General features: G+C 41.1%; 3 protein-coding genes and 1 long non-coding RNA gene across 4 annotated transcripts; 1 reads left to right on the top strand and 3 right to left on the bottom strand.

Annotated features, from left to right (window-relative positions):
* Positions 1–228: 228 nt before the first annotated feature.
* LOC308411320 (butyrophilin subfamily 1 member A1-like) lies at positions 229–4,834 on the bottom strand. The gene is made up of 3 exons (XM_080905205.1): positions 4,732–4,834; positions 1,983–2,321; positions 229–1,167 (listed from the first exon to the last, which is right to left on the bottom strand). The coding sequence occupies exons 1-3, from the start codon at positions 4,784–4,786 to the stop codon at positions 1,070–1,072; spliced, it is 492 nt and encodes a 163-aa protein (XP_080761331.1). The 5' UTR covers positions 4,787–4,834; the 3' UTR covers positions 229–1,069.
* Positions 4,835–16,752: 11,918 nt separating this feature from the next.
* Positions 16,753–28,701, bottom strand: LOC308409421 (low affinity immunoglobulin gamma Fc region receptor III-like; the record flags this gene model as incomplete). The annotated part of the gene is made up of 7 exons (XM_080902164.1): positions 16,753–17,146; positions 17,267–17,332; positions 24,080–24,157; positions 25,717–25,869; positions 25,956–26,201; positions 26,281–26,538; positions 28,689–28,701. 7 exons carry the CDS (start codon positions 28,699–28,701, stop codon positions 17,067–17,069), a joined length of 894 nt encoding a protein of 297 aa, XP_080758290.1. The 3' UTR covers positions 16,753–17,066.
* Positions 28,702–31,662: 2,961 nt separating this feature from the next.
* On the bottom strand, positions 31,663–47,736 carry LOC308411235 (myelin-oligodendrocyte glycoprotein-like). Its single transcript, XM_080905092.1, has 3 exons — positions 47,490–47,736; positions 36,894–37,229; positions 31,663–35,268 (listed from the first exon to the last, which is right to left on the bottom strand). Exons 1-3 carry the CDS (start codon positions 47,557–47,559, stop codon positions 35,171–35,173), a joined length of 504 nt encoding a protein of 167 aa, XP_080761218.1. The 5' UTR covers positions 47,560–47,736; the 3' UTR covers positions 31,663–35,170.
* Positions 47,737–48,006: 270 nt separating this feature from the next.
* On the top strand, positions 48,007–53,697 carry LOC308412687. Its single transcript, XR_013974612.1, has 3 exons — positions 48,007–48,229; positions 48,619–48,864; positions 52,786–53,697. It is a non-coding gene; the product is annotated as an uncharacterized lncRNA (long non-coding RNA).
* The last annotated feature ends 7,251 nt before the right edge of the window (positions 53,698–60,948 follow it).

Raw genomic sequence — 60,948 nt, 5'->3', positions numbered from 1 at the left:
TTTGCACAACTCTCTGCAATCTCATCTTTCGAATCAAAACAGCTCACAATTTTTACCTGCCTGTCGTTTCCTCTTGAAAGTCAGGAAAATAAAGTTGGAACCACATCACTAACCTTTCACACTCAGTTACTCTCCCCAGAGTACACCCCCACAACCTTACAAGCTGTACATTTATATGATGACTGTAACTGGCACTGACTAATAATTGGCCAGGAGGTCCGCTTCATGATCATTAACATGCAGATTTTAATGACTGATCTGAGAATAAACAAGTCACTTAGATGAGTAATGAAACATTCTTCCCACTGGAAAAACAAACAAACATCTGGATGAAGAAAAAATCTACTTTCTGGTACAAAAATAAATCATTTCTTTCAGAGTACAGAGTGCAGATTAACACAACACCATGAAAGGTAATGAGCAGCAACTGAGTTTTAAGGTGTCTTTATCAATTCATGATGTCTCTTAAACATTCCATCTTAAAGGTCACAGGTGCAGGAAGCTTTTCAGCATCACTGTATATTCAGTCACCAGGGCGATCGTGGCTCAACAGTTGGCAGTTCGTCTTGTAATTGGAAGGTTGCCGGTTCAAGCCCTAGCTTGGGCAGTTTCGGTCGTTGTGTCCTTGGGCAAGACACACCGCCTACTGGTGTTGGCTAGAGGGGCCGATGGCGCGATATGGAGGCCTTGAATGCAATCCATTATTATTATAAACGAAGACTATATTTATTCTTTAATGAGCAGAAAAAACTACAAATTATGTAAACTGTTTCAGAAGTAGTGTCTACACACTCAGCTGACTGCAGGTTTCCCCAATTCTATAAACAGTACATTTGCATAATAACTGAAAAAATGGTGGTTTCAGTCATTATGCAAATGTACTGTTTATAAGATTGGATGACCAAACGTTTCTCCCCCTGAAAACGCTACGTCCAGATGAACAGAATCAACTTTTGGGATTATTAATTTGTCAATTCTCAGATTATGTTTTCTTTTCACATTTCAAACATGCTGCAGTTCACTGAGAGGCTGAATCCTGACGCTGTGATCACTTCATGTTCTCTGTGGATCAAAAAACAACTGCAGCAGCAACAAGAAGCATAGCAGGAACTGATAGACCAGCTTCCAGTCCACCACATCCATCTTTCGTAAGTCCTCCTGTCTGACCTGCAGGTGAGAAACAGGTGTGAGGTGTCAGCTGTCAGGTAGGTGCACAAAAGCTCTGCAAAGACAGGCTTTCTCTGCATTAGTTTAAAAACAAAAAAAGGCTTTCTTTGAATTAGAATAAAAAATACATTTCAGACACCAGTTGGAAAAAAAAGGTATGATGATGACGGTTAAATGTCTCTGATAAGGACTTTCTGCTTCAGGCTCTGAGCATGCTCACATTAAAACAAAAAAGGGGCGTGGCATTTTATGGATCACATGACTCTTTAAAATTTAAGAAGGTTGTCATACAGTAATCAGGTAGGGGTACTTTGATGACATAAACTCTAAGTAGGAGCAGGTCATGAATATTAGGTGCTGAATAAATAAATGGACATGAATAAACGTATTATTATTCTACATTGTATACATTACACACACTAGAAATTATTAACCTGACCAGTGGTGGGCAGATTGATCTAAATGTTGATTGTGTTGAGACAGCATTGGTTATTGGTATTGAATCGATTGGATCAATACTTTAGCTTGTTTCTCTCTATGTTCAGGACGTTGCTCCTGTTAATTAGGTGTTAATTACCACATTACTGTGTCCTGATGTTTCATAAGCAACAGAAAACAACAGAATTCTGGGACTTTTGTTTTTCTTTTTGGGAGTTGCATACCAGGTTACAATACAGATTTCACGGTAAAGCATAATTCAGACGTCATGTGAACTTTGCTCTGCCGTGGTGTGTTTAGCTGTCCTGTGGTCACGTGAGTTAGTATAACTGAGCAGAGCCATGCAGGATGCCAGGTATTGAACTGTACTCACTCACCTGGAGGATCAACACTCAGTGTGACTATGCAGACAGGATCACTGTTCTTGTTGCTTGTCCCTTTCTGGACGACACGACACTCATATGTTCCAGTGTCATTAATCGTCACATCCTTCAGAATCAAAGACACGTCTCCATCCTTCATCTGTCTGTCCTGCAGATCCACCCGGTTCTTAAAAGATGGATGCTGGTTATCTGGATCAAAACGCCCATCCCGGTGCACATAAACATATTTTGGCTCCAGGTCAGCTCTGCTCCACTCTACCGTTAAGATGTTGTTGTTTGGAACTCGACATGTCAGAGTGACGTCCTGTCCTGAGTCAGCTGTGATTTTCTGCCCTGAAGGAGGAAACAACACAGAGCAGAGAGGTTAAAGGTCAAAGTGTAACTGTTTAACTCTACAGCACACAGTAAATCTGTCTATACCATCAGTCTATATCACAAACATAACTCTTACTGGATCATAGGTAGTTTGATTTTCTTATGACCAAGCGATTACTGATCGGGAGCTGGTCGTGAGGTATTAATCGCTTCTCGTTACGCCACGTATACTACACGATGCACGACACGAAACTAGGGCCGATCACCGGTCGCACGACTGAAAAATCGGCTCAGAATGAGCCAAAGATCGCACCGTCTATGCTAAATGTTGACAAGCATGCACACTGGGTTGTAAAGGAAAACTAGACAGTGAAAATTTCTTAAGAAATTTTAAGCGTGCCTATGCTACTGCAGTTTTCAGAAGACATCAGGATCTATGTGGTTGGAGCAAAGAAAACACTAGTCGATCCGAGTAGGTACTAACTGAAAAAGCTTATCGCGTCCATGTAGGGTTGCCAACTCCCTGAAAAATAAATAAGGGACACCTCGTGGCCAGGGCCGGGCGACCCAGTTGTCTTCACCCTTCCCAGTGTGGTGAATTTTCTAGCTCTTTTTTTGTGTGTGAAATTATTTTTTTAACCATTTGACTTGAAGTTGATTTAAGTAGATGCATATTCTATTCTTTGTGATATGAACACATGTGAAACAAATGATCATTTAGCCATTTATTTTTAGCTCACAATGACAACATTAACACATAAAACAGGTCTCCTTCTTAAACAGAAGCCTGTCATGCTTAACTTTTGAGAATATAAGTAAATCTTTCTTTAAAAGCACTCTGTCCTGCTTAACTTAAAATAATAGAAAACAATAGAAAGAAAAATATTCTTGTAACAGTGCACATTTAGTGCATTTAGTACAATTGGCTTCAGCTGAGGTATTATTTCAGCTTTTCTAATGCTAATCAGCTGCTCCTGTTTGTAAACCCGCTTGTTCCCATGATTACGCATCATAACTCATCATCATTATTCATCTATGTATTACTTTTATGTATTAGTCATCAATTTGTTGTAATCATCTATCCTTGCAGTTGTTTATTACACAAAATAAATTATATTATCACACTTCTGGCCACATAGCGCTGATATTCACTGCACATGCCCATATTAACTTTTTCCAGCCAGGTGTTTTCCTTTTCCCATTCTTCCCTTTCTCTGAGGGGAACAAACATTGCTGCTCTAACGCTGGGCTCACACTGTGCGATTTTTGGCCCATTTTGAGCCGATTTTTGAGTGATCGGACCGATTTTGGCCTTCATCGTGCGTCGTGTAGTATACGTGGGGTAACGAGAAGTGATTAACACCTCACGACCAGCTCCCGATCATCAATCGCTCGTGAGCCGCTCACACTGCTCACGCGCAAACACGTAAACGTCGGTGTAAAAGATGGAGCAGCACGGCTGTGCAGCGTGTGATCTGGACACAAGCGATGGAGGCACAACTTGTAGAACTTTGGAAAGCTCATCCGAGCCTTTTCGATGTGGCCTCACAAAATTATCACGACCACAACAACCGTGAAAATAGTTGGATTTACACTGCTGCTCAATGTTTTTCATTAGCAACTTAGCAAAGTTGATGGTGGTGGTGTGTCTGTGTGAGTGAGAGACAGAGAGCGAGCGACAGATTTTCTGTTATAACCTTCATGTTATGGAGGCACAGTGTGAGCACTCAGGTCGCATCAGAGCATCGGGCGGTATAGTGTGAGAGTACATCGTGACCTACCAACTTCTAACCCCTGCGAGTCAATCGTGCAGTTTGAGCAGGAGCTGAATAACGTGACTGAAAAAAATCGCAGTGTTTGCCCAGCTTTAGGTGTACTGTCATCCGAGACTTGCACCGCAGAGTCGGCGTTTGTTTCCCTGTTGGCCATGCTTCTTGTTGTGGTCATCTGTTGTCTTCCGGTATTTTCTCCGCAAGCGACCTTTCCTCGACCAATGAGATGAGCGGTAATCTGAATTGTCATACTCGAATTGTCATAAGTGTGCTGTCAGCTCATTGGTCACAAAGCAGGAGAGGGGCTGGGAATTATGTTTTCAAACAAAGCGTTAATTCCATTAACATTTATAGACTACTTTTGATTCTCACTGTATTACGGGACAAAGTGCGTCCCTTATTAGCTCAATACGGGACGTGTGCTTTTGTTCCTAAATACGGGACGATTCCGTATTTTAAGGGACGGTTGGCAACCCTACGTCCATGTGTTCGGACCCTTCATTCATTCTTCATTCACGGAAAGTTATTCAGCTAAAACCTGCACCTGAGTGCGATCTGCACAAGCGACCCAATCGTGGAGGTAAACGAAGCGAAGTTCAATTTAAACGCAGTAAACGCCGCTTGTGTGAAAACACTCTGTGATAGCTGAAGCTCACCTGAAGCTGCAGACAGCAGAAGACAAACGCAGAAGTAAACCGCAGCATGAGCCATAGCATATTCAAAATGCCCGCTCTCTGACAATAAGCTCCCGCTTATTGGCGGTTGTCAAACAGCAAAATTAAAATAAAAGCATTACCGCCACCCACTGGTGTGGAGTGTGAAACGAAATGGCCAAAAAAAAAATTCCTCCCAAACAAATGAGTCTACATTAAAAACCAAAATATGTCCTGATAACTTTCACGTCCAGTTTCACTTCCATATCGCCAAGCTTTTTGATCAACTGACTTCTTTCAGCATCATATTGTTGACAATGCAATAAAACATGTTCTATTGTTTCCTGTCCTCTGCTGCACGTGTATGTGAGATAAAACCCATATCCTTCTTTGTTTGTTCAATAGTGTGAAATCCACGACTGCATCAGGAAGTATGTAGGTAGGTAATCCTACTGTTTGACTCATGTTGATCTTGTCCAGATTAAGTTCAGCTACTTTGTGTCCCACTGTCCACCTAAAGCTCAAATTCTCTGTTTCCCAGCAGGATTAGAAAGTAATTCTTGTTGGATGATCTTGACCATGTCCTTGTAGACTTGCCCAGTAATGCGCGGTTGCAGTTTCTAGAGTGGACTTGTGTATCTTTTAAAAAAAATGAATAAATCTTTATTTTAAAAAATTACAAAACACAAACGCTGTATGCAACTCTTGTAGTTTAAGGATTGCGTTACAATAAATACTGTAGAAAAAAAATTAAACAAATACTGAACCCTGACCTCTGAACACAGAAAAAATAATCTAAATGTAAATAATCTGCAAAAAATGTGAAGAATTGTTAAGAATATAAGAGTGATGTTCTAAAAGAATCATTTATTTGTAAGTTGCCACACAAATTATTTGTGCTGGTGCAAAAAATAGTTTTTCCACCACAGGTGTATCACTCCACCACACTTTTCACTACCACTAATGGTTGACCTTTAAACCTTTATTAATATCTTTAAAACAAAATCAGCACAAACAACACTTTTACCAGCACAAATGTTTGACATGTTTTGTAATTGATCTGAAGTTTTATTTTTAGAATTTATATTCAATGTTAATTGTAGCTAGGCTCAAAGGATTAATGCTATCTTATTTAATAAATAACACTCATATGCAAAACAGGGTGACAAGCTATTACTTCAGGGTGGCACACACCACCCTGCTCAGTTATTATTATATTCTGAAAGAACGATGATGACATGAGTAATTCTGTTAGTGACGGTGACGCCTCACACTGCCCAGAGTTCTATGGCGAAGTCATTTCATTTACAGAAAATACTGCAGCACACATTTTAGGATGTGCATGTTCAAAATCAAGTGTGGAGTCAAAGGGAGCTGCTGAAATACAGATTTCAGTACGTTATCTTAAATACTTTTTCAGGTTTAAATGTGAGATCAGTTATTCCCACAAAATACCAAATCTTTAATGTGTAACCATTTAAGCGTGGATCAGCTGAACTCCACATGGTGGAAATGTCTTGTGAAGCGTGGGTGCCACTGTCACAGTCAAGAATACTGGAATTGAAGGCGCTCATGCAAAACTAGAAACTTCTACATCATCGAGTGTTGGAGGTCAACGCTTAATGAAGCCACAAGCACAACATAAGGGTCTGAGCCTGAGGTCATCATGTCAGGCATCTTTATTCTTCACCTGAGCCTAAACTCACTGGAAATGAGCCTGAAAATGCTCACATATCAAATTTGACATGTTGAACACAGTCACTGGTTCAACATGTCAAAAAACATCAGATTAAAAAAAATTACAGTATTAAAAAAAGACAGAATTAGTAAACATCAGATATTAAAACGAGTTTATTAACAGTTAGAAAATGAAGTTCATTGAAAAGCTAAAGAAAATAAATAAACAGTATCTGAGCAGCTTATAAGCAACAAAACTTAAATAATGTTTCACAGAGGAAACATTTAATACTCATGTAATAAAAACAATGTAGTAACTATTGTTATTCAGAACTTAACTCTCTGCCTTATTTGTACTTGACTTACAGATGAATCACAAGAGGCTGGTTTGAATTCTGATCTGATTGTTCTTTATGTTTCCTGCAGGTCACCAAAACAACAAACAGACAGACTTGCAAACAGTCCATTATGTCCTCTATTTCCCTCCATCCTCTGTGTCTCCTCCTGTGTGACCTGCAGGTGAGAAACAGGTGTGAGGTGTCAGCTGTCAGGTAGGTGATGAGTGAAGAACAGAACAGAATCCATTTCCTCTTCAAACTGCTGTCAGACATTATCTACTGCACTCTGATCACATCACTCAGACCAGCTGCTTTCTACAAAGTCTCATCAACAACATCTTTAGAAACAAACATCAACAACCAGGAAGCAGCTTCACCTCTGATCACACACACACTCAACTCTACTCACTCACCTGGAGGAACAACATGAAGGTGGATGATGCTGATGGGCTCATTATCTAAAACACCTCTCTTCCTGCGCTTTGCTTCTCTTTGGACGACACGACACTCGTATGTTCCAGCATCATTAATCGTCACATTCTTCAGAATCAAAGACACGTCTCCATCCTTCATCTGTCTGTCTTGCAGATCCACCCGGTTCTTAAATGATGGATGCTGGTTTCCTGGATCAAACAGCTCATCCCGTTACATCCCATTCATCTCCCAGGTCAGCTCTGGTCCACTCTACAACTGAGATGTTGCTGTTTGGAGCTCGACATGTCAGACTGACGTTCTGTCCAGACTCAGCTGTGATGATTTTCTGGTCTGAAAGAGGAAACGACACAGAGCAGAGAGGTTAAAGGTCAAAGTACAACTGTTCACTTCAACATCAGCGAGGAGTGTACACACACACACACACACGTGCTGATAATAAGTGAACATAATGTGTGAGAGAAAGCAGCCTCTCATTATCAGACACTGTGAGTCTCTGCATGCTGCCTTTATGGAGCTACAGCTGTTTGCATACACTGAACTAAAAGCTTTGTAGCTGCATACTGACTCCTGACACTACAACACATCACACTGACACACACATTACACTTCTCTGTCAAACAGTTCATCAGAACCCTTCCAGGCCCATGCTGCCAACACACAACTATTGGGGTCATATCATACTGTTCACGGTAATACCGGTGTAATTTTGGGCAACGATAGGAAAATGAAATATCGTGATAGAATATGTTACGTTAAATGAAACGGATGAACTAGAATTGGTTTGTAAAACAGCTGCTTGTTTAAGTGAAAATACATTGATGGGTTTTTTTTGCACTAATAAAGTTGAGGAGTTGTAAAGTATTTTGTCTGGTGTCAATTATATCGTTATCGCAAATTTTCAAATGTATATCGTGATAAATATTTTCGGTCATATCGCCCTGCTCTAGTCATAACTACTAGTTACATTACTTCTGTGTTACTCTATTACATGGCATGAGCTACAAAAATACATAACTGCCAGTCAACAAACTTCAGACTATCCAATACTTTATAGTTATTCTTTATCTGATATCCAGATGTGTATCTGATACATTCACAGCATATTTCTTTCTATACGACTGTTACTTGTATAACCTTCTCCTCAGCTGATGACTCACACACACACAGTCATAACTTTTCTACGCTTCAGTGCTTTCTCAGATTTGCACACTCTTACAAACTCTGACCAAAAAACAACTCAGGGTTCAGCATCCAGAGGAGAAAATACTTGTCCAAGGATACTTTGGCACGCAGACTACAGGAGCCAGTGATCGATCACCTGACTTTCCAGTTGGTAAATGAGCCTCTCTACTACCTGAGCCACTACTTAACAATAACCATGAACCACCCACAGAAAAGAGAAAGAGCTCTGAGATGGTGACAGCGAATGACAACAGTAGTAAAAATGTAATACTTGTAATCTGTTAGTCCCAAAGAAGTCCACTATCACAGGATTAAATGACTACAGGCCTGTCTCCCTGACATCTGTGGTCATGACGTCCTTTGAAAGACTCATGTTGAGACACCTGAAGGACATCAGAGCCGGTGCAGGACATCCTGCAGGTTCACTACTGAGCAAACAGGTCAGCTGAGGATGCATCAGTATGGGACTGCACTTCATCCTGCATCACCTCAACCAACTGGGGGCATACAGCAGGATGTTCATGGCTCAGTTTACCCACTCGCCTCCAGACACAGGTCCTCAGCAGTGGTAAATAGGCCTAACACTAAGAACCAGGCATGATCTATCCAGAAAGAAAAAATAAATACAGGTCATTTAAAATGGACTGATCGTTTTCTTTCCATTTTAGAAATTGCAATGTTCTTTGTTTCATCAGTCCGATTTGTGTTTCTGTGTGTTGTGTGTGCAGTCAATGAGTGAGTTTGTGTCTGGACACCTTCAGAGGAGGGTGTGGAGGCTGCAGCGAAGAGAAACGAGCATATCAGCATCCTGAAGTTTGCCCTGTTCTTTGATGCAGTTTTTGTGCTGCTAAAAATAAGACACAATCATGAAGTAGACGTTAATTATTATCAACAATAATTCACTGTTTAACCTAAAATCATCAGCTCAGCGGCTCAGAGCTTTACTGGCCCACTTATATAATGTATACTTTATTGATTCCCTTGGGGAAATTTCTCTCTGCATTTATCCCATTCACTCAGTGAAGAGGCAGCCAGCCATTGGACACCCAGGGAGCAGGACGGTACCTTGCTCAGGGGAATGGAACCCCTGATCTTCCGATCATGGGGACACTACCTACTGAGCTATCCCTGCCCCCCCCATATTTAACCACTCGTGGAAAAAAAGCTTTTATTTTTATGTTTTTAAATACTAACGCAATTTAATTGAGACAGTATTTTATATTGTTTCACTTTCAAATCTGAAAAATGTTACATGTTGAAAATAATCTGATTTACACCTCATGCCCTCCTTGTAAAATAGAACGGCTGCAGTCCGCCTGCTTTATAATTTAAAAGATACTCGTTGAACCGTTGCGGCCCTACTCTGGAGTTAAATTCAACAACACTCTTTACTGACAAAGCTGCTGTAAGTTGTGGCAACTAAAGGTGCCGCCAGAAATGCCAGAAACTGAGTAACTCTTAAACCAAACGCTACTTTCCTTTGTTACAAACAGGATGAAAAACAGCAGCTTTATAACATGTTTGAACTTATAACAACTAAATGTAACCTGCACAGACGACAGCAAACAGCAAAGTCCAGTAAAACGGTAGATACTTTTCAGCAGCCATCGCAGTCGTATTAACAGGAAATAAGTTTGGACAAACACTTCCGCATTAGTGATGTTCGATTCGTGAACGAATCGTTCAATACTCGAGAATCACTTTACTCACTCGTGAATCATGATTCACAAGCCCAACTGACTCACTGACTCATCCCTGTTGCTGTTAGCAAACTAATTCCATTAGTAGAAATATATCTAGCTTATAATTAAAATTGTGGGGGGGAAACAACAGCCAATTTCGTAACAAAAGCATTTCTGCTCTGAACTGGAAGAAAAACCCCTGAGTAGAAGCTCACATCAAGAAAATAGCTCCTCGGTTCAGAGTAGCATCGCGTTGCTAACATGCTAACAACACATTTGAGCTACTCACCCCCTCCCTTCCTGTGCTGAATCGCAAGCATAAGCGAATCACTCAGGACTCGCTCACCCCCTCCCTCCTGGCTCACAGCTTCTTCTTCTTCTTGGTTGGCAACCAATGTTAAGGCGCATTACCGCCCCCTGGCTCACAGCGCAGTGGACATTTAGATGAGAAAATATATATTTGACACACTTAAGGAAAATACTAATAAAATACAAATAAACAAAATAAATGTTTATTAAGCAATTTTGATAGGAAATTGCTTAATTTTAGAAATGTTTTTGCTCTTTTTTTTCTCTATAAAATAGTTGTTTTGGTTTTTTTTTTTAATCATTCATCTTAGCAGTGGGATTTACATGAAAAGGGAAACAAATTAAGTTTGAGTGAAAATGTAAAATTTTTGCACTCTCTGATCAACTGACTCAGTGAATCAAATGACTCAAAACACCCGATTCACTTTGGTGAGTGACTCATTAACACTCGATTCAGTAAAAAGAATCAAATTTACCATCACTATTCCGCATTCGCTGTTGTGATGCATTTAAATACCTCGGAGGTTTGGCTGTACTCTCGCCATCTGACGGCTTTATCAATGAGTTTTATTTTACTTCGTTACAAGCAAAAGCCATTCATTGATCAGCAGCAGAGCGGTGCAATGCTACCTTTGTTGTGGGTAAAAACACCTCTGCAGCTTCTTTATTAATAGAGCTTGGTCACTGCTCTGTGCACGGATTATTTAGCAAGTCCTAAATACACCACAGTGGGAATACAGATTAAAAGCTTTAGTTTAATGAATGTTAAATTCACTGCCTCCATCTCGGATTGTTTAATGTTTGTTCGTGAAGCTGCCCCAACCATCCAACATGATGAAGCGATCTAATTGAAAATTCTTACTGAGGCCTCTTTTCCCTCCTCCTCCTCCTCCTCCTCCTCTTCTTCGTCTGTTTCGTCTGTTGGTCGGCCAACTTATCACTGTCTTCTGGACTGTAGTGTGACTGGAGAATAGCAGGGAAACATTTGTAAAAAACTAAACAAAAATAAAATAGTTTTTTTTGAAGTTGGAAAAAATTTCCAACTTCGAGGATCTCACCTGGATGACAAACTGTCCTCAGACATCCTGGTGAACTTCTATCGCTGCACCATCGAGAGCATCCTGACCAACAGTATAACAGTCTGGTACGGGAACTGCTCTGCCTCGGACCGGAAGGCGTTGCAGAGGGTCGTGAAAACTGCCCAGCGCATCGCCGGAGCACCACTTCCCGCCATAAAAGACATCTACAGAAGTATCTGGTAACGAATAAAGTGAAGGAAGTCTCATTTAAAATACTACATAAATTTTATCCTGCTAATCATTACATGACAAAGTTCAAAAGGGACATAAATGTGAACTGTGGATTTTGTGGAAGCCATCCAGAGACTGTGCAACACCTCTTCTGGATCTGTTCATATGCTAGAACATTTTGGAGAGACTTCAGTAGATTCATTGCTGGACATCTCTATAAAGACTTTACTGTGAAATGGGAAAATGCCAACTTTTTAAAGTTGGTTTGGACCTCCTGAAGTCCATAACCAGTTTCTTGGTATTTGAGGTGTTGAGTTGTAGGTGGTTTGTGTGACTCCATGTGACAAAGTTCCTCACCAGACTTCTGTACTCCTCTTCCTGATCATCCCAGATACACCCCATGATGGCTATGTCATGCGCAAACTTCTGAATATGACACGATTCAGAGTTACAGCAGATGTTAGAGGTGTACAGGGTGAAGAGAAGAGGGGACAACACAGTTCCCTGTGGTGCTGCTGACCACGGTCAGCCTGACGTACTGTGGTCATTCAGTGAGGTAGTTGGAGATCAGAACCATGGACAGCAACCACAGTGAGAGTTCAGGGGACGAGACACATTTATCAAACCCTACTTTGGCTAAGCTCCATATTTTTTTCTTGGACCCAGTGGAGGATATTATATACACTGCATATTGTCAGTGCCATAACTTATATGTTATATTACTAAGGTGAACAAATTTACATTATATAAGCATGTAAATATGTCTTCTATAAACTAATTAAAAATATGACAAAAGTATCTTGTTTGACTGAAACTGGTGGCAGCCGTATTCTGATTAGGCCAAGATAAGTGCACCACCTGGATGGAGTAGCCATGGAGTAGACAAGCAACAATTTTAGATTACACTAACAATACCTTCATTTCCTTTATGGGTAATCATCTTTATATTATTAGAAAAAAAATCATACATTTTAATGTTTTTTACTTTGCATGGCCTCAAGGACCCGTGTGATTCTTGAGTTTGAGTCTATTTCAGTGAAAAGAAAAACTCCATAAACATATCTTCAGCAGCTGTACCTGGGCCTCCTTGTTTGCTCATAACTGACGTCTTCAGCTGTATTTTTAATGCAGCTTCATGAAGAGATTATTTTTAATAAACCAAAAGAAAAACTGAAAAGAAAAACTCCATAAATATATCTTCAGCAGCTGTACCTGCAGCTTCATGAAGAGATTATTTTTAATAAACCAAAGCAGATTCTCACAGTTTTCTTACCTTCACATCTGAGACCACAAAGAACTTGTGAGTGTTTCTGTGAAAAACAAGATGGACGACCACAAAGTTGCCATCATCTGTTTGACACTTCACCACAGACCAGAAGTCAACCATGTTCTCACAGCATGAACACTATTATTAGACAAACCACCTTCCAGCAGATTCAGAATAAGGTTTGAGGAAATAATGTAAATGTTGGTGCGAAGTGAATATGCGTCTGAGTCTAAAGGGTGTATTTATAAAATAAAATATTGAATATGTTGAAAAATATTTGAATAAGTTCTTGTTGTAATTCATCATTAACTTTGAATGAACTGATAGTTTGTGTGCAGTTTCCAGATGATGTCTCCATGTTCCCTCCTGTGTTTAAACTGAACAGCTCTGTGTTGAAACAGCTGCAGCTAAAGTGTTTTCTTTCTATCAGAAACAGGATGCTGGACGAGTGCAGAGCTGTTAGCTTCAGTTAACCACAGACCACAAACACACAGTCCAGCTCACAGGGAACAACACTCAGTAAGTACAGAGTTAAACACACATGTTGATGGTAAACACACGTGACTGTGATAATCAAACTGTAATGTTTTACTGTTGCAACAATCCACATTTATACATTGCTGATCATCCCCCACATGCTCCGTAATGTCCTCATAATCCATTTTACTGAAGTCAGCAACAATCTTCATGAAGCTAAATATGATTCTACTTCCATATCAATCTCAGTTTGAGACATTACAAGAGGAAAAGGTGAGAAAAATGTGTTCATAAAGGTTCACAATATAAAGATCCACCAAAGTTCAGCTAAAAGCAAATCTAACCACTCGGCAGCCATGTTGAGAAAGAGAATATTAGCTCTCCTTTGTTTGATTGGCTGTTTACAACCTAGGTTGGTTTTTAATGATCAGGGCGATCGTGGCTCAAGAGTTGGGAGTTCGCCTTGTAATCGGAAGGTTGCTGGTTCGAGCCCCGGCTTGGCTTGGACAGTCTCGGTCGTTGTGTCCTTGGGCAAGAAGCTTCACCCGTTGCCTACTGGTGGTGGTCAGAGGGCCCGGTGGTGCCAGTGTCCGGCAGCCTCGCATCTGTCAGGATGGCTGTGGCTACAATGTAGCTGCCATCACCAGTGTGTGGATGACTGGATGTGTAAAGCTCTTTGGGGTCCTTAGGGACTAGTAAAGCGCTATAAAATTCAGGCCATTTAATTAGCTTTTAAATAAATTGGTTGATTGATGATGTGTCCACTGTGCAGCTGTGTTGATATAATGAGTGAATGATTTGATCTTTTCACTGCCTGCTGTGTTTCCTCGACTCCTGAGCAAAGATAAAGAGTCAGTTCAGACCTGCAGTTGGTCCTCGTGGTGTTTTGAACTTGAATTCAGCCTGATTTGTTTTTCATGTCTTCTCCTCCATCATCAGTTATCAGGAGAGCAGACAGTCAAGAATTCAAACAGCGTCAGGATTCGTTGCGTGTTGGGCAAAAGATGAACCCAAACCCAGCACTGCAGCGAAAAGAAGTTAACTTAAACAAACGTAAACTTTATTGCTTTAATCCACAAAAATACTGAAAATCAGGTGTAAATAGTCTAAATAATAAATACTCAGTTTGGAAACACGGGTGGAACAAATCAAGAAACAACAAGATCGAGGAACACAAAGTGCACAGGACTGTCACAATAAAACAGGAAATATAAATCACTTATAAGCCCAACGACCCAGGACCATGACACACTCTCACTGACATAATCTGCCTTCATAAAATAAACATATCAGTATCTGCACTTTTATTGGTCATACTTGTTCTGTATTTACTTGGTATCGGGTAGTTTCAAGTTTTCTAGCATTGCACAATAATACTAAAGATATACTCGATTATGAAATATCATAGCCGAAAGCAGAACTTCTATGAGGAAGCTGCGGCCGTGCAGAAAGGAGAAGTTAGAAGCAACCTGGCTTTAAAGCTCTGTGGCTTATAAGAGCTCCGTCATGAGTTTAACTTGTAAACCAAAAGTCTACATTTAGTGATGCACCGTACATTTTGCTTATAAATTATATTAAAGCTGCAAATATTTTCTCCACAGTAAATTATTGCTGCTGATTATAAAGGGCTTATTAAAAAAATCACTTGTACTTCCTTGCTCCCTGTCATTTGTGCAAAATGTATGGGAACCTGTCGACATTAACTTTACAACAGTTTGTTTTTCAGACAGTTTATTATCAAGTAATCGTGGCAGCAACATTTTAAATGTTTAGTGAGCTAAAGGAAAAAAGGGGTGTTCACTTTGGATCTGAGCAATGCTGCCAAAGACTCTACAGAGAGCAAGGTTAGAGAGATGAAGATTTAATGGGTGAGCAGTTTGTCTGTGGCATCCAAGTTTTTGTTTTTGTCTTTATTGGCTCGGACAGTAAAGTAGAGGGAACATCTGCAGGAAAGAGCCCAGCCACAATTTAAACCCAGGCTGCTGCAGCAGGGACTCTGGCTCTTGGTGCATGGGTCACATCCTCAGCCAGGTGATCTATAACCAATTCAAACTTCCAATTCAAGCAAGGGAGCTGCTCACTCATCACTTCCATGTTTAATGGTTATAACTTATTAGCTCAACCTACAACGAGTTCATCAGAATGTGAAAAACTGAGCGTCTGATACTCAAGATGCTTTCAAACCCCCCACTAAATGTGTCCCCCAGTGCCTACAGCTTCATAGAAAATAACTGAATGCAAATCTAGGTATTCATGTTAATTCTGTCTTATTTTTATATCACTAATTAACAACAGCAGCAGACTCTAGGCATCTGTATATAGTAGATAAGCCAAAGGAAAACCACAACCATTAGGCAATCCCTGTGAGCAGCAGTTAGTGCCCGTGGGAAGAAAGAACTCCTTTTTAACAGGAAGAAAACAGCAGCAGCTTTATAAATCATATAAAATGTGATTGTTAATTGTTTTTGGGATGACCCACGTCTGTTTCAGCCTCACATTCGAGTCCTGAGTTGTGTGGTGACGGCAGTTTGTGAAGGTAAGTGTTTCCAGAGGCCCCAGTTTAATATTACCAGCAGTGAACTGATGTGACAGGAGCCCCATCTTAAAGATTTAGATGGCTTTTTTAGTGGCCTGTCATACTAAACATCTGTGGTGACAAGTTTAGTTTAGGTCTTCTTCTCATGTGTTTGCAGAGCTCATCTCTTTTATTTCCTGCTGTTAAATTGAGGACAGTGTGCTGCCTCAACGTGAGACAAAGCTAAGCAAACCCACTCAGCACTTGTTCTGTTACTCTGCAGTTTGAAGACAAACTGTTTTTGAATATTGTTTGAACATCAGCTCAGACCCCTTTGTGGCTTCACATCCTGTTTACAGCTACGCAGGCTAACGATGGATGGAAGCAGACTTTAAATGTGATTCGAGACCATTTCAAAGTGCACTGACAGATTTAACAGGAGGAGCTCAGAGCTGGATCAGGAAACATGACCTGTGTGAGTCACGTTCATGAGGTTTAGTGAATCGGAAAATAAATGCTTCGTGTCAGCTGAGAAGCTGCCATGAAAGACTTTTTTAGTGTTTTTGTTTAGAAAAAATTAACAAACATCAACATCTTTTCTCTTTTTTACCACGTGAGCTGGTGCTGTCTGGTTTTTGGGTGATATAAAAATAAATATGTAAATTAAACTCTTTGGTCTCAAACGTGCACATCCTGTACTGAAGGGTTTTTCTGTGCAGTTTTCAGCCACTCATCGCTTTTTTGACTCTGTGGTTATTCAGTTTTTTTCTGTATTGAAGAGAGATGTGTATCAGTTAGCCACAACCAACAAGTCAAGTTTTCCATTTAATGTCTTTTTGAACCCGTGAGAGAAAAACATTCATACAAATACAAATATTTATTAGTCCTTCAGAGAAATTACATCGCTGCTGCAGGAGACGACAAACATGAATACAATATAAATAACAGTAAAAGTCATCAAAGATACAAAATCACATGAACATATTTATATTATTTATCATTGCTGATTTTGTAACAAACACAGTTAAAGCACCAGTTATAAATAGGATGTGATATTTAGGCCACATAATTTAGCCAAAAACAATGAAACATGATTCCTTATAGTCATTCGTTATGAGAAAACAAAAGAATAACATGTAGTTACTTAGAGAAGCTACTGCACTGCTGCTCCATACGTCCTCTGGTCTGAGGTGCTGGGGGGACCAGTTAGAGACCAGCAGGTGGACATGAGTGGTTGGACTGGTGGACCAGTAAAGAGTAGATGGCGTCTGTCTCTGGTTTGAAGTCTGAACACAAACACAGTTCAAACAACATTACAGTATTGTTTTTGACAGAGATTAGACTTACTGAGCCTCAGTGAAGATGTGGTTTGCTCGGCTCTGTACAAAGTTAAAGAGCAGCTGTACCTTTGGGACTCCTTGATCTGAAGTCGCCTGTTCTCACTTCTGAGTAGATTGTAGTTGAATCGCTCTCTGCAGAGTAAAATGCAGAAATTAAGAATTTACACACATTACATTACTGTTATTTTCTATACTGCAGCTATGGCAAAATATTTGTCCTGTTCTTCATGAAGAGATTAAGTAAAAATCTTTTTATAGCTGCATAGTTTCTTCCCCCTTCTCAGCAGCTCTTCTGTGAAACACAGTAACCACACAGAACCTTGGGGGGATGTTTGTATAAAAATGAGGGCAGACGACCACAAAGCTGTTGTCTTCTTTCAGGCTGACATATTTCACCACAGAGCAAAAAGCAAACTTGTTCTGACAACATGAACACTGTTACTGCCTGATCTGGAATCAGCAAGAGGAAGTAGCTTGTGTGGTTTTTAAACAGAATTTTAAAAAAGTCAGTACTGACTCATTGGTGTGTTCAGTCTCTTTATGCCCTCCTGAAACACACGAGTCCCACTGTTGATCTGTCAAATCCTTCATTATGAACATGTACTGTAGTCTGTTATGATTTACACTCCATCTTGCTTCCACAAACACTCAAAACAAAATTAAAAAATTATTTAACAAAATGATTAAAAGAGTTTTAAAATATATTTAGAAATGCCTCTTAATTATTATAAGTACAAGTGCTTAAAAAAGATACAAAATTTATTCAATGACTGGCAATCAAAAACACATTGTTCCTCTGGAATTCCAGGATGAACCAACAGATAGACTCTGTTCTCCGGTACCGGTGTTGGAGGAGGTTAGAAGAGTGATCACATCCTATGGGCCTCTTTTGTTAAAAAGGATAAGTCACCACCCCAGGCTGACAATCAGCAGGGGTAGATGACAAGTGCAATATATATATATATATATATATATATATATATATATATATATATATATATATATATATATATATATATATATATATATATATATATATATATATATATATATATATATATATATATATATATATATATATATATATATATATATATATATATATATATATATATATATATATATATCGATTCCAGGCTGCCTCCTGGCTGCATGCCAAATATCCTTGGACAAGATACTAACCCCATGTTTGCCTACGAAAGGAACACGAGAAGCTGGAGAAATACCAAGCACTAGGTGCGGTGACTCCCAAGCTAGGCGAGTGGCTCCAGCAGATCCCGGGAATAACATCGGAGATCTCTGTCCAGAAGAGCGCAGTCCTGGGAACAGCTAAGATACTGCACAGGACCCTCAAGCTCCCAGGCCTCTGGTAGAGGACCCGAGCTTCCATGTATTGTTAACAATGTCAGGGCATGCCCCTAATGAGACTGCAGATTCTATCCTGGGAGATCTGGTTCAGGACATCACTTAAGATCTAGACAGTCTGAGATGCAATCATGAAGCATGAGGCCAATCAATGGTATCAATTCCTAAATTCTTCAAGGAACCCCCTGGATAAATGGTAAATGGCCTGCATTTGTATAGTGCTTTACTTAGTCCCTAAGGATCCCAAAGCGCTTTACACTACATTCAGTCATTCATCCATTCACACACTCTCACTGCATGAGGCAAGGCATTGTTTCATACCAGGAGGAAACCAGGACCCAGTGCACTAGCAACTAACAATCTGACAATAGACATTTACACGAGTGGCCTGCTGGAAGCAGACTTTTCTTATAGCAGGTTGTTTTTAGTGACAGCGGTAAGCAATGAGCTTTTCTACACACTGTGCCTTATTTACAGTATTTACAACTCAACACAGTTCCAAGAATTGGTCTGGTTGCAGCTCCACCATCTTCGTACACAGCCCAGCTTGTTCCACTCATATCAACCCCCCTGTGAAACCCAATCACTCCTTCATTCCTGCTGCAAATCTAAGGAAGATAACATAATTACCACACACAAGATGTACCGCTGTACCTGCTGGCACTGAGCCCTCAGTCATCCAACCCATCTCCTCCCTACACCAGATCCACAAACCATACCTTGCCACCACATATCCTATGTGAGGGTGCATCTGTTCACTGCCGAAGTCGTACCCTGAACTATACCTCCCTCTATCCAAATGCAAAATTCTTCAGGCTGGTGGAAGAAGTGTGACTTAAAGACTCCAGCACTGTGGCCATGATCACATGAGACTACAGGGAGTGCAGAATTATTAGGCAAATGAGTATTTTGTCCACATCCTCTTCATGCATGTTGTCTTACTCCAAGCTGTATAGGCTCGAAAGCCTACTACCAATTAAGCATATTAGGTGATGTGCATCTCTGTATTGAGAAGGGGTGTGGTCTAATGACATCAACACCCTATATCAGGTGTGCATAATTATTAGGCAACTACCTTTCCTTTGGCAAAATGGGTCAAAAGAAGGACTTGACAGGCTCAGAAAAGTCAAAAATAGTGAGATATCTTGCAGAGGGATGCAGCAGTCTCAAAATTGCAAAGCTTCTGAAGCGTGATCATCGAACAATCAAGCGTTTCATTCAAAATAGTCAACAGGGTCGCAAGAAGCGTGTGGAAAAACCAAGGTGCAAAATAACTGCCCATGAACTGAGAAAAGTCAAGCGTGCAGCTGCCAAGATGCCACTTGCCACCAGTTTGGCCATATTTCAGAGCTGCAACATCACTGGAGTGCCCAAAAGCACAAGGTGTGCAATACTCAGAGACATGGCCAAGGTAAGAAAGGCTGAAAGACGACCACCACTGAACAAGACACACAAGCTGAAACGTCAAGACTGGGCCAAGAAATATCTCAAGACTGATTTTTCTAAGGTTTTATGGATTGATGAAATGAGAGTGAGTCTTGATGGGCCAGATGGATGGGCCCGTGGCTGGATTGGTAAAGGGCAGAGAGCTCCAGTCCGACTCAGACGCCAGCAAGGTGGAGGTGGAGTACTGGTTTGGGCTGGTATCATCAAAGATGAGCTTGTGGGGCCTTTTCGGGTTGAGGATGGAGTCAAGCTCAACTCCCAGTCCTACTGCCAGTTTCTGGAAGACACCTTCTTCAAGCAGTGGTACAGGAAGAAGTCTGCATCCTTCAAGAAAAACATGATTTTCATGCAGGACAATGCTCCATCACACGCGTCCAAGTACTCCACAGCGTGGCTGGCAAGAAAGGGTATAAAAGAAGAAAAACTAATGACATGGCCTCCTTGTTCACCTGATCTGATCCCCATTGAGAACCTGTGGTCCATCATCAAATGTGAGATTTATAAGGAGGGAAAACAGTACACCTCTCTGAACAGTGTCTGGGAGGCTGTGGTTGCTGCTGCACGCAATGTTGATGGTGAACAGATCAAAACACTGACAGAATCCATGGATGGCAGGCTTTTGAGTGTCCTTGCAAAGAAAGGTGGCTATATTGGTCGCTGATTTGTTTTTCTTTTGTTTTTGAATGTCAGAAATGTATATTTGTGAATGTGGAGATGTTATATTGGTGTCACTGGTAAAAATAAATAATTGAAATGGGTATATATTTGTTTTTTGTTAAGTTGCCTAATAATTATGCACAGTAATAGTCACCTGCACACACAGATATCCCCCTAAAATAGCTAAAACTAAAAACAAACTAAAAACTACTTCCAAGAACATTCAGCTTTGATATTAATGAGTTTTTTGGGTTCATTGAGAACATGGTTGTTGTTCAATAATAAAATTATTCCTCAAAAATACAACTTGCCTAATAATTCTGCACTCCCTGTATAGCCCCAGAAATCTTGCCTCACCTCTATCTCTTACAGCTGAGCCACAAACCGCAGCCAATGGCCACAGAATGGTATTGGATGTTACTTACCTTACAGTTTATTAGCACTAACAATAGTTACCACTTATTTGTTGTAATGAGATTTTATGTATCAAATCATATGAGGTTGATAAGATATCTAGGCCGATTCAGAGCATTAATGGTCTCAGGTAGTAGACACTGAAAGAGTTTTAGAGGCAGAGATTAATTAACTGCCCCTTTCCTCTGCTTTGTGCATCTCTGTATGTAATCTGGGTGTCAAGAGGCCCCAACAACGGCTCCTGCTAGCTGTGACCTACAAGTCATCCATTTAGACCAAATGTTCTCAACCTCCCACCAGGATGCAAGGAAAAGCTTTCCTCACATGGGAGGAATTAAAGACCCCATGTTCTCTGCCAGTTATTCCCAATTCCTTCTCATTAATCTTTATGTTTTCCAGGTATGCCTGACAGCCTTTCCCACCATCTTAATCAATTCATCACTTGGTGCTGATCACTTGACAGCACTGATACAACAACAAATTACTGAAATTCATAATATTCCCATCAGCCTCATGCTTATCAGGAAATGGCAGAACATTACTCACATAGTGAACAATATTTATTTTTTTTATTCCTTAGTGTCCATCCATCCATCCATCTTCATCCGCTTTATCCGAGGCCGGGTCGCGGGGGCAGCAGCCTAAGCAAAGAGGCCCAGACCTCCCTCTCCCCAGCCACCTCCTCCAGCTTATCCGGGGGAATACCAAGGCGTTCCCAGGCCAGCCGAGAGATATAATCTCTCCAGCGTGTCCTGGGTCTGCCCCGGGGCCTCCTCCCGGTGGGGCATGCCTGGAACACCTCACCCAAGAGGCGCCCAGGGGGCATCCTTGTCAGATGCCTGAACCACCTCAGCTGGCTCCTTTCGATGTGGAGCAGCAGCGGCTCTACTCTGAGCCCCTCCCGGATGGCCGAACTTCTCACCCTATCTCTAAGGGAGAGGCCAGCCACCCTTCGGAGGAAGCTCATTTCTGCCACTTGTATCCGCGATCTCGTTCTTTCGGTCACTACCCACAGCTCGTGGCCATAGGTGAGGGTAGGGACGTAGATCGACCGGTAAATTGAGAGCTTCGCTTTTACACTCAGCTCCCTCTTCACCACGACGGACCGGTGCAGCATCCGCATTACTGCAGCTGCAGCCCCAATCCGTCTGTCGATCTCCGGCTCCCTTCTCCCATCACTCGCGAACAAGACCCCGAGATACTTGAACTCCTCCACTTGGGGCAGGAACTCATCCCCGACCCAGAGTGGGCACTCCACCCTTTTCCGGCTGAGAACCATGGCCTCAGATTTGGAGGTGCTGATCCTCATTCCCGCTGCTTCACACTCGGCTGCGAACCGTTCCAGTGCGAGCTGGAGGCCCTCACCCAATGAAGCCAACAGAACCACATCATCCGCAAAAATCAGAGATGAGATTCTGAGGCCACCAAAGCGAAAGCCCTCCGCCACTTGGCTGCGCCTAGAAATCCTGTCCATAAAAATTATGAACAGAACCGGAGACAAAGGGCAGCCCTGGCGGAGCCCATCACCCACCGGGAACGAGTCCGACTTATTGCCGGCAATGCGAACCAAGCTCTTGCAACGGTTGTATAGGGATCGAATGGCCCGTAGCAATGGGCCAGACACCACATACTCCCGCAGCACCTCCCACAGGACACCCCGAGGGACACGGTCGAATGCCTTCTCCAAGTCCACAAAACACATGTAGACTGGTTGGGCAAACTCCCATGCACCCTCAAGTATCCTGGAGAGGATAAAGAGCTGGTCCAGTGTTCCGCGACCAGGACGAAAACCGCATTGTTCCTCCTGTATCCGAGGTTCGACTAACGGACGAACTCTCCTTTCCAGCACCCTGGCATAGACTTTCCCAGGGAGGCTGAGGAGTGTGATCCCCCTGTAGTTGGAACACACCCTCCGGTCCCCCTTCTTAAAGATGGGGACCACCATCCCGGTCTGCCAGTCCACAGGTACTGCCCCTGATCTCCACGCAACATTGCAGAGGCGTGTCAACCAGGACAGCCCTACAACGTCCAGAGCCTTCAGGAACTCGGGGCGGACCTCATCAACACCAGGGGCTCTGCCACCAAGGAGTTGTTTAACTGCCTCAGTGACCTCGCCCCCAGAAATTGGCGGGTCATTCCCCTCATCCCCAGACTCTGCTTCCTCCTCGGAAGACGTGTCAGTGGGATTAAGGAGGTCCTCGAAGTATTCCTTCCACCGCCTGACAATTTTCTCAGTCGACGTCAGCAGCGCTCCGCCAGCACTATACACGGTGCAGGTAGAGCACCGCTTTCCCCTCCTGAGACGCCTGATGGTTTGCCAGAATCTCTTCGAGGCAGTCCGAAAGTCTTTTTCCATGGCCTCTCCGAACTCCTCCCACACCCGAGTTTTTGCTTCAGCCACTGCCCGATAGGACTCCTTCTTCAGCCTGGTGGCTCCCTTCACCTCTGGTGTCCACCATTTGGTTCGGGGATTACCACCACGGCAGGCACCAACCACCTTGCGGCCGCAGCTCAATGCAGCAGCTTCGGCAATGGAGACGCTGAACATGGTCCATTCGGACTCAATGTCCCCAGTCTCCCTCGGAATGCTGTTGAAGCTCTGCCGGAGGTGTGCGTTGAAGATCTCGCGGACTGGGGCCTCTGCTAGACGTTCCCAGCACACCCTCACTACGCGTTTAGGTGCACCAGGTCTGTCCAGCGTCCTCCCCCGCCACCTGATCCAACTCACCACCAGGTGGTGATCAGTTGACAGCTCAGCCCCTCTCTTTACCCGAGTGTCCAGAACATATGGTCGCAGGTCTGGTGATACGATTACAAAATTGATCATCGACCTACGGCCTAGAGCGTCCTGGTGCCACGTGCACTTATGGACACTCTTATGTTCGAACAGGGTGTTCGTTATGGCCAAACTGTGATTAGCACAGAAGTCCAATAACAATTCCTTAGTGTCTGGTTATAAAATTAAACCATGATGGAGATGAAGAAACGTAGCTGTACCTCTCATCTTTAATTCACTGTGTTTCTCTTTGACCATAATTTGTCCATAACTGACATCTTCTGCAGCTGGATCATTGTCTGCAAAATACAACATGCATAGAGGATGAGATGGAATTATAAATAATGATATTCCATAAATGTAAAGATGTACAGTATTACAGTACAGTACAATATATCCCAAAGTCGATTCTGTTTATCTGGATGCAGAGTGTTGTGGAAGAAACGTTTCGTCACTCATCCAAGTGACTTCTTCAGTCTCAGCTGACTGCAGGTTTCAATCTTATAAGCAGTACATTTGCATAATGACTGAAACCAGCCCACTGAAGGAGCAATGGGCTGGAAGGTCAGTTCCTTGATCATTAATATGCAAATTGTCATGACCATTGATCAGTGGTCTTTGATCAGTGAGCTTAGAACATGTTTAATGTGTGTAAACATGGAAAGTTGAGGCAAATTTAAACCATTTTCCAACCATCAAATACATGAAATTATTTGAACTACATGGTAATAAATTAACACCAGATAAATGTTATGTGTCTGAAAATAGTTTGTGTCAATGTGCTGTTAATGGGGTGAAAGAGTAATCTGTCAACCTATACCATATACCATACGGATGCTACTGTCATCAAACTACTTGAGCAAGATATAACACATTAATCATTTTATTATTTGTTTTACTTTAAACAAATAACACTAACTTATAAATCTGACCTGCTTATAATCTGTTGGTGTAAATTCTGGTGTAAAACAGCTGTTTTCAAAAAAGGAAATGAGGAGATGAATTCTGAAAATTTTCCTGTTCTTTTCAATCTTTATTAAAGTTGTTGTAGAGAAAAAATATGTCTACATATTTGGCAGTTGTTACAAAGCTACGGTCTAATAGGATGAAAGACACATTATTCAAAATGGGACACATAAATTGCATGTATAATAATAAAAAATAAAATATTGTACAATTTTTGAATGGTCTATTGATACTTCTAGAATTGTTACATGAAATCACAGCTTCTACTGTCTGCTCAGCTTCAACTCAACTCATTGGATTCCCAGAACTGAATTTCAGGACTGTGTAGTTGGTTTTGGAGCATTTGTAATACAATTACCTTACAGATAATATCCTATGTGGATAAGAGTACTCGACAAGACTGTGCCCCAGTTTTGGCCAATGAAAATCTAACATTGCATTTGGATTACTTAACAGTAATTAGCATGATTCTGTGACTGTGATACAAAAACACTATCTGGCAGAATTTCATAGTAGCTGATGAATTAGATGATTCATCATGCTATTACAATTTAGTAACTCCTGGTTTATAAAAAACAAAACAAACAAACAAACAAACAAAAAAAACCCCCCAAAGATTCCTCTGAATAGCTGAATCACTTTTTTCAATCTTTTATGATATTTGTTTTCCAAAGAACTTGTCACATTGTTAAATTGTTGCTACAAAAATTGAAAACTTCAAAAACATTTCATTATTCATAGGTTTATAATTTGAGTTTAGATTTCCTAAAGAATCTAAAAAAAATCTAATCTCAATAAAATAAAATCACACATGTAAAATCTGCAACATCCAGAAGTATTGTATTCAACTAAACAAACTCAGACATGAAAGTTCAGGAAGTCTGAGTCTCACCTTTAGGTTTCCTGTGAACACATCGTCTCACCAGCAGAATCAGTAACACCAGTAGAACCACAACACAGACTGATCCAACAAATGAAAGCACAGGTATGAGAGAGGAACCAGGTGGAGGTGTGGATGTAGGTGGAGGTGTTGTGGTGTGTTTGTCTAAAATAAAGCAAACAAAGTCATTAAGTTGTCGTCACATTGTGAATGTTGAAAGCTGCAGAAACACAGACAGGTGAGTGTGTCACCTGTGACAGTGATCCAGCTGGATGGAGACTCTCCATGACCGCTGATGTCACACTTGTAGAGGCCTTCATCAGACCTGGAAACATGCTGGATGGTCATGTGACCTGTAGGCTGCTTCCTGATGAGGGAGCCATCTTTATAGAAAGCAGCTGGGAGGTTGGAGGGAGTGGTCTTTGTTTTACAGAGCAGAGTGACGTCATCTCCCTCCATCACAGGGAGGACAGGACTCTGCAGGATCACTGATCCACCTCAACACAGAGACAAACTACAGCATTTCATCCATTTACACACAGCTTCATCAACACTAACTCCACACACTCAGCTTACCAGTGACTGTCAGGTTAACCATGTTACTGATGGGACCCTCTCTGGACTCACACCAGTAAACCCCACTGTCAGATGGGTAAACAATGATGGTACATGAAGAATTAGCTGATTTTCCCCACTGATCACACTTCGTCCTGTTTTCAGTGCTTGTGTTTCTCCTCAGAGTCCATCCAGCAGAGCTGTCGTCCTCCTCACAGCTCAGAGACACAAAGTCTCCTTGAAAGAACTGAGAGCTGCTGGGACTCACAGTCAGCCGAGCTGTGAGGGTTAAAGTGAAAAACTGATGATCTGTTAGACTTTACATTGTGAAACATGAACCCAATCAGGTCATATCAGTGAGCATTTCTCAGGTATAAACTGTGACAGAAGAAGGTTACTGACCTTGGTTTGTTGTGCAGCTCAGCAGTGAGATCAGAACTAAAGAGAAATGACACTCAGGTTGATTTTACAGCACTAACAACTGAACCTGTATGACAACTCTACTACTAAAAACATTTTCAACAACAACAACACAAAAAAAACAGGGTTTAATGCCCTTAAAAAGTTCTGTGATTCTGTTCATCTGGACGTAGCGTGTTGTGGGAGAAACGTTTTGTAACTCATCCAAGTGACTTCTTCAGTCTCAGCTGATAGCAGGTTTCCCCAATCTTATAAACTTGCATTTGCTTAATGACTAAAACCAGCCCACTGAAGGAACAATGGGCCACAACTGAAGCCACAGACTTGCAGCTGATCAGCCTTGTCCAGGGAGCTATTTAAGAGTGTGACTGAGCTCCCACGGCCCGATCGTTGTGTAAGACTCCTCATCAGTGTTCGTAGACTATGTTCACACTGCAGGTCTTGATGCTCAATTCTGATTTTTTTTTTTTATCAATCCGACTACAAATAAAATGTGACAGCAAATGCGCTCTAGTGTGAACCCTCAAAGCGGCTGCATACGCAAAAGAAGACCACACAACGCGCTCTGTTTAGACCCAGACCAAACAGTATTGTTTGACTGATGGCCTTAATATAAAGACTTGTTTCGGACTTTACGTTTCCCAATTTTCTTTAAGTTATAAAATTATTTTGTCATTTACATACAGTATGGCCTAATAATTATCCTTATTGCTGTTTTAGAGGAGCGGTGCTTCAAATGATAGCTGCAGATTTCTGTCAGAATCTGCAGATTATACAGAACAAATAACATGTTCACGTTTCTCCAACGTTGTCTTCCCAATAGTTTCACTGACATCTACACTGGATGCTCAGGAAGCGTTCGCGATGTCTTCTCCGGCGCTGATAATTGGCGTCTGTCTTGTGTCGGTGACATAAAAGATGGATTTAATGCGACATGACCATTCAGACAGCAGTCGCTTTCTAAAACATCAGATATGTATCGGATTCAGTACCACATGCGAAAGTGACCCAGATCGGATTTCTAAATATCGGATTTGTGCCGTTCACACTGTCATAGCATGATCGGATTTGATGCACTTTTGCATGCAGTGTGAACATAGCCTTAGTGAGACAAGTTCAGATAGTGTATGCCTGCTGTAGTGAAGTGTCCTGATGGCTGCCTCTATTGTTTCCCCTAGGAGGAGAGTAAAAGGCCAGAGAGCAGTGAGCACAGACTTCAGGAGACCTGACACGGGAGTCAAGGGAGCGCACAGGGATTAATTGTGTGAATTCTTTACAGCACTGTAAATAAACGCACTGTTCATCATAAAGAGTAGAGTCAGAGTCCCCACGGTATGCCACGCAGGCCTTGATAGTATTTAAGGTTTGACTCTCATCATCCACTGGAGCACAAACTGGTTGTCATCAGGACGCTACAACACAGAGCGAACACCATCCCCACTGACACAGCAGCCAGGGAGGCAGAAGAACATCACAACAAGAAGGCCCTGAGTAAATGTGGTTATCCCAGCTGGACTTTTGGCAAAACTGGGAAGGCACCTAAAGAAAGCTCCAGCCGATCCAGGAGAGAAGGACAACTACTGCATAAGCATAAACCTGTAGTGATCCCGTACGTGTCAGGAGTATCGGAAGAGCTGAGACGCATTTTTTCTAAACACCGGGTCTCTGTGGCTTTTAAACCCCAAAACACGCTGCGTCAAAAACTGGTCCACCCCAAGGATCGGGTCCCCCGACACAAACAGAGTAACATAGTGTACGTTGTTAAGTGCAGGAGGATTGCCAGGATTTATACATCGGGGAAACCAAACAACCTCTGGATGGCACAACACAGAAGAGCTACCTCGTCAGGCCAGGACTCTGCAGTCTATTTACACCTACAGGCCAACGCAGAGTCAAGGGAAAGGGAAAAAGGAAAGACCATCTCTGAATCGGGGAGGGAGCCTAAGGGTACACCTTCACCATCATACAATACTGATTGCAGCCATTCCCCAACTCTCTGTGAATGGTACATTCAATGGCCATTGATTAGTGAGTGTTGAGCAATCACCAGGACAACGTTAACCCACACAAACCATCAGACCCACGTTATGCATAAGTTTAGTTATCAAGGAACTGACCTCCCAGCCCATTGTTCCTTCAGTGGGCTGGTTTCAGTCATTGTGCAAATGTACAGTTAATAAGATTGGGGAAACCTGCAGTCAGCTGAGACTGAAGAATTCACTTGGATGAGTGACAAAACATTTCTCCCACTGAAAACACTACGTCCAGATGAACACAAACTTTTTTTGGATTTACTTATCTGGTTGGTTTAGCATGCATCAAGACAGTGTTTAATGATGAACCAAAACAATTGGAAGAGCTCAACAATATTCAGTTTCCTCTAGCTATCCGGTCTTTAAGTGATGACATGATGAATCCTTCTTCCGGGCTCGAAGTACTCTGCATTTAATAAAGCTGTTGTGTTTTTAACATGTTTTATTGCTTTGTATCTTGTTCTATTTAGTTTAAGGAGCTTGGGTGTGGGGGGTGGGGGTGGGGGGGAAGCATCTGGCCTTCTTTAAGTTGCTTGAAGATGTTTCACCTCTCATCCGAGAAGCTTCTTCAGTTCTAAGGTCAAATGGTGGAGAGTCCCAGATTTAAACCTAGTGGGAGTTTCCCCCCACAAATCCCTCAGTCAGAACATGATATATTATATTCAGATGGTAGCTAGTGAGCTAACTTCCTTCCTGTTTTATTGTGTTAGCCTTGGTCTGTGTGCATTATGTTCAGTCCTCTTCCCATTAGTTCATTATGTTCAGCTGTGTACTCACCGGTCTCTCATTATCATTATCACCAGTCTGTGTATTTAAGCCCTCTGTTTCTACCCATTCACTGTCGTGTCATTGATGTTGATGATGTTGTTCCTGTCGTGTGTTCAGTCCAGTCAGTTAGCCAGTCTACCAGTCCGTTAAGTCCAGCCAGCCATCCATTCTATCATCTGTTGTCTATATATTCAATAAACCTCGTGCACCAGGAGTCCTGCATGTGGGTCATCCCTTCCTCGCCTCCGCACACGACCCCTGACAACTACACATGTTTCTTTTCCAACTATTTATTTATGAGTGACTTATGTATGTATGTATGTATGTATGTATGTATATATGTATATATTGTACTATTCTTAGTTAGTGTATTGTCTGTCTTGTCTTAATGTTGGTTTAAAATGGAGCACTGTAACAAAAAATAATTTCCCCCAGGGATCAATAAAGTATTCTGATTCTGATTCTGATACTTAAAGACCGGATAGATTGGCATGTATATTGAAAAAGCAGCTCTGAAAATTACAAAAAAAAATATTTGAACAGTAAAAACTTAAATAATAATTAATTTTTGGTGCACAGACTACACTGTGAGTACATAGAAAATACCCACTGATTTTAAGTAACCATAAAAAGTCATGTGTCCTCTGTGCAGCTGTGTTGATATAATGAGTGAATGATTTGATCTTTTCACTGCCTGCTGTGTTTCCTCGACTCCTGAGCAAAGATAAAGAGTCAGTTCAGACCTGCAGTTGGTCCTCGTGGTGTTTGAACTTGAATTCAGCCTGATTTGTTTTTCATGTCTTCTCCTCCATCATCAGTTATCAGGAGAGCAGACAGTCAAAGTACAAGAATTCAAACAAACACAGAGATTCTACTTACAGAGCAGACACAGCACAGATGTTTCCTTCATCGTCCTTCTCACTCATTTGAGCTTTTTTTCATTTCTGTCACTGACACCAACTAAAGCCCGCCCTCTTCCTCTGAGCACCAGCTTTCTATTGGTTCAAAGAAAGTGGTGGTTGACTCATTTTTATTGAGTAAAGAAACTAGTAAAACTATTGACAATGCATAACTATGCATAGATGTGTCTTTAGTTATTGAAAGCTACAGCATAAAGTGTACATCAAGATTTTGTACATCAACATCTTATTAAATGGTTGTTTCAATGTTCACTAAACAATATTTTGATATTTAACAAGTACTTAAAAATATAGTTTTAATGATGTTGATGACTGATCGATAAAATGTCAATCAACTGGTTCAATAGATCACAAGATGTCTAAGGAAATTAACTTTTACAGTTACAGTATATAGTAAATACTATGTTTTCTTTTAATCAAAGACATGACTATGACAATGAACAAGAAAATACCTAACAAAGAAAAAGAATCACAAATGTATGACCAGCTTTTGAAATGATTAAAATGAACTAACAGACTAAACAGTCACCATTAAATTTTAATAGAGCTTCATAAATCAAAGGGAAGAAACATCTGACGCAGTCACTAACTGTAAAAAATGTATTTGATTTTATATTAGTTTGTCATTACACTCATTTAGTTTTAACAACATGGTAAGTCAGAAATAACTATGACATTGTTAACTGCCTTTCAAACCTTGCAGACTTGCTTCACTTGACTATATACTGAATGGGGTGTGCAACTGTTGTGAATTTATGTTAATCCATAATTTATGTAACCCCACTGTCACATTATGATTTATTTCCTTTTGTTTTATCCATGTGTGTTTTGATTTTCACAAAAAATGTCCAGTAAACTACCTCGACCTATGCTACTGTCTCAGGACTTTTATTGGACAAGTGTTTAGCTTGCTGTCCATACTATGTATTCTGCTCAGCATACAGTAAGGACAGTAGAATCAATGGCAGTAATTATACTGTAACAACTTATCTCTACATGAGAATCAGTTTGAGAATCAGTGTCTGTAGCATACAGGGCACTGAAGTCATGCCTGAAGAGGAAAAAGCATTAACAAATATATTTCTGCTGACATAAGTGGTATGTAGGTTTTACTTGAAATGAAACATTATATTTTCCTGTGTAGTGCCACTGGAATAATACTAGATTTAAAACAATATACATTTAATATTTAACTTTTTAAATATGCATTAAGACTCAACTGTACAGAACATTTTCAAAGTACATAAACTCGAACACTGAAATAATTCAATGCAATTTTATTTATTTATATAGCGTCAGATCACAAAAAAGTTGCCTCGAGATACTTTATAGTGTGAGGTAAAGGCTGTACAGTACAATAATACAGGAAAACAGAAAAACAAACAATCATATGGCCCCCTATGAGCATTTTTGCCAACAGTGGGAAGGAAAATATCCCTTTTAACAGAAGAAACCTCAAACAGAATGAGGCTCAGGGAGGGGCGGCCAGTTGGGGTAAGACAGCCAGAAATTAATAATAACTAATAATTGAATAGCAGAGAGGTGTATTGAGTGAAGAAGAAACATTCAGTACATCATGGGAATCTATTGCAGCATAAGTATGGGAGGATTCAGGGTCACCTGGTCCAGCCGTAACTATATGCTTTAGCAAAAAGGAAAGTTTTAAGCCTAATCTTGAAAGTAGAGATAGTGTCTGTTTCCCGAATCCAAACTGGAAGCTGGTTCCACAGAAGAGGGACCTGAAAATTGAAGGCTCTGCCTCCCATTCTACTTTTAAATACTCTAGAACAGACAATCTAAAAGTGTGGTATGCATACAACTTGTGATACGTGGGCTCCCTCTAGTGGTACGTGGGAAATCTCCCCCAAAATTTCAAAGTTAAAATAGCATGTTCTGACTGAGGGATTTCTGAAAAAATTAAAAATACAGCTCTGCTATCACTTCAGAAATGATGAAGACAGAAAACTAAAAAGCAATGATGTTTGTAGGGTTACTGAAGTTGGACTAGCTGGTATTTAATTATGTGCTAGCAACACGGCTATGTTAGCATAACATAAACACAGTGAAGCTGGAGGATGAAGGCGAACTTTTTGTCACTCTATGAAAGTCAGCATGAGGGTTCCTGATGGTTAGGGACAAATGCAATCGCATAGCAGGATGCTGTAAATGGACCAAACTTCAGTGAGGACAACAACTGCAATATAAGGTTAGTCATTAAAATACTGCTGATTGGCTGGGCTGCAGTTACATCACAAGGTTATAAAAACTGAGCTTTAAAATGAATAGTGATGATAAAAACTGAGAGAAGCCGACAGTGATCACTACCTTTTTTTTTTAGGGGCTTGTTGAGATTAAATAGAACAAGATACAAAGAATTAAAATAAGTTAAAAAAGCAACAGCCTTAATAAATGCAGAGTAGTTTTTACCCAGAAGCAGGGTTCATACGTCATCAGTTAAAGATTGGATATCCCACCTGCTGTGAATGTTTTAATGCGGTACACAAAATATAATTTTATTATCACTTTCACATCCTGTTTATGACGGTTAAAATAAATAACATTCATAAAAGAAATAAAATTGTCCTGTGTAAACTGTAAATGGTGTTAAATAGGCCTATATTACTGTACTTTAATGTCGGTCATAAGGGTGTAATTGTATAATAAATATGTAAATAAAAATGTAAATAATACTTTAATCCTTTTACTCATAGTGGTACTACAGTCAAAGACATGCAGCTTGTGGGGATAGGTTAATTGGGTAATCCAAATTGCCAGTAGGTGTGAATGTGCGAGTGAATGTGAGTGTGAATGCTTGTCTGGCCCTGTGTGTTAGCCCTGCGACAGACTGGTGACCTGTCCAGGGTGTACCCTCTCGCCCTATGACAGCTGAGATGGGCTCCAAAAATCTTTTTTTCATGCCATAAAATTAAATTCATAAAAATACTTAAGAGAAAAAGCCTGATTGAGGTTGTCATAATTCATGCACGAAAGGGTTAAGAGCCATATACTTTCTGAGGTGGTAACCACTGTAAAAAGTTTGAGAACCACTGCTCTAGAAGAAACAAGTAGCCTGCAGTGTGAGAGTGAAGTGCTCTAATGGGGTGGTATAAGGTCATTAAGCAAGCAAGCAAGCAAGCAATTTATTTATATAGCGCTTTCAGATCAGCCACCAGCTGAAAACAAAGTGCTGTACACTTGACATGCCAAACATGAGCATGTTAAAAAAAAAAGAGAGAGAGAGAGAGAAAATAGTAATAATAATATAAGATAAGTAAAATATATGTATAAAAACAAAAAAAACCACACATTTAAAACAATAAAATCAGCACATTAGATTAAAACAATAAAATCAGGGTCAGACTGTGTCATAAGCCAAAAAGTAAAAATGGGTTTTAAGGCGTGTTTTAAAAGTGGACAGTGAAGGGGCCTCTCTAATGTGCTGGGAAAGATTGTTCCACAGATTAGGAGCAACAATAGAGAAGGCCCTATCCCCTCTGAGCTTTCTCTTGGACCTGGGTACCTCCAGGCTTGTCAGCTGACCTGAGAGACCTGGGGGGTGAGTAAGGATGCAGAAGCTCAGAGAGGTAAGTTGGGGCAAGACCATTTAAACATTTAAACACAAACATGAGAATTTTAAAATGAACTCTAAGATATACAGGCAGCCAATGGAGTGAAGCCAGGCATAAAAGATAAAGCAGGCCTGGCAGTTAAAGGCTCTGCTTCCAAACAGCTAATCTGAGGGTAAAGACACTCACTGAATACTGTAACATGCCCAGCACTGTGTGGACACAATGTGTCCAAAAAAAAGAACAAAAGAGAAAACCGGATAAGTGGAGAACAATAGAAGTGAATTGCCAGTGAAGTGCCAGGTCTAAAAACAGCTAGCCACAAGGGAATAAAGAGCAAAAGCTTGACATATGAACATCACAAAAGAACTGGAGTGAAAATTAGCAAAACAGGTCTGATGCATGAATGAAGGCGGTCAGGAGATAGTAAGTGTTCACAGCCATCTGTAAAACAGTGAAGGCTCTGCCATTGTTTGGAGCTTACAGTAAAAGGAAACCTGGAAAGAAAAATAACCCATGGAGCACTATAGATTGGCCTCCCCAGAGCCTGGACCTCAACATTATTGAAGCAGTGTGGGATCATCTTGACAGAGAACAGAACAAAAGGCATAAAGTCCCAACTAGAGTATTGACTGTCCTTCAAGCCTAAAGACAGCTTCCTTCCTTCCTTCCTTCCTAAAGACAGTTTATAGAAAGCTGCATAGGAGAGTTCAGGCTGTACTGAAGAATAAACGTGGTTCATTAGAATTGTAGAAATGTTTACTAAAACACGCACAAACATGTAGGCGTGGCTTGAGACTTTTACGAAGTATTATAAGTACTGTAAGTTTTGCATGAAGTCAATGGGAATCTAAATCTTGCTGGGACTATCACTGAAATGATTTGTATCTTATTTTAAGCCTTCCTCAATTTGTTTGAAAATATGAACTCCCAGATGCTCAACATTAAGCAAGAAATAAATGTAACAAACACTTAGTCCAAAATGAGAAGCGGACCTTCAAACTATAATCAATACTAATCCTACATCAAACCTGGACATGTTTGATGTCTGTCTGTTGGATAGTCTTCATGTTTGGAAAAACTGAGAGGTTTGCAAAAGCAGCACGAGGCTCAGAGTTCAGCTGTAAAAAAAAAAAAGGTCTGAAGCATTTCCAGCATGTTCATGTTCATGTTCCAGCTGCTCAAGTCCTGATTCTGCTGTTCTCTAGAACACAATAGCAACAGCAACAACAAGAAGCCCAAAAACTGGCAGACCAACTTTCAGTCCAACAGATCCATCCTCTGTGTGTCCTCCTGGCTGACCTGCAGGTGGGAAACAGGTGTGAGGTGTCAGCTGTCAGGTAGGTGATGAGTGAAGAACAGAACAGAATCCATTTCCTCTTCAAACTGCTGTCAGACATTATCTACTGCACTCTGATCACATCACTCAGACCAGCTGCTTTCTACAAAGTCTCATCAACAACATCTTTAGAAACAAACATCAACAACCAGGAAGCAGCTTCACCTCTGATCACACACACACTCAACTCTACTCTAGAGCTGGGCGATATGAGATTTTTTCATATCACGATATGTTTTTTTCATTTCAGGCGATAACGATATCTATCACGATATAAGCCAAATAACTATATTTGTAAGATTTAAATGTGCCGTTGCTCACAAGTAAAATGTGAAATAATCAGCAGCTTGTTTTTATTTAAATATTTATTTCCCATAATAAGTTCAACAGGGTAGATGTACTTAAGGAACATGAGACTTTTTCAGATAAATAAAGGCAAATATTGCAAACTACACAAAAGGCAGCCGCTAAAGCGTTTAAGTTTCAAAATAGAACAAACAAAACAGACTAAATTGTCAATTCCACTTAGAAACAAAATATTAATTCTAAAAATAAATCTTAGTTTGTTTTACAGAAGAACAGACAAAACTGACTAACTTTTGTCAATATCAAATAAACTGAGAACTAAAAGGAAATTCTCAATCTCTCCTTGTTGTATAGCTGAGCTTTTCAAACAGTTTTAACAGTTACTTTAGTCTGACAAAAGCCGAATGACGAATTAGCGCTTCCAGTCAGAGACTGAGGCTACGTCCACACGTACACGGGTATTTTTGAAAACGGAGATTTTCCGTTTTAAAAAATAATCCCGTCCACACATAAAGGCAGAAATGAAGGAAAACGCTGCTATGAACATGCCAAAGCAGCAGGTGGCGCTAGATTCCTAACCGTGCAGAAATGTTGGCCAATCAGAAGTCTAGAAGCCTCGGTGGGAAAAAGTAAACAAAGCTGGGGCAGAGAAGCAGAACCGAGTCGTATGTGTGGACGGACAGTAACTGTGTGTATATGTAAGCATTTAAACACTGCAGAGAGTACAATTAACAGTAACAGTATTGTAGAAATTCATTTCACCGAAACAATAACGTGGCGCACAGTGTGACGCATGCACCAGTTTATTGTATTTCCAGACTTGCTTTCGGCACAATTTACAGTGCACGCTACTCTGTTTTTTGTCAGACTTGAAATAGCCGAAATACCTTCACACTACGGCTCTTCCGTTCGACAATCTCTCCGGCGTTGGAACCATCATCTGTTTTCTCTTCGGTCACGCTCGGTTGATTTTTCTAGTCGGCACACTCATTTCCTCCATTACCCGGGCGGTACGGTCGCTGGCTGCTTCCCAAACAAATACACATGTGCGGCTTGGCACTTGTGCTGTACGTAACAAGTCTCGCGACGTGACGCTGCGGCTGTGATTGGTTCGGCTCTGCGCTACTTAATTTGGATTGGCTGACCTTTTTTTTTTTTTTTTTTTTAAGAGGACAAGAGCGGCGAGGTCTATCGCAATAGTTTAATTTCTCTATCGAGTAAAAGTTATATCGCGATACATATCGTTATCGTTCTATCGCCCAGCTCTACTCTACTCACTCACCTGGAGGATCAACAACACTCAGGGTGATGCTGCTGATGTGCTCCCATGAGTGTGCTTCCTCCATGAAGACACGACACTTGTATGTCCCATCATCACTATTCGTTACATTCTTCAACATCAGAGACACGTTTCCATCCTTCATTTGTCTTTCCTGCAGATCCACCCGGTTCTTAAAAGATGGATGCTGGTCACCTACAACAAAGCGACCACCCCGGTACACAAGAACCAATTCTGGCTTCAGATCAGGTCTTCTCCACTCTATGACTCTGATCTTGTTGTTTGGAGCTCGACATGGAAGAGAAACCATCTCTCCAGTCGTGGTTGTGATGTTCTGATCTGAAAGACGAAACAATACAGAGCAGAGAGGTAAAGGGTTGAAGTACAACTGTTCACTTTGACAACAGCCAATCAGAGTGAGGACCACAAACACTGACTGCTTGTGCCCAGTCAGATTGAGGATCAGAGAGAGACAACTAAACACAAACACACACAGAGTACTAATTTTTCATTCTGACAACCTTTCACAGTTAAATCATAACATGGTCTTGTAGGAATGTTTAGCTTATTTTAGCGTTTAGAAATGTGTTAACATAGAATGTAGAATTATTGTAGAGACACTGACACTGCCCTCAATGTAATAAAGGCCTGACTGTGTCATGAATTTAGGAGTAGATTGTAGGAGACCCCTCCCCCACTTGAACTGTGAAAGTAAGACAAAGAGGAGTTAATGCTGAGTGGAAATTCCCCAGAGGATGTGTGGGTGGGGTCTCAACATTTGTAACTGGATAACTGTGGTCTGGAAGGGAGATGGGTTTTATGACATCTAGGGAGTCACCTACACCCACAGTGTTTTAACTGTCACGCACACTCACTCACGTGCACACACATACACACGGGTATGCGTACACACTCACTCATGAGCGCTCACATAGGCATACGGGTACGCGCACACACAGAGTTTGCAGCACACTGTGGGGGGTTTTATGATGGGGACGCCTCTATAAAGCTGGCTGTAACTAACAAAGGGGTGAAGATTTTGCAGAGGGACACCGGCCTCGTCTTCCCTTCTAGAAGTGCATGCATAAATGAAGATGAATAAAGGTTTTGTGAAATGACAATGACAATGAAATGAGTTCCGGTGGCGTCTCTGGAAGTTTCGATGAATAAAAGAACCGGGGTAAAACTGATTTTGCAATAGTTTACACAAATCCTGTTTTCTTCTCTGACATGTGTTTATGTAGTCACATATCAATAATGTTACAGCATGCCATCCAAGGTATAAAATGGATACAGTATCCATTTGTTTTGTCAGATTCTAATGTAATTCTACAAAGTATGTCAGTCCCGTGACAAGAATGAAACTTCACAGGATGGTAAGTAAATTCCGTTCAACAAAACATTTCAATGAGTGAGGACACTTGAGGGGCAGGTATATGCAGTGTTGGGAAGGTTACTTTTAAAATGTATTCCATTACAGAATACAGAATACATGCCCCGAAATGTATTCTGTAACGTATTCCGTTACATTACTCAATTAGAGTAACGTATTCTGAATACTTTGGATTACTTAATATATTATCATGCTGTTTACAACTACATGAATGTACTATTGCTGTGATTTATTACTGTTACTGAAGGTTCGCGACTCCGAACTGTAGTAAAGAGACCTCTGGCTAATACGTTGGGTTCGTGTCGGGCTCGTAGCCGAAAAATAGCTTTACTTTGTTGTGTGGGTCAACTTTTCTTGCGAGAGACAGAGAGAGGCGTTGAAAGGCTGCTCCAACGGAACTTATTGTTTTCGGAGGAAAACACGAACACAGCGTACAGTCAAGTCTTAATAGCTTACTTTGTGCGCGATCGGTCAAGCGAATAACATCTTCAGCAGACATGATCTTCTTAAGATCGGAGTGAGTTACCGTGTGAGCGTGACCATGGAATTTATCCACTCACACAAAATACCAGAGGAAGTAGCGAGGAGACTGGGCGCTCCTTGGATTACTATTCCGGCGGGAGGGAGACGCAGACGGCGACGGGAGAGAAGGAGGAAGCGAGGCTGCCGGGCTGGCGTGCTAACCAGGCTAAGGAGGAAGCCTTTTAGACCACCGCTCCCGAGTTTATATCTCTCGAATGCCAGATCCTTGGCGAACAAGATGGACAAACTAAGGTTACAAATAACAACGGACAATCACATCAAAAACTCATGTATTCTTCTGATCACTGAGTCCTGGCTGCATCAGTCCATCCCGGACTCTGCTATTGAGCTAGCAGGCTACACCGCACAGCGCCAGGATAGAACAAACAATTCCGGTAAGAGAAAAGGAGGGGGAATCTGCATATACGTGAATAACAGCTGGTGTACTAACACAGTGATCATAGACCGTCACTGTTCTCCGGACATAGAATATCTGACTGTCAAATGCAGGCCCATCTATCTGCCACGGGAGTTCACTGTTGTGGCAATAACAACTGTTTACATACCGCCAGATGCAAATACTAACGTGGCACTAGCGCTTTTGCACACGAACATCAACAATAAACTCAATAAATACCCTGACGCAGTGCACATTATAGCGGGTGATTTTAATCAGGTGGATTTAAAAACAGCTATCCCTAATTTTCACCAGCATGTGAAGTGTGCCACGAGAGGGGCTAACACCTTAGATAAAGTCTATTCCAACATCAAGAAGGGCTACAGGGCAAGACCCTTACCACATCTGGGCCAATCTGACCATTTATCCCTGCTCTTAATTCCTGCATATGCCCCAATCAGGAAAACTGCGTCGACCATCACTAAAACTGTAACAACATGGCCAGAGGGCGCTTCTCAACAGCTACAGGACTGCTTTGACAGAACCAACTGGAATATTTTCCAACATCAAGACCTGGAAACGTTCACAAACAGTGTCCTCTGTTACATCAAACACTGTATAGACACTGTCACAGTAGATAAGCAGATCCGGGTTTACACCAACCAAAAGCCATGGATGACCCGGGAAGTCCAGCAGCTGTTAAAAGAGAGGAACAGCGCCTTCAGGTCCGGAAGCAGGGAGAGCTACAGCAGGGCTAGAGCCAACCTGAAAAAAGGCATTAAGAAGGCCAAGGCGGACTATAGGAAGAAGATCGAGAACCACCTGGAGAGTAAGAACAGCCGGCTGGTGTGGCAGGGTGTCCAGCAGCTGACAAACTACAAGTCCAAATTAGGTATGGCTGAAGGTGACCCAGCATTGGCGGAGGAGCTGAACATCTTTTTCACACGCTTTGAGGTCACTGCACCCTATGCCTCAGAGGAACAGCTACACCATACAGCCCACAGCAGCAGTACCATCATCACTCTGGAGGAGCATGAAGTGAGGCGCACCCTGCGGGCTGTTAACCCGAGGAAGGCAGCCGGCCCAGATGGTGTACCAGGACGTGTGCTGAGAGACTGCGCAGACCAGCTTGCCTATATTTTCACCAGGATTTTTAACCAATCCCTTGAACAGTCAAACGTCCCACCCTGCCTCAAGACCTCCACCATAATACCCTTGCCCAAGAAACCTCATATCTCCAGCCTAAATGACTATAGACCAGTGGCACTAACCCCGGTGGTGATGAAGTGCTTTGAGAAACTTGTGCGTTACCACATTACAGCAGCCCTACCCAGCAGCCTTGACCCACACCAGTTTGCCTACAGAGCAAACCGATTGACAGAGGACGCCATAGCAACAGCACTCAATGTAGCATTAACACATCTGGAGAGGCAAGGAAGTTATGTGCGTATGCTCTTTGTGGATTATAGCTCGGCATTTAATACCATTCTTCCATACAAACTGGACGCCAAGCTAAAAGACCTAGGGCTTCCTCACAGCACCTGTAAGTGGATCAATAGCTTCCTCACCGACCGCAGACAGAGAGTGAGAGTGGGATGTTACACATCTCCAGCCCTAAATCTAAGCACTGGGTCGCCACAGGGTTGCGTGCTTAGTCCACTGCTCTACTCGCTTTATACACACGACTGCACCCCCGCCCACCAGAGCAACGCCATTGTAAAGTTCGCAGATGACACTACTGTGGTGGGGCTCATATCTGGGGGAGATGAGTCTGCCTACAGAGATGAGGTGGAGCGGCTGTCTTCATGGTGCAAGGATAACAACCTTCTCCTAAACACGAAAAAGACCAAAGAACTCATAATTGACTACAGAAGACACAAGACAGAAATCCAACCACTAATCATCAGCGACGACTGTGTGGAGAGGGTGGCAGACTTCCGCTTCTTGGGAGTCAGCATAGAGGGAAACCTATCCTGGAGTGTGAATACCTCTGAGCTACTGAAAAAGACACAACAGAGACTGTACTTTCTGAGAGTGCTTAGGAAGAACAACATCACACAGAGACTGCTGGTGTCTTTCTACAGAGCCTCCATTGAAAGCATACTAACGTACTGCATAGGCATATGGTACGCTAGCTGCACAGTGACTCAGAGGAAAGCACTCCAGGGAGTAATCAACGCTGCCCAAAGGACAATCGGCTGCCCTCTCCTCAAACTGAAAGACCTACACAGTTCCCGCTGCCTCAAAAGAGCCCATAACATCATAAAGGACACCTCATACCCTGGACACTCCATGTTCGAACTCCTGCCTTCAGGTAAACGGTATAGAACAACATACACAAGGACTAACAGACTCAAACACAGTTTCTACCCAATTGCAATATCATGTCTCAGTGCTACTAAAAGTAGATGACTTTCATTGCCCCTGTTGTCATTTGTGCCCTTGATGTTGGAATGCTTTCAGACATGTTTTGTTGGATGCGCTAACAAATTGATTGAGTGATTGATTGTTTGAGTGATATATCAACTAGGTCGTATGTTGAGTGTCTGTATGGGGCCTTAGGCCTGGATTGCTTGGGTGTATTTACTGTATGAGAATACTGTATTTTATATGTATTTCTATTTTTTATATCCTATCTATTATAGTTTTTAAGTATTTATCTTTCGTGATGTTGCACTGACCGGAGACATCTTTCAATTTCATTGTACTTGTGACAATGACAATAAAGAATATTCATTCATTCATACTTACAACTGGGCTCGTCAGGCACTCTTCTTGGCTGCAGTGGTTATTATTATATTTACATGCTTCCAGCTCCCGTTTTTGCTCGATGAGAGCTCGTACTTCCTTTTTCTCCCTCCCTCGCTCACAGACACATAACGTGTATGGCAGTCCATTCTCCCTGCAGCACGGACTACACTGCCCATGATGCTACATTCTTTAGAGCTATACCGGTAGCATTCTGCCTATTAGCTTAGCACAACAACAACAAAAAGGCCTCTCTCACCCAGGAAACACGCAGAGAGAGAGCGTCACCCTGTAACTGTAATGCTGCCACCTGGAACAACAGAACGTAGCTGTCAAACAAAACCCAAACAGGCCTGATCCGCCACAATATGAAACAGGGAAGTACCGCCGTGTAATCCATTTATTTCAACAAAGTAACTGTATTCTAAATACCACCTTTATAAACGGTAACTGTAACGGAATACAGTTACTCATATTTTGTATTTTAAATACGTAACGGCGGTACATGTATTCCGTTACTCCCCAACACTGGGTATATGCAAGTCTGTTTTGTATCATCCTGGTCCATTACTATGTGTTTTTATTCACAAGTTCGATCCATCACTTGGATGAGGGCAAGAGGGGGGAAATCTGAAGAAACCATGTAATTTGGACAAGCTAGAAAAATGTGCAGTTGAGGAATGGGCCAAAATCCCTCAGGAGACCTGTGTCAACCTAGTAAAGACCTAGGCCCTATTTCAGGAAGCCGGTTTAGTGCAAACTCTGACTAAATATACCCTGAGTTAACGAAAACTCTGGGTTTTCGGTTTCACAAAGCGAGTTTAGATTAATCCTGAGTGAGTTACTATGACGACACACTCCGTGAAGCTAACCTGCTCCCTAGCAGGTTTACTTCAACTAACCCTGACTTTCTCCGCCTCTTTGTCAGAAACCTGACTGTAGGAAGTGTCAGACATGGCGTGTCCCTTCCTTGAAGAGCCAGTAGATGTTGAAGCCCAAATTCTCCGCAGAGCTCTCCGCCGGGAGAGAGTGATTAGAGCGCGTTCGGACATTTTATCATTTCCTGATGATTTCCTGTGTGAACGTTACCGTTTTTCAGCACAATCTATAATTCATTTGAATAACATCCTCAGGCCTAATATTGCTCATGTGACACATCGTGGACATCCTCTCAGTTCATTACATATTATTTGTATTGCACTTCGCTTTTTTGCAAACGGGAGCTTTCTGTATAATATTGATGACGCTGAGCACGTTTCCAAGGCTACCGTCTGTCGGGCAGTCAGGAATGTTACAGCTGCACTGAAACGTCTCCTGTACTCGTCTGTGGTGTTCCCCGGTCATAGACCCACAAGATTTATCAAAGAGGGATTTCCACAAAATTGCAGGTATCAGGATGAACAAAACTCAATTTATGATGTGGTGATACTTGGACTACTACTTAAATTTTACATTTATTCTCATGGTTCCCAGGCGTGATTGGCTGTATAGATGGCACTCACATTCCAATCATTGCTCCTTCAGTAAATGAAGGAGACTATGTGAACAGGAAGTCTTTCCACAGCATTAATGTGCAGGTACATAGTTCCCTGTAGCATTTCAAACTAACAAATTATTTCATTATAGTAATGGATGCTAATTTGTGTTCTCTGCACTGTGAAGATCATATATGATGCTGCCAACATTATCACAAATGTGGAAGCCACGTGGCCAGCCTCTGTGAGTGGTGGTGGTGGAGGACCCCCACCTGTTTTTCGGGCCTCCGCTTTTTTTCTGTTGGCTATAACGGGTCACATTTGAGCATACAGAGTAAGCAAATATGTACTTATAATGTGCTCAGATAATTTCAATAAGTGCTTACAGAGGGGAAATTAATGTAGCCTCTAACTGCAATTGATTTACATCGGACAAACAGACCAAGCACTACGGCTCATAATACAATTACACCTTACCTGTTTGGACTATATGTTTATATTTCATTTTTACTTGCTGTCAGGGACGTTTGGGGCCTGTTGGGTTGCACCTGCGCTCACATCACATCACAAAATAAAATGTATAAAATATAAAATAAAGTAAAATATAATAAAATAACGTGTTAAATGGGTGGAGATCCCTAGATCAATGTTTAAATTAACACTCACGCATTGACTCTGTCGGCTATGTTTTGCCATGCATGCTCCCTTTCTTTTGCAGCTGAGGCTGTGTTACCTTTTTTTCTGCAAAATTTGCATGTTATCGGCATATGCTGCCATCAGAATTTCGGCCTCAAGCGCTGTAAAATACATTGACCGCGCCTTCTTTCCCTCCGTCTCCATGGTGACTCGCTTAATCTGTGCTCCACTAATCAGGGCTTTATGTATCCTCGTGCGCGCGTTTAACTTGGGGTTAAAGCAACTCCGCGTTGACTGAACTAATTGTTATCAGCCTTTCTGAAACCGAATATTCCGAGTTGGACAGTTCGGGGTTACTCAACCCTGAGTATCGCTTTTCACTCTGAGTTTTCTAAACCGGCTTCCTGAAATAGGGCCCAGGTCCTTGAAGGGTAATACAGTTTGAAGCTGGGGGATCTTTATATAAATATCCCATAAGGCTCATACAAGCTAGGTTCTTTAACTTTTGGTAGCTGTTGAAAGGATACAGTTGTGGTATACCAGTGGTCAGAAATACCATTATTACTTTAAATATAGTATAGAGGTAATATTCCACAGAAATTACAGGAAACTTGTATTCAATTTCACCGTCAAATTAATAAAGCTTCTCCGATTCTGATTTTTCTGTAGAATATTTTTGGCATAAATAAAATTACATTGAGTTGCAGAATAGCTTTCCAAAAGCTAATTTTGATAGTCTTTAAATACTCATTTTAATGTCAGATCCTTTAATCTGAGTTGCACAGTGGCATGGTGGTTAGCACTGTTGCCCCATAGCAAGAAAGTTCTGAGTTCAATTCCACCATCAGGCTGGTGTCTTTCTGTCTGGAGTTTGCATATTCTCCACATGTTTGCATGGGTTCTCTCTGGGTACTCTGGCTTCCTCCCACTGTCCAAATATATGTGTTTAATTGATTAATCTAAATTATAGGTGTGAGTGCTAATGGTTTTCTGTCCCTGTGTGTTTGCCCTGCGACAGACTTGCGACCTGTCCAGGGTGTACCTCGCCTCTCGCCCTATGACAGCGACCTCCTGCGAGCCTGAAGAGGACAAGCGCAAATGAATAGATGGATGTTTTAATCTAGTTGGTACATTATGACAAAAATGATAAACTTTACTTAATTACTTAAAAAATGATTATCACAGTGGCAATTATCAGAATCGTTAAAATTCTGAAGTAATTAAAAATGTGACTTGGTCTTCTCATTTCATTCTATTTTTTATCCTATTGTATATTTTATTCTATTTCTTCTAATATATGTAGTATTTTATTTTATTCTATTTTGTATATTTGTGTACAGTATTTTAATTCTCCCTGACAGCTCATAGTTGCTCATTCTTTACTGCTTTGTTTAAATAGATCGTTTCGTGTCACCTACCATTACAATTCATTCCAATCGCCCTTGTTTGTTAATGTGAGGTATACATTCGTCATGTTTCCTGTTTTAAGAGTCTGTTTTCCTTTCTTATGGTCAAGTCTTGGGTACTCCTTCATATTTACCCCTTCATATTTTATCTCATACTGCTGGTCGCCATCATGTTCAGGTCAGTAGTAGTGTTAACATAGTCACAGTAATATTAATAACAGTCGTATTTTAGTCACGCTCATTTCAGGATTAATTACAGTTATTGTAACCTATTGCTTTTGCCTTGTTGTATGTTCAAGTTTCTTCCATCAGCCACAATAAAGGGCTCTCTTTTAGTTCATCACAGTTTTGTTGTCCTCTATGTAATGCTTTTTAGTCTGCTTTTAAATTACATCATCTCACCCGCTGTATAGTAAGTAAAACATATTCCATTCTAAACCTTGCGGTAATCTTTAAGAAAATATTTTTAAAAATTGAAAAAAATTAAAATATTTTCTCAGAAGACTATTTGTAGTGGATTCATCTTATCAATGAAGTAGAGTTTCTGAGCAAATATTGATGTCTATGTTGTTGTTGGACCTCAACTACTCAGGATGATTTTTAATGAATTTTTGAAAATTTCCATAATTGTAGTGTATTGGCTGTATTGCATTGAATACAAGTTTCCTTTAATTTCTGAGGAATTCTACAGTAAATCTGGATGAAACTTGGCACACAGGTACAGTAGGTGTCCCGGAGAAGGGATCTGTTGAAAGTTGGACCTCAACTACTCAGGATGATTTTTAATGAATTTTTGAAATAGACATAAATGGTAAATGGCCTGTATTTATATAGCGCTTGACTAGTCCCTAAGGACCCCAAAGCGCTTTACACATTCAGTCATCCACCCATTCACGCACTGGTGATGGAAAGCTACATTGTAGCCACAGCCACCCTGGGGCGCACTGACTGTAGTGTAGTCTAATTGTAGTGTATTGACTGTATTGCACTGAATATGAGTTTACTGTGATTTCTGAGTAATATTACAGTAAATCTGGGTAAAAACTGGCCCAGAGGTAAAGTAGGTGTCCGAGAAGAGGATTGTGTTGAAAGCTTGGCATCAACTTTTAAGAATGATTTTTAATGAATTTTGGAATGTGCAACCAGACTGTCACGATGGCTGTATTGGGCTGTTCCATTGTAATTTGTGTGCGCGCGTGTGACTGTACGCGCGCGCACGTGTGCGCGAGTCTAGGCTTTCAATCAGGATATAAAGCGAAAAGGCGCTACCGTAAAGACTTGTGTAAAAGCGCAAGGAAATTTATGCGGCGGATAGGAGGCGGCTGGCTTGACCGCGGCTCACAAATGACGGCTCGCTTTACCGCGGTAACTAGGTATCCCCGACCAAACACGCCCCGACAGAATTTGTTTCCCCTGCGTCGGGATCATGCACTGGCCTTTCGAAATCGACAAACAGTATCCCACATTCGTGATTTTTAGTTCATAAACTCTTCTTATAATGACCAACTACTCCAGAAATTTCGGAGATGTTAGCTTATTATATACTAAAGTTACTGTGCGGATACAAGTCATTGGCTTATTTAAATAATCCCGTCCGATGTTGTGCCAAGGTCCCGACGCAGTGGAAACAAATTCTGTCAGGCATACATAATTTGGCACGACGGACTCAGAGTTGAAGTTAAGGTTTTGTATCAGAAAACCCTTCAAGTAAGGGTATACAAACTCGGAGATGTTACACGAACATCTCAGAGTTGTTTATGTAACATATTTTCTTCCTGTAAAGGGACCCGGGTGTGAATATGTTGAACAGACCGTGTTTGAACCGTAATACAACAACAGATATAACCGAGAAATGAAAGTAATTTCCAAGACCGCAATGATAAACAATTCCGCATAGACTCCACCCAACCTCGTGCCCCCCTGCGCAGTGCGCACAAACAAAAGGCTTGTCGTTAAAAATATTGTTGTTATGTAAAACTTTTCTGACACGCAGGATTTATTTTGGTTTTTCACAATACTCACCTGCAGAAACAAACGGGAGGACGGCAAAAGACACCAGAGTCAAGCAGACTGATGTACCTCGACCAGCCATTTCCGTGTTCTATGGCGCTGCTGATCCGTTAATTTCTTCTATATGTGTAAAGATACCGTTGTCTTAAAGTTTACATGAAGCTGAAGATCGCGACTGTAACAGATCTGCCTTTATTTTCAATTAATATATTTTAAGCAGGTCTCTCACCCGTCAAGGATCCGGACCAAAACCTAATTGTACGCATGAGGGAAAATGTGCGCAATTTTCACTGAGGGCGGGTTCATAGAGCCCTCTATCCTTCCTCGTCATCGATATTAAGGATGTGTGTGATGGAGAAATGCTAAGGAGTTCGGAAAAGAGAAGAACACTGAGAATACTGAGAATGTGCTTCATACATACACACAAACAGACACAATTGAAAGGTACAAATGTGCATGAAACGAATTCAAACGTGCTGCAGATGTGTGTCACAAGTTGATCTGGCTGTAGGCTGTGGCACTTGGCCAGAGGTGGCGCTGGTTGACTCGAGTCCATGTTAGTGCACAAAGTAAACTGCTCGCTTTAGTTGTGAAGCAAAAACGCTGAATTCGGAGAAATAAACCGTGCGAGGGGAACGATAATGACGACAAGAGTCTCCCGATCGTTTACTCTTGCTGTCCTGTGAACAACATCGGCGTGGTGTTAATTGGTTGCTGTTTCGCGATCGCGTCGCGCATGAGGATATTACCAGGTAAACTCGCCACATTTTTAAACATTTTGTTGTTCAACAGCATCAAGACTGACGGAGTGTGTTTGAGATAACCTCACAAGTGTCACAGGTGACACATTTGGCGTTTTTTGGTGGTTTGTCGGTAGCAGCTCCTGAAACGCAAGTCTGCCAAACATCTGTTCAACCAACGCCAGTCGATCTAAACGCCAGTAGATCTGGAACACCGGCGAGTCCGCTATTTTTCATGGGAACGGGCATTTCTTTTATGTTTACGCTAAGTTATAGACTCAAAGACGCTCCTAGATTTAGCTGAAATTACACGAGCCTGAATAGTTCATTTAAGGCTTTTACTTTATGGTAAAAGTTAGCTGCGCGTTAGCCAACATCTAATGTATTAGGCTCATTTCTAGTCTTTTCAGTGGCTGCAGCTGATGATGGCGACACCAGCAATTCGTGTTGTAAATCAAGATGCCCCTGGACATCGTCAGCAGGCCGGGTGAGAAGTATGGTTTTCACCAAACCTCCACAGGAACTACTCAGCCGAGTCGCTCCCTTCACTCAAGCACAGAAGCTTTTTCGAACACGCGCCTTCACGTCAGCAGTGCCTGGTGGTGCTTTCCGCGGCTCGTTACAAATGATGTGAGATATATGAAGTAGTAAGTGTTATATTTCCACTACACTATTGTATGTCAATACACTATTAGAGCTTATGCCGAGTCAGACTGCACACACAATAGTTTGTTTACAAGTTGACTTCTTCTTTATTGGGATAACACAGAAGTAACACACACACATAACTGGGCGTGGTGCCCCCTACTGGCGATGGCTTGCATAGCACACAATAATTCTTGGTTCATACATAACATCTCCTCCCCACTAAGCTATGCGACCGTGGCACCACCCGCAGAAACATTTCCCATAACCAAAGTAGTATCCTTTTTTTTTTATTACAACATTCATGAAAACTGGAACTAATGTTGCTTTCTGTATGAATTTCTTTTTAGTTGAGAATAATGTCTCTGAACGCCAACACTCTCATTGAACTACTTAATACGCTCACCCATCACGATAACGAGCGGGTGGCTTGGTGACTCTCACTGGGTAACGTCTTACAGACTCTGTAACCTGTGTACAGTCAGTCGGTGATGATTTAAGAGACTGGGGTGTTTCTGGAGGTACGGTGGTCCCCATAACTTGTTCAACAGTCTCTTCCTGCAGAGTTGTACAAGGGTGAAGCATGGTGTCACTACCACTCTGGGCTGGTGACATCTGAGAGCTTGTCGGAGGATCCACTGTGACCTGCTGAGATACTGACTCAGGTCGTGTCAGCATCTGATCCACATGACGTTTCCACACTCCTTGGGCTCCCACATTCACCTTGTATGACACTGGCCCAGTCTTCTCCAGTACGACACCGTGCGTCCACTTGTCCTCTCCCTTCCTATAATTGCGCACCAGGACAGGCTCGCCAACAGTGAACCGTCTGTCCCTGGAGTGTTGCTGTCGGCATTGTTGTTGCGCATCTTGTGACCGACGCACTGCTCCGGCTACACTGGGCTTCAAAAAATCCAGTCGAGACCGCAGCTTGCGTCCAATGAACAATATAGCTGGCGTTTCTCTAGTTGTTGCATGCGGAGTGTTGCGATATGTCAAGAGGAACGTGTCAAGGCGTTGTTGCACAGGTGCTGTACCCCTGGAAGCTTTCAGTGCATGCTTGAATGTCTGCACAAAACGCTCAGCCAAACCATTAGTGGCAGGATGGTACGGCGCGGAGCGGATGTGTTTGACTCCATTAGCTTTCAGGAACACCCTGAATTCCTCAGAACAGAACTGCGGTCCATTATCACTCACCAGGACGTGAGGGATGCCATGGCGACTAAAGAGACCCCGTAGCACTTGTATGGTTTTACCAGCTGTGGTGCTATCCATAATATGCACTTCAGGCCACTTGGAATGTGCATCTACCACCACCAGGTACATGTGACTTTCAAATGGACCCGCAAAATCCACATGGATCCGTTCCCACGGACAGGAAGGCCACAGCCAAGGGTGTAAAGGTGCTAACCCAGGCTCTTTTTGCATACGCTGACAAGAGTGGCAGGCTTTAGCTTGAAGCTCAATTTGAGAATCAATGCCAGGCCACCAAACATAGCTGCGAGCTAAGCTCTTCATCCTCAGACTTCATCCTTCATCCTAGACTTACTGACTTTCTTTCTGACTTTTCACAGAGAACTGTTTGAAGAGTTCCAGAAAGATAGGGCTAGCCAAACAAAGGTTGCTAATGTTAAGACAAAGAGCACAGCAGTCCAACAGCCGTCTCTATATCAGAGACTGCACTGGAAACTGCATTGAGTTCTGTTTGTTCTTATCCTCCTGCTGCTAAACTAATTTCCCCTTGTGGGACAATAAAGAAATTGAATTGAATTGAATTGATAATTAGCAGTATAATTTGTTATGTTTATTTTAAACTAATTATAGAGGATTTCAGAATTCAGAATTTCAGAATTCAGAATTCAAGCCAAATTTTTTATGGGGGCAATGTTTCAATGTTAAAGTGAACGTTGTTGTTACACTGCTAATACAGCAGCTTTCTTTAAATAAAACTGTTGCAGTAAAACTGAAACTATGTATTCAGGTTCTTTTTTTGTTTGTTTTGCTATTTATTTCATGGCAAGTCATATCATCGCAATATTGATCACAGTTATCGCACATCGCAGGTTTTCCTAATATTGTGCAGCCCTACATGGCATGAATAATCCTTCAGATTTTACCAGTAGAAAAGTAAAACAATTACATTGTCTCATCAGGAGAACCTAAAAGACTCCTCTTATGGCTAGTCTTTGCACATAATAACACAGAAGAAAAGAAAGGAATTCATTGTCAATTGCTATTAATTTCAAGGGATTTTCCTTTGGCTCTTTTGAACCAAAAGAGCCAAAGAGCCAAAATCCTCATCAATGTTGGAGTAAAAACTAGATGCTTTTATTGTAATATACACTGATAATGCTTACTGTCGTGTGATTATAAACCAGTAAAAATAATTATATAACCACATACAGCAGTCCAGGTATCAGGTGGGATAAAGAAGCTGGAAACATCAGCTGATAAAGAAAAAAAGACAAAGTAGAATCGGGCTGAAAGATCTATTGCTTTATTACCTATTCAGGTTGTGTATCATGTTTTTAACAAGTAACTAAGTAATAATGTAACTAATTACTTTTAAAGTTAAGTAAAGTAAAATGATTACACTTTTTGGAGAAGTAATCAGTAATTAGTAATTAATTAGTATTTTCAAGTAACTTGACCAACACTGCTAATAACACAGCACAATATTTGTTTTAAAACACATTCATGGATTGAGCCTGGTTGGCCACATTCACCGCCTCCCTCTTAGAGTGTTAAGTCGGGAAAAGTGTGACCGCATTGACTCTTTAACTTGTAAATCTGATTTGAGGAGGGAACGTTCCAGATTCAAATTCCATCTGGGAACTTGGAAATTTAGATTTAATCTTAAACACAGTGAGCACATAAAGCAAAAGTACAGGCAGTAAGAGCTGAGATAGGATCACTGGTGTTTTGTTTTTTTTTCCTTTTCATAGCTTTCATATTTTGCTCATCTGCTGCAAATTTTCTTTTTTTTTAATGCTTCTTTTACTTTGCTGCTGTCTAGTCTACTCTGGTTTCTAACAACACACTGCACACCACACTAGGTTTATTTAAGCTGATTCACTTATAGCTACAAGTGAATCAGCTTGTTGGTGCAAAAATGTTGTATGTGAAACTGAGTTATCTTTGGTAATTTTCAGAGAGAAAAATAATTGGAAACAATATTCTTTGTGACCCCCCCCCCCCCCCCCCCCCCCCAAAAAAAAAAAGAAAAGAAAAGAAAAAGAAATTGCTGTTAAAATAGAGAAAAAGAAAGAAAAGAAAAGAAAAAAGCTTATAGTTAGGGCTGGACCAGGTGACCCTGAATCCTCCCTTAGTTATGCTGCAATAGATGTAGGCTGCCGGGGGATTCCCATGATGCATTGAGTTTTTCCTTTCCAGTCACCTTTCTCACTCACTATGTATTAACAGACCTCTCTGCATTGAATCATATCTGTTATTAACCTCTGTCTCTCTTCCACAGCATGTCTTTATCCTGTCTTCCTTCTCGATCATATAAAGAAATGAGGGGTGAATCAAGACTTTTCAACATTATTGTATGCTTGCTTTTTGACCTTATAGCAGTTGTCTTTACACGTAAATAATACTCTCCTTAGAAACTCCAGTGTGTTGTTTCATGATTTAAAAATAGTTTGCTTTTGCATTTTTTTTCTAGTTTGTTTGGGGTTTCTTATGTTTCTGTTGTGTTTTGTGTGGTTTTTCAGCATCTCTTATATTTGTTGGTGTTTTCCTTAGTTGCAGTGGCCTCTCAGGGCCACAGTACAAGTACTCCAGTGCATTGTAGTTTTTTCACGTTATTAGATTTTTTTTAAATTTATATATCAGTCATATAATATGATTTAGAATTATATGTCAGTACATGTTGTTTTCCTTCGATGTGTGCTTAAAACATCGTCTCTTTGCTTTTGCAGCTGTCTATTTGAGTCTTGAATGGAAAGAGGGAGACTGTTGCTCTGCCAGCCCATCATGTCCCTCACCGTCGTCTTGGTATTGGAGCTTTGACCCAATGTCTTTGAATTTATGGACTAACAAGTTTTGTTTATTTAAACATTTTCCTTTTCACTCTTCACTTGCTTAGTGTTTATATTTGCTTCGCCATGTATTTCTTTACTACGTTATTCCCAAATTGTGGGCCAACGACACCTGGTGGATTGTGAAGATACTGTAGCTGGGCCACAGTAGTAACAGAAATTCAGTTTCAAATTACTCACCTGTATAAATGGATTTAGTATAATATAATTGGTAATAGGAGGTGGTTGATGTGTAATATTACTCATTACCCTGGACCAGATTTACTGCCCTTGTATTGAAATTTGTGTCCCAGCAGCAGGTTGGTCACACATCAGCATTAACACTTTGCATATGATTGGGCAGCAATTTAGAGCCAGCAGCCTGTGCTGTTGATGATTTTTTAAATACAGTTTTAAAATTGTTGTCACTTTCTTTTGTATTTTGGTTTGAATGAAGATTTAATATTGTCATTTTCTGGTTTTTAAGTGGACCACAGCACTCTTGACTTTATGAATGGCTGCCTTACTGTATTTAGCCTCGAGTTTTTAGTTCCTGGTTGCATTAGTTGTTCCCTGTGTTTGTTTCTCTTGTTATTTGTTGACATTCAAGTTAATTCCTGTTTCTATGCTTCCCCATTTAGGTTATGTATTATTGACTTTCTGTATATTTATTTTGATGCCATCTTATCTCCTTTGCATTGATTTTATCTGGTTTGTGTTTAATCTCACGTTCCCTCCTGTCACGCAGTCTTTGTTTGCATCTCATTTTCCTAGCTTTTTCCACAGCCAAATAAATTACTTGTTTTTAAACTACTGCCCATGTTTCTTGTCTGCATTTTGTCTCCTCAGAATCACCCCAACCAGGCCGCATGTCTGGGTGTATAAACTGTTATATGTGTATGTATTTGAAACCTTGGCACATTGTCCCAGTGGAGATTTAGCTGTTTGTATACACTGAACAAAAGCTTTGTAGCTGCATACTGACTCCTGAAACTACAAAACATCACACTGACACACACATTACACTTCTCTGTCTGGAGTACTCTAACATGTTACATCCTTGTGTGGCCGTCACAGACAGAACTACTGACCCAATATGAAAATGATTCTCAGGGAAATGTTATGTGTAAACCAGCCTGGAACTCCTCAGCTCTGACCCATGATTTTTTCTCATAAGGAAGTGATGTCAAAATAAGTGTTGACTCTACTAAAAAGGAGTAGAGGCAGCATTTAGCTGTAGTCTTCATAAAACCACAGCTGTTCTGGCATAGAAAATATGGAAAAGATGAACAGCAGCAAATAGTCTGCAGGAAATTTGTGTGTGTGTGCCGTAACACTTCCTGTACAGTGTCAGTTTGTTGGGTTAAAAAACTGAAAGGTGTCAACACTTACTGTTACTGTTGTTCTGAAGAGATCTCCAAAATCCTCAAAGAGACGTCTGACCATCATGATAAAAAAACAAAAACAAAAATATAAAATCCACTAAATTCTAGAAAAGTGTAGCTTTAGTATAACTGTCTGCTTTCCTGTAAATCAAAGGTTACCAGGATAAGTTTGATGAAAAACAAGTAAAAAGTTACAAAAATAAGGAGAAAAATAAAAAGTAAAATCCACGCAGCCACAAACCAAACTAACCTGTATTTCCGTGTCATCCTGTTTTCTACAGCCCACACCCTGCACCTGTGTGAGAGCAGTGTCCATAGCAACACCTCCTTAGCAACCACATTCCTTTCTTATCTGCTCATTCCGTAGGTGGGATTATGAGACATAAAACAAAGTGACATAAGTGTGACAGTTTCTGTATGACATGTCTGTCCATAAATGAAGATAAAGTCTGTGAAATAAATAAATGTACAAGGTCACAATTCCAGAGTACAGTGAACACATTTAATAAACACGGTCAGCAGTTAAAAGTACTTTCTGTTTCAGTCTTGACTCTGATCAACACAACACCTACAAAGTTTCAGTTTCAGGTTTATCTAATCATTCACAATGTCAACACATGCACTGAGCAACATGCCAGAACATTTTAAAATCTACTGATTTCTTCCTTATTATTTAACAAGACAATAGAATTTTATTTATTCACTTTGAAGAGATTAAAACATCAAAGCCAACAATAAAACGCTGACGCATACAAACACTTGAATAGTGATGTGGCGTTCCTCACAGCTGGGTGTGTATTAGATTAAACATAAATCCTCTTATCATGACCTGGTTGTTTTTAGTCCAAGCAGTGCTGCATATGGTGTGTTATATGATATAAAGTAAAATGCTGTTGAAAGTTCTGTCTTGATATGTAGAACCAAACAGGATGAACAGGTAAATTTCTCTGTTTAAACTGTCCCAAAAAACTCTTGAGGTTTTTATTTATTATTACTGATCAAACTAATGATGATGATGACATATACAGACAACGATGTAAGCGCTATGTGCAGGCAAATACTACTGCAAATCAGCTTTTGTTCACTTCCAGTTAAACTGGTTTGAAGGGTATTGCACCCCGTTACATACTGCCCCCTTGTGGTCATCTTAAAAACATTGTAGAAGCTGCATGTAATGATGCAATGAGAATCCTTCGTAGAAAACTTAGAGGAGGTAGTGCCAGTCAGATGTTTGTACCTGTGGGTGTTTGGACTTTTAAAGTACTTTTAAGAAATGTAATGTTCACATTTATGGCTCTAACAGTATAATTTTAGCACTCACAGAGACAGTGAGGGGTTCCTGTTACTCATCCAATCTGAGGAAGCACTGGTTGAAGTGTTTGTGTATTTATTGTTTTCTTTTAAGTAATTGTGTATTTTATGTATATAATGGTTTTATATCATTACAAATATTTTATGTTTTGTTGTTGTTGTTTTTTAAGCTATGGATGTAAAGTCTGCTAATAAAGATTGATTGATTCATTGATTGAATGACTGAGTAGAGTATTCAGTATTCAGTAATTCAGACTAAAACACAATTGCAGGTCACTACATTCATTCTGTTTATTCACCTCTGTTATTGCCAACAAAGGTTATGTTACAAAGTATTGAGTTGTATTTTTGTTATTGACCAAATACTTATTTTCCACCCTGATTTACGAATAAATTCTTTACAAATCCTACCATGTGGATTCATGGATTTTTTTTTTCACATTCTGTCTCTCACAGTTGAAGTCTCTATTTTAGTGTTGTACAGATAATAACACAATGACAAAACAAGACTTAAAATGATTCAAAGACAAATCAGCTAATTATGAGTGGTCACATATTAATATACCCTGGATAAGCCTTGCAGGCATTTCAGTAATATTTCAAGAGGCCAACACTGGACAACCGCTCAGAAAACAATGGCCATGAACGTCTGATGCTTCCTTTGTCTTATGTTTTCTTAACCAAACAACAGATAACTGAGAAGACCATGACTAAGCCTGAGTTGCAGATAAACTCCTCGTCATGGTTATCATCAGTTAGCCAGTAGCCCTGGTACATTTTGGAGAAGTAACAACTTTTGAAACATTGTTCAAAACTGAAGGTCACACATTATTTCACATTCTCACTTATTTCTGTAATTTGTGAAAATTTCAAAAAAACATCAGGAAACACACATCTTAAAATAAGAGAGGGTTTCTGTCTCCTAAATCCAAGCTGGGGCTGAAAGTTAAAAAGCTAAAAGCTCTGCCTCACATGACCCACAGCGATGGCACAAGTACCCTGTACTTTTATGGGCGAGGGCTGATTATGGAGGAACAAAGGCGCTTATAACCTTTATTTAGTTTCAATTTGCGGGCAACAAGTCAGGTTGTTACAGGAAACAATTACACTGTAAGTACTCTGTACTTTCTGAGGTGTAGGCTGTATTACGGAGTGATTTAATCTTGCTTAACTTCCGGGTATTTTATAAGGAAAGTGACGAAAATTGTGCAGGACATACCGTAGCAGCTTAAGTAATTACTGCTTAAGTACTTGCTGCATAATAGATGTTTCACCTCTCTATATATATTTCATATAAATTGATACACAGAAAAAATTATACATTGACATGTACAATCAAACTTAAAGCACCAGATTCAGATCAGATCAGATCCATAACTCTTAAAAAATTAGCTTAAACAATCCATTCTGCCACTCCGCTCAAGTCTCCACTGACGAAAAAAGTGGACAACAGCAGTCACTTTCTTTTATTTATCTTCCTTCATAAACGACAGCGTCAAAACTTATCCCGATGGGCAGAGCTCCTAACTTTGCCCGCCGCTGTTCTGTGTGTGACACACGTGGCTAGTGTCTCGCCGTCCAACGAGATAGGACACTCTCCTGTCACCTCTTCATTCTCTGCCAACTGTGTTCTTTAGCTTAAAGGTGACATTCTAGCGCGTGTGTAAACAAAAACAAAAACAAAAAATGCCACACGTCACATGATCAGTGACGTCTGAAGCTTCCATTAGAACTGTTTCATTACCTGATGATTTATAAGGAAGTGAATCATTCGTGGAATTTGTGCAGAGTTGTGATTGTGAGAGAGTCTTAATGAAACAAAAATCAGCTTTTCATTATATAAATATCATTAAATCAGAATCAGCTGTATTGATCCCTAGGGGAAATTATTTTCCATTACAGTGCTCCATTATAAACAAACAGTAAAAAGACAGACAGTACACTAACTAAGAATAGCACCATATATACATACATACATACATAAGTCACTCATAAATAAATAGCTGAAAAAGAAACATGTGTAGTTGTAGCAGTAACCAGTGTGTTAAGTGGATGCGTTGTACAGGGAGATGGCCACAGGCAGGAATGATTTCCTGTGTCGTTCAGTGGTGCTTTTGGGTAATCTCAGTCTCTCACTGAACGAGCTCCTGTGGCTGACCAACATGTCATGGAGTGGGTGGGAGGTGTTATCCAACATTGTCTTTATCTTGGACAGCATCCGCCTCTCCGACACCACCTTGAGGGAGTCCAGCTCCATCCCCACAACATTACTGGCCTTACGGATCAGTTTATCGAGTCTGTTGGCATCTGCGACCCTCAGCCTGCTCCCCCAGCATGCAACAGCATAGAGGATCGCACTGGCCACAACAGACTCATAGAAAATCCTCAGCATTTTCTGGCAGATGTTGAAGGACCTCAGTCGCCTCAAAAAATAGAGACGACTCTGGCCCTTCCTGTAAAGTGCTGTGGTGTTTTTAGCCCAGTCCAGTTTATTGTCAATGTGTACTCCAAGGTATTTATAGTCCTCCACAATGTCAACACTGACCCCCTGGATTGAAACAGGGGTCAAGTGTTTCCTGGTCTTCCTGAAGTCCACGATCAGTTCCTTGGTCTTTGCCACGTTGAGCTGCAGATGATTCTGCTCACACCACGTGACAAAGGAGTCGACCACAGCCCGGTACTCTGTCTCATCATCCCTGCTGATGCATCCAACCACCGCAGAGTCATCAGAAAACTTCTGAAGATGGCAGGTCTCTGTGCAGTGGCTGAAGTCTGTGGTGTAGAGGGTGAAGAGGAAGGGGGAGAGGACTGTCCCCTGTGGTGCCCCTGTGTTGCTGATCATCTTGTCAGACACACACTGTGGGAGACGTACATATTGTGGTCTTCCTGTCAGGTAATCAACAATCCAGGACACCAGAGAAGCATCCACCTGCATCGCTGCTAACTTATCACCCAGGAGGGTCGGCCTGATGGTGTTGAAAGCACTGGAAAAGTCAAAAAACATGACCCTCACAGTGCTCGCCGGCTGGTCCAGATGGATGTAGACACGATTGAGCAGGTAGATGATGGCGTCCTCTGTTCTGAGATGAGGCTGATAAGCGAACTGAAGGGGATCCAGGTGTGGTCTTACTATGGGTCGCAGCTGGTCCAGGATGAGCCTTTCCAGGGTCTTCATGATGTGGGAGGTCAGTGCCACGGGCCTGTAATCCTGGGGGCCACTGGGACGAGGCGTCTTTGGTACAGGGACGAGGCATGATGTCTTCCACATCACCGGGACCCTCTGCAGACTCAGACTCAGCATAAACAGTTTATGAAAGACTCCACACAGCTGGGGGGCACAGGCCTTGAGGACAAGGGGACTCACTCCGTCTGGTCCAGCAGACTTGCCTGAGTGAAGTCTCCTCATTTGCATCTCAACCTGGTATTGAGTGAAGGTGATGGGTGGGGGAGGGGTGTCAGGGATCTCACAGGAGGCAACATGTGAAGAGAGAGGCTGGCACAGTGGTGTGGCTCTGGATTCCAGGCTGACTGCAGGTGAGGTTGTGGGGGTGGGAGCAGACACTGTGGTGTCGAATCTATTGAAAAACAAATTCTATTGAAAAAAAAAGCTTTATAAAGACTTCTATTTGACTCTATTTAATACAATACAAAATACATTTTATTTTTAAAATAATATTAAAATGTAATTCTACAAAGGTCGCCGGTTCGATCCCCGGGCTCTCTGTCCTGGTCGTTGTGTCCTTGGGTAAGACACTTTACCCTACTTGCCTACTGGTGTTGGCCAGAGGGGCCAAAGGTGCGATATGGCAACCTCGCTTCTGTCAGTCTGCCAGTCAGCTGTGGCTACAACTGTAGCTGCCTCCACCAGTGTGTGAATGTGAGAGTGAATGAATAGTGGTATTGTAAAGCGCTTTGGGTGCCTTGAAAAGCGCTATATAAATCCACTCCATTATTATTATTATTATTAAAATTTACAGCAATTTCATTTGTTTATTCATTGTAGGTGATAGTCTGTGGGACCCAGAAAGACTGCATACCTGCATCTCTACCAACTTCCAGTTCGTGTGAACTCCAGCCTGTTCTGTTCAATGTGAGACGTCACAGCCCTGATCAGCACTGATCATCCTAAAATGAGAAATATCCTGTCTCAGAGTGACGCTGAAAAACTAGTTCATGCATTTATTACTTCCAGGCTGGACGACTGTAATTCATTATTATCAGGATGTCCAAAAAACTCACTGAAAAGCCTTCAGTTAATCCAAAATGCTGCAGCAAGAGTACTGACAGGGACTAGAAAGAGAGAGCAGATTTCTCCTGTTTTGGCTTCCCTTCATTGGCTTCCTGTTAAATCCAGAATTGAATTCAAATCCTGCTCCTCACATACAAGGTCTTAAATAATCAGGCCCCATCTTATCTTAATGACCTTGTAGTACCATATCACCCTATTAGAGCACTTCGCTCTTGCTCTGCAGGCCTACTTAAGATAAGAGATAAGATAAGATAAGATAGAACTTTATTAATCCCTCGGGTGGGTTCCTCTGGGAAATTCGACTTCCAAAAAAAAGCACAGCAACGACCGAAGTTACAGTTACAGAATTGTTATATATATATATATGTATATATATATATATATATATATATATATATATATATACATATATATATATATATATATATATATATATATATATATATATATATATATATATATATATATATATATATATATATAAATATATATATATATATATATATATATTTATATATATATATATATATAAATATATATATATATACATATATACACACACACACACACACACACACACACACACACACACACACACACACACACACACACACACACACACACACACACACATATAAATACAGAGACAAATATAAATAAAATATACAAAGGGGATAAATAGAATAAATAGGAATAAAAAAAAAAATACTTGTTGTTCCTAGAGTATTTAAAAGTAGAATGGGAGGGAGAGCCTTCAGTTTTCAGGCCCCTCTTCTGTGGAACCAGCTTCCAGTTTGGATTCAGGAGACAGACACTATCTCTACTTTTAAGATTAGGCTTCAAACTTTCCTTTTTGCTAAAGCATATAGTTAGGGCTGGACCAGGTGACCCTGAATCCTCCCTTAGTTATGCTGCAATAGACGTAGGCTGCCGGGGGATTCCGGGTTAATAATGAGATATATAAACAATGTTTTTTTTTTAAAAAAAAATTTCATTTCTGACATTTTTGGATAACTAAACATGTCCTGGATCAAACTGACCATCATTGCTGTACCTAAAAAAAAAAAAGAATTTCTTCTTTAGTTTTTCTCACACTGAGGCAGAAATATGCCAGCAAGA

This window comes from Rhamphochromis sp. 'chilingali' (genome assembly GCF_963969265.1).
Source record: "Rhamphochromis sp. 'chilingali' genome assembly, chromosome: 1".
Lineage (NCBI taxonomy): Eukaryota > Metazoa > Chordata > Actinopteri > Cichliformes > Cichlidae > Rhamphochromis > Rhamphochromis sp. 'chilingali'.
The sequence above is the reverse complement of the archived record's forward strand: the minus strand, read 5'-3'. Positions and strand labels throughout refer to the sequence as shown.

Excerpts from the sequence above, each read along its gene's own strand:
- LOC308411320 (XM_080905205.1), bottom strand. The coding sequence starts at position 4,786 with ATGGCTCATGCTGCGGTTTACTTCTGCGTTTGTCTTCTGCTGTCTGCA. Across the intron at positions 2,322-4,731 it reads TCTGCTGTCTGCAGCTTCAG|GGCAGAAAATCACAGCTGAC; the intron begins GTGAGCTTCAGC and ends TTCCTCCTTCAG. Across the intron at positions 1,168-1,982 it reads ACTGAGTGTTGATCCTCCAG|GTCAGACAGGAGGACTTACG; the intron begins GTGAGTGAGTAC and ends TCTCACCTGCAG.
- LOC308411235 (XM_080905092.1), bottom strand. The coding sequence starts at position 47,559 with ATGGCTGGTCGAGGTACATCAGTCTGCTTGACTCTGGTGTCTTTTGCC. Across the intron at positions 37,230-47,489 it reads CCTCCCGTTTGTTTCTGCAG|ATCAGAACATCACAACCACG; the intron begins GTGAGTATTGTG and ends TTCGTCTTTCAG. Across the intron at positions 35,269-36,893 it reads GAGTGTTGTTGATCCTCCAG|GTCAGCCAGGAGGACACACA; the intron begins GTGAGTGAGTAG and ends TCCCACCTGCAG.